The sequence below is a fragment of the Canis aureus genome, chromosome 19 (assembly GCF_053574225.1).
Source record: "Canis aureus isolate CA01 chromosome 19, VMU_Caureus_v.1.0, whole genome shotgun sequence".
NCBI classification, from domain to species: Eukaryota; Metazoa; Chordata; class Mammalia; order Carnivora; family Canidae; genus Canis; species Canis aureus.
Window position 1 is genome coordinate 1,421,306 of NC_135629.1, and position 72,089 is coordinate 1,493,394.

General features: G+C 43.6%; 1 protein-coding gene across 4 annotated transcripts in view; it reads right to left on the minus strand.

The window, feature by feature from the left end:
- Positions 1-1,511, minus strand: part of ALDH1L1 (aldehyde dehydrogenase 1 family member L1) — a 111,167-nt gene extending 109,656 nt beyond the window's left edge. The window contains exon 1 of one of the 4 annotated variants that reach the window (XM_077857557.1): positions 1,389-1,511. The gene's annotated coding sequence lies outside the window, so the exon portion shown is untranslated. Of the gene's footprint in view, positions 1-315; positions 482-656; positions 773-1,336 lie in introns of those variants that run through there. The other 3 variants (XM_077857556.1, XM_077857553.1, XM_077857555.1) reach the window with 3 other exon arrangements.
- Positions 1,512-72,089: the final 70,578 nt, after the last annotated feature.

Here is a 72,089-nt window from a genome sequence, read left to right on the forward strand (position 1 = left end):
CTGTCTCCATCTGCACCTAGGGGAGGTGCCTCCCTGCCTCTGTTAGGGAGGCGACAAATGAGGGGCCTGCACAGGTGCAGGGAGGGGAGGGGACACTGGGTTCTAGGTAGCGCGACCCCAAGAACCACGCGTCGGGTCCGCGGGGGCCCCGGGGTGCGCGCGCCCGTGCACAGCCGTCCAACCACAAGAGGCGCCCGCGCCTGCCCCCAGAGGTGGCCAATCCCGGGGAACCTCGTCCACTCCCTGAAATGGGGTGAGGGGCTTAGTGCGGGGGCGCGGGGGGCGCGGGGGCGCCGCGGAGGACCGCGGTGTCACCTTCGCTTTGTCCCAGTCTCTCCGCGCCTGGCTTTTCTCTTCTGCAAGCGGGGCTGATAACGCCCGGCTGCCGGGCTGCGAAGGCTCCGCAAGGCGCCCTGCCGGTCCGGCTGGATCCCCGGGGAGCCTGAGGACCCCCCGCTAGGCTGGAGGGCCGGCCGCCCACGGAGGACCCCGCCCCGGAGGGTCCCCGCCCCGGACCCGAGGCCCCGCGTCCCCGCGGGGAGACTCGCGCGTCCACCAGGAGCCCCGTCGGGGGGCCCGAGCCCAGAACCCGGGACCCTGGAGGCGAGAGCTGGGACAGCCTCCCTGCGTCGAGGGTCGGGGCCCGGGGCACTCACCACGCGCGGGAGGAGGCGAGGAGTCGCGGGCCAGGCGAGGCCGCCGGAGCCTGGGGCGGGGCAGCCTGTTTGCGGCCGGAGCCGCGGAGGGGAGGGGCGCCAGCCGAGGGGGGGCGGGGGGCGGGGAGTGCCGGGGGGGGAGGGGGCGGGGAGTGCCGGGGGGGGGAGGGGGCGGGGAGTGCCGGGGGCGGGGGGGCGGGGAGTGCCGGGGGGGAGGGGGCGGGGAGTGCCGGGGGGGAGGGGGCGGGGAGTGCCGGGGGGGAGGGGGCGGGGAGTGCCGGGGGCGGGGGGGCGGGGAGTGCCGGGGGGGAGGGGGCGGGGAATGCCGGGGGGGGGAGGGGGCGGGGAGTGCCGGGGGCGGGGCGCCCTGCGGCTGTGCGGGCGGGCCCCGCGCGCCACTCCCCCTCTCCGGCTGGCCTGCAGCTGACGGCGGGAAGACGTGCTACGGACCCTTCGGAATTCACAGGGCTTTGCAAAGGCGCGAGTGTTGGGTGATTGGGGTGCCTTGGGGTGCAAGGCTGCGGGTGGGAGGAGACTCATCCCTGGTAACTTCACCCATTCCCTCCCTCCCTCCCTCATTCAAGAAAAATGTGCCAAGTTCCTACCCTATGCCATGGACCGGGCACAGCCAAACAAGACCTGCCCCCTGTAAACTTGCAGTCACCTGGCAGAGACAGTACCTGGGTGTACGCGTGAATATCGGGGTTTCCGCCTGCCCAGTGCCCTTCCCACCTTGCACAGCCGCAGGCTTCCCTCCAGACAGGTCCTCTTCTCCCTGCTTCTTTCCGCTCAGTCCGGGTGCCACGGATGCCTCCTCTGTCTCAGGCCGGGGTATCTGTCCCACTCTGGGACAACGTCCAGAAAAGAGAATACAGAGGAAAACAAATCTGCACATTGTGTCCCGACTGTGAGCCTGTGTCCGGCGGCTTCTGGACAAGCCACCCCAAATGCCCGCCTGCCACTCCTGCTGCTGGACTCCCTTCCTCTGAGGTTCTCTCTCCCTGCGCGCCAGCCACCGGACCTCTACCCAGTGCCTGAACACCCCAAGTGTGCCGGGCCTCGGGAACTCTACACTGGCCTCTGCCAGAACATTCCTCTCTCAAATACTAGCAGGCATGCCCCTCTCTTGCCTTCACATGGTACTTGATATACCCATTATTATTAGAGAAGCTCTTCCCAGTCGCGTAATCTAAAGAAGCCTCTCAGCGAGTCCCATCACTTCACTGTTTTATTTCCTTCACAGCTCTTACTGCATATCTGATATTTTTTAGTTCATTATTTGGTTATTAATCTGTTATTAATCCTGCTACTCCAACTCTCTGAGGGCAGGAAACTTCTATGATGTATTCACTGTTGTCAGAGGCCTGGGATGGGAAACTAGCACGAGTGGAACTTTGAGGCTAGAATAGAGAATGCAGAAGGATAGGTGACAGGAACTCCTGGAAAAAAAAAAATGGCTTGGAGATGGGACACCCCCAAGAGTGTGAGTAAGTCAGAGAAGAACCCATAGCATTAGCAGTGTATGGAGCTGGAGAGGAGGGAAGTTTACACACAAATTTTACAGAGTCACATGGAAAATAGAAAATGTACCAGATGAACTGGATGGTCTGGCTAGGATTTCCAGGCAGAATGTTGAAGGTGCTTCCTGGCTTTTTATCGCTGCTCATATTAAAATGTGAGAGAAGAGAAATAAGCCAAAAGATAGAATATTAAATAAAAAGGAACCAGGGGTACCCAGACGGCTCAGGGGTGGAGCATCTCCCTTTGGCTCAGGGCGTGACCCCAGGGTCCCTGGATCCAGGGTCCTGGGATCGAGTCCTTCCCCTCATGGAACCTGCTTCTCCCTCTGCCTGTGTCTCTGCCTCTCTGTGTGTCTCTCATGAATAAATAAATAAGATGTTTTTTTAAAAAAGGAACCAGAACTTGCTGATTTTGAAAATTCTCTATCTCTTCAGGTGTCAAATGATGTTAAAATTAACAAATAGTTTCCAGGCAAAGATGTGATGCAGGGCCATGCCAGAAAAAGATAAGGCAAGGCAGGGGCTATAAAATCCTTTGCTAAGTCCTTAAAAAGATCAAAAGTGGTACTTCAGAGTATTTGGTGAAGCAGTAGGACTTCCAAGAAATCTGAAGTTGCCATTCAGCAGAAGCCCAAGGTAGAGCAGGGTTTATCTCAAAGACATGTGTGGGTCTGCCAGTCGACGAAAGTAATAAACCTCGACAAGATTCACAGAGGACACAAAGTTTTCAAAAGAATCACATTGATAAAACAGTGCCAGCTCGGACTAAAAGGATCAGAGATAGTACTACATGAAAAGAAACTTCTAGATCCCCCTCCTCTCAAATTCTACTGGCAAGAAGAAAGCACTCAGATGCAAACACAGGATATATTTCATGGAAACAAAAGGAAACTCGGAGAGAAGAATGAAGAGTCCACAGGGTAGAAGCAAGAGCACAGAGAATCACATCCAGGACAAATCAGCTTGAGTGCTAATCAAGGAGCTTCCAGCATCTGCCCAGCAGGGGTTCAGAACTGTGTGCCTCCTGTCCCCATCCCCTTTGAACAAGGATGTCCATGATGGTCACGCTGTGTCTGTCCCACCATCATATGTTGGGTGTGGGCAGGGGGGAAAGGGTGCAGACAGCTTGTGCTTTGATTGTACTGTACTCAAGGAGCTCCTTGGAAGGAAATACACCCAAGGAGCCTCTTCCACATCAGGATCTGATTTAGATCAGAGTCTGGGCTCTGAGCTGATTCTGTAGTAGGATGGGACTTTTGGTGGGGGATGTTTCGAAGGGCGCATATGTTTTGCATGTGGGAGGTCTGTAAATAATCTGTGGCCACTGATAGTTTAAAAGCTCTTTGACACTCCCTGCATTCAACAGGACTGCAATTCCTTGAACCCTGGAATGTGGGCTGGACTCAATGACTTGCTTCTAACAAGCAAAATGCACAGTGGAAGTGATAGCATGTGACTTGTAAATCTATCCTTTCCCAGAGAGTGAAGTGAGGCCTGAGTTCAGAGTGGCAGAGCCAGATCTTCTATGTCCTAGAATGATGGTATTCTCTGAAGGAGTCATACTGAACCCACCACTGCCAGTTCTGTTTACTGTGCCAGGAATGCCCCTTCACTTCATCTCTCTTAGCCGGTGGGGATTGGTCTGTGCATTATCTCTTTTGGGAAGGCTTCACCAGCCCTCTTCCCTTTGGGAATTCCCACATTCGTAGCCCAGGTCACACTCTAATATAATTTTCCTTATGTTTGTCTGTCTGTTTCTGTCTCTGTCTCTCAACCGTAAGACCTCTGAGAGCAGGGGCAGGGTCTACTTCATCTGTGTGCCCCAGAGCCTTGCACAGGACCTCACTCAGAAAAGGCACCAGTGTGTGAGTGTGGATGGAGGGTGTCCCAACAGAGACACCCTCTCCCTGAGTTTTCTGTTGTTCCCTCAGGGACAGGGAACACAGAAGATGTTTGCACGCCTTACACTGAGGGTAAAGGGATGGGAGCTACTGCTCTAATCCAGGGGCAATTTAGAGGATAAGTCTGGGCCACATGGACAGGTGACCAGATGGATAATGAGATGGATTCTCTTTCTGTTGTGTAAGGATGATTCAGCTTATCCTCTGGGAACTCAGTAACTCAGTGCTGTGTGTACACTGCAAAGGAAACATTAACTTGCCAAGGTCTGCAGCCTTTTGGAAATTGAAGCTGACAGGGTTCATGGCCTGAACTGTCTTTTCAAATCTGGGGCTAGTGCTCCCCTTTGCTGAACTCCTGAGGTATACTGTTCAGATGCAAACTGAGACCATCCCACACTTCTACTCCATCTTATGAATAGCTCATGGTGTCACGTGGTATCCTGTCTCTTAGAATCTCTCCCCAGTGGGAACTGAGAATTTAAGAGGATTTTCCTCGATATTCCCCCTTAAAATGGCCAACCTGTGATTTTACAGATTGTCTTAGTCTGTTTCAGCTGCTATAACACAATGCCAAACCAGATGGCTTATAAACAACAAAAAATATATTTCTCACAGTTCTGGAGGCTGGAAGTCCGAGATCATGACAGCATGATCAGGTGAGGGCCTTCCTCTGAGGGACTTCTCACTGTGTCCTCACATAGTGGAAGGGGCCAGAGAGTTCTGTGGAATCTCTTTCATTAAGGCACTAATCCCCTTGGTGAGCTCTCCACCTTCATTACCTAATGGCCCCCAAAGCCCTACCTTCTAATCCTATCATCTTTGGGTGTTTAATTTCAACATATGAATCTGCAGGAGGGACACAAACCATAGACTATATAGAGGCAAAAATATGAGTTAGCTTTACTACATTTCTAAGCCTTTAATAAAGACCAAACTAAGAACCCGGAATTACAAACAAAAATGTTTCTGAAGAGCTAAGCTGATGGTCAGGAGGTCCATAGCTATCTCCTATGAGGACCTTGCCAGCCTCCAGCAAAGCCTATGGGTCCCTGTGTTAAATCAAACCTTGGGGTTGGTTTGTGGTTGTGTCCCAGTGCCCAGGACAGTCCCTACCCTGAAGATAGCCCCAGGAGCTCATGGCACAATGAGAATGGAGGACAGGCATGTAGCCTAGTGAGAGACATGAATGTGCAGACACAGCAGAAATCAAAGGTGAGGAAATGATGTGATGATATGGACTGGCAGACTAGGATGAATTTAATTAGGAAAAAATGAGAAAGATTCCAGCTAGAGAGAAGAGTAAGAGTGAATGCAGGGATCGTGGAAGTGGAAGTTTGAGTGTAAGTAGTTTCTAAGAAACAATGAGAAAGCATTACTCACCATGCAGCTGGTTAAGCCAGACCCAAAAGGACAAATACTGTGTGATTCCACTTATCTGAAGTCCCTAGAGTCAACAGATTCCTAGATAAAGAAAATAGGGTAGTGATTGCAGGGGCTGGGGGAGGGGAGCAGGGAATTAGTGTTTAACGGGGATAGTATTTCAGTTTGGGAAAATGAAGAGTTCCGGAGATGGATGGTGGGGATGGTTGCACAACAACATTAATGTACTTAATGCCAGAGCCTTTAAGTGTACAATATGACACTTAAAAATGCTTGAAATGGTAAACTTTTAATTTTTTAAAAGTCAATTTCCATGGGCCTTCATCTTAATTTCATTAAAAAGCCCACTCAGGATCAAAAAGCTTAAAGGAATAATGCGCCTTGTTGGAAACTGCCCAGCTCATGCTGGTCCTGGGCCTGGCATTTGGGAAGCAGCCTCTGACTATAGGAACAGCAGTGTCCATGTTCAAGAAACATGAGAAAGAGAGACTAGAAGGTAGGATATCAATGAGAATAACATGACTCTGGTCCCAGGGAACATGGGTGGTGCCCAGGGCCAGTGATAGCAGAGGTGTTACTATCTCTAGGCCCTAAAGTGTTAAGAGAGAGGGCCAGGGAGCATTTGCTGTATCCAGAGGAGGGTGCTGTGGAGAGAGGACTGTTTGAGAGCAGTGACCTTGGGCAAGGACACAGCCAACCACCAACAGAGCCCAGGGAATAAGCACCTGTTTCAATCTCTTCCCTCTCTTCTCCATCTCTTTCCAGGACCCTCTAATGGTTAAATCCAATTTTAGTCAAAGACAAAGAACCCAGTGGATGCATTCCACTGGGCAGCAAACAGTCAGGAAGGGCAGAGAGTAGACCTAGAAAGAGCTGGTACCATCCAGCTAGGAGACAGCCTACTCAAGTTCAATGGCAGGAACTTAATATATGGTTACCAAAAGCATTGGAAGAGCTGAGAGTGCCAACAAGAAATAGTGAGGCAATCCAGAGACTAGCAGCAGATAAGAAGCTGACACCACCCCAAAGCCAGATGGACCCACAGAGGGCAGATGTGGCCACCAATGCCTTTTATGTTGACAAACCTAATGCACACACTTTGTCCCCATCTTGACCTCTTCACTATAGTCAACAGTGCTGGCCCATGTCAGTCCTGGCCTCGGTCACTCAAATCCTTGTCCTGTTCTGCTCTGTATGGTAGACTTCTGAGGTTGGAGTCACTCAGCAGAAGAAAAAAACATAAAAGAGGACCACTCAGAAACTGGTACTGGTAGGGTTGCCCTAGGGGAGTGGGATCGAGGAGGAGACACAACTACTCCTGGAGATGCTGCCTGAAGCAGAGAGAAGGGGGGAAATACCTTGGCTTCAGCTCATTCTCTTCCTATCTCACACTAGAGCTTCTCAGTGTCTGAATGACCTGGAAGCCTCTCACTTGGTAAGGGCCTGAGAAATGTGTTTTTGTGGGGGCTGGGTACTTGCACTGTGGAGCAGGGAGGAAGAGAAAAGCAGCAGACCTGAGAGCAACCAGGCACATGCTGACACATGGGGGGCAAGGATATTGACTGCTATGGAGAGGTCAGAGTGGGGAAGAAAGCATGTGCATAAAGTTTGACAGCATAAAAGTCATTGGTGACCTTAGTGAGCATTGCGTAGAGTGCAGGACAGAGCCAGCATGGAGGGAACAAGAAGTTAGAGTGCAGTGAAGACATAGACACACGCACTTTTTAAGTGTTTGACTATAAAGGGAAAGATAATGAGAGAGCGCATGATTGACAAAGACCTGAAGTCAAGGGAAAGGTATTTAATGAGAGGGACTTAAGATTGGAAAAGGCCAGGGAAGGATTCAGATAAGAAGGAAAAATTGAGTAAAAAGAAAGAGAGAGGCACCTGGGTGGCTCAGTAGGTTAAGCATCTGTCTTCAGCTCAGGTAATGCCCTGGGTCCTGGGATAGAGCCCCATGTGGGGCTCCTTGCTCAGTGGGGAGCCTGCTTCTACCTCTCTCTCTGCCACCTGGGAGAGGAGACATGTATCTCTCACTCTTTCTCTCTATCTCTCTCTCTCTCAAATAAATAAAAAGAAAGAAAGAAAGAAAGAAAGAAAGAAAGAAAGAAAGAAAGAAAAGAATTATTATTGTCTGAATTTCCTGAAAAGGTGGGAAGGAAAGGCATCCAAAAACAGATTTGGAGGTGGCCTTCAATGATGCTGTAACCAGAGGGAAACAAGGCGGGTAGACAGGATGGATTGGATGGATGGATGGTAGACAAATGGATGGAGTGAGAGGGGAAGGACAGATATGTAGCTGGATAGATGATGGATGGGTGGGTAAGTAGATGGATGGTGGATTTGACTGTTTCATGTTGGTATAAGATGGTAGATCTCACCTCATGGCTTTCTTTCTTTCTCTAAAGAACAAGATGAAACTATCTGTTGAGGTGGGTTAGAGGAAAGGGGGTGGGTCTGGGCAAATGTAAGTAGCCCAGGCAGTACCGAAGGCTCATTTGATATTAGTGGTCATGAGTAGGAACCAATCAGTACTATTTGAGACACTCTGCCAGCAGCACCAGGCTACTTAAAGAGCAAGCACTAAAGAAAAGAAAACAGGTCCTTAGGGCCATCTGTCTGGGCTGGAAATTTGCCCAGATGGTTTCAGTGAAAAGCAAAGGGCAGTAGTGAACTTCAGAGTCTACGCTGAACAAAGAAAATGCTGGTGGGTGCAGGAAATTAAAGAGGTCAGAGAACAGGAGGTCCCATTAAAGTCAATGGATGGTTGTCCTGGAGCAGGTAAACAAGAAACTGAGTGAGAGAACATGTGGACAGAGAATGGGAAGAGAGGGAGGCCTGAAGTGGAGAGGTCCCAGGGCACCATAGTTCTACGAAGTGTCATGAACAGGTTATGGCAGTGAAGGCCCATTTGAAGCTGGCAATTGAAAGAGCACCATTTTTGTATTCCCTGTAATTGATGTTTGCCTATTCCTGGGTCAACAGCCAAGCTTTCTAAATGCCTTCATTTTCTAGCTTTATTATTCAAATTATTTTATTAAAAATTAATCACAAACCAACCCTGTGGCCCAGCCATTTCACCCCTAGGTATTTTGCCCAAGAGAAGGAACACATACATCCACACAGACTCAAAGGTTCACAGCTACCTGATTCCTGATAGCTAAGAACAGGACACAACTCAAATGCCCACCTACAGGAGGAAGAGTAAGTGATATATTGGTGCAGTAGTACATGGCTGATCAATGAAAGGGAAGAAATATGTGAAGCAATTTTATATTAAGTGGAAAAAGTCAGAGTCACAGAAGTACATGCTGGATGTCTGAGATGTACACAGCCACTGTCTGGTGGTACATGTTCAACAGAGGATGACTGGGTTGGGGGAGGGGAGTTGACTAGAAAGGGGCACCAGGAAACTCTCTGGGATATAGTAAATGGCAGCTGCACAAGTCATGCAGTTACCAAAACTTATTAAACTGACCACATGAGATCTGTGCATAGGAAATTCTTAAAAGGCTAAAAACACAAAATTAATGTGGGCTCAGTTTCAAATGCAAAACGACTCAAAGATGGTTAAATGATAATACACACACACACACATATGCACACATCTATCCTCTTTGGAGTTTTCTGGTGTAGCCAATATTACTATCATTGATTTTACAAAATCACAGTCCCATAACTATATGTGTTACTCTGCAATGCCTTGTCTCATTTAAAAATGTTTTACAGATGCCCCTAGAAGGCAGATAGGGAATCTAACTGATTTTTATCCCATAGAACAATTTTATAAAAACTATGTGAGTGTCTTTATTATCATTACAACACCATTCTCAAATCCTTAACACATTTTTTCCAGAGCTCATTATCTTTAAATCAAAGGGAAATACCGCAGGCTTAAAATCTGTGATGTCACTAGAAAATTTATCCTAAGCCACAAGAATCCATTGCATCACGTTGATGGTTTTTTTTTTTTTTTTCACGTTGATGGGTTTTTAAAAAATCCTTCTGCAAGTGTATTTTCATAAGTTGTAGGAAAATATTGTAGAATGCTACTGCTTATTGTATTGCTTTTTCAAGTGCCCTTTAATAGTCTTACTTTTGAGGGGATTCAATAGTTAAAAAAATATTGGTCTCAGCAATATTTACTAAATGTGTATTACATGTATTTGCCTCCTTTTGGTTAAATTTTTTAATGGATATTTTAAATATATACAAAATTAGAGAAAATAGTATAATAAAATATCATGTTCCTATTGTCCCACTTCAAAATAATCAGTTCATGGCCAGTCTTGTGTATTTGTACCCATTTTATCTTCCCCAACATTAGCTTATTTCAAAGCAAAACCCAAATATTATGTCGTCCCATTTGTCATATTCAACATGCATCTCTGAAATATAAAATTATTTTGAAGAAACAGCCACATCATATTATATCTAAAATTTAATAATTTTTTTCAATATCATCAAACATTTAATATGTGAAAAAAATCCCCCCACTTATCAAATACAGTACATTTAGTAGGTCTGGGTCAGGTCCACACACACTGTCATTTGTATGTTTCTTAAGTCCCTTTCAACTCTCCCTTCCTGTTCCCCTTCCCCTCCTCCTTCTTCTTTTTTTTTTTAATAATAAATTTTTTACTGGTGTTCAATTTGCCAACACACAGAACAACACCTGGTGCTCATCCCGTCAAGTGCCCCCTCCTTCCTCTTTTCCTTTCCTCTTCCCCTCTCTTCCCTTCCCCTCTCCCTCTTTCTCCCTCTTATCTCTGTTTCTCCCCCAACCCCATCCTGTCAATTCTTTGCAATTTAGTTGTTGAAAAAACAGAGTGGATTGTCCTGTAGGGTTTTTTACTGGATCTTGAAGTTGCATCCTTTTGCTGTATATCTGCAGCTGGAGGTAAAGGCATTGTCAAACTCAGGTTTGATTTGTTTCTGTGTTTGTTGGTGAGAACACTTCTTAAGTAGTATTGTTACTTTCATCAAGAGGCATGTGATAGCTAATTGTGTCTCTTTTTTTATGTTAGTTGTCATCAGTGTTGATAGCCAGGATCCACTATTTCATTTTATGAGGTTCAGTAGTATCTCTAATGATGACTAACAATTTTTCTTAGGCACTATTACAGCTTCATGGAATTTGGTATATTTCCTGTACTCCTATTCTTGCAATTACTTTTCATTATTTCCTATTGTTCAAATGTCCTATCTTCAGCCAGTGGAACCAATTCAGAGAGGCTCCTGAGTACTGTTGCCATACCTCCTGTGGTGTTTGAAAGTTCCTTGCTTTCTGATCTGAGAGGATGTGGCAGGTTCATTTTGTGCATTTCCTACCGCAGGCCAAGAATTAGTTATTTCTCAAAGACTTGCACCCTGAAATTACAAAATTAGTATGTACTCTGTGCAGTCATAGGAAATACTTTCAATAAGATAAAATTTATCAAAAGTTCATACTGAAACTTTCCATTCAAATTTAGGCTTGCAGCATTTTATTTAGCCCTTTTGATCTCATATCTGTATCACTTTCCTCCTGTGCTGAAAATCCCTGATCCCGAGGATACCAATCATCATAACCACTTTCTTTATCCCACAACACCATAAAACACTGTACAAATAACTGCACTGACTCTACATCTGATGATCTGATGACTGAAAATCTTTAAAATGCTTTCTTTTACTATTCTGTGTATCTGCATAGACTCCACTGAGCATGTGCACCATCACTTACATACAAGTTCACAGCTGAGAGACCTGAGCTCATTTGGCAAGGAATGCATATGGGCATGCAATGATGTAGTCAGCCAATGTAATGCACATCACCCTGGTGCAGTATTCCACCCTCCTAACAACCAATAACATTGCAGTAAATATCCTGATATGCTAAAAATGTTTCTGCAGGATAGTTTTCCAAAAGTTGAATTACTGAGTTAAAAGATATGGATAGTTTTGATCTTCATAGATATTAACAAATTAGCTTTTTAAAAAGATAACATTTGGGCACCTGGGTGGTTCAGTCAGTTAAGCATCTGCCTTCTGCTCAGGTCATGATCTCAGGGTCCTGGGATAGAACCCTGCGTTGGGGAGTCTGCTTGAAATTCTGTCTCAAAAAAAAAAAAAAAAAAAAAAGAAATTCTGTCTCTCCTTTTCCTTCTGCCTCTCCTCACACTCTCTTTCTCTCTCTCTCAAATAAATAAATAAATACTTTTTTAAAAAGTTGAACCTTATGCTTGCTTTGTGTCTTTTACTTTTTTAAGATTTTATTTATTTATTCATGAGAGACACAGAGAGAGGCAGAGAGAGAAGCAAACCCCATGCAGGGAGCCTGATGTGGGACTTGATCCCAGGGCCTCCAGGATCATGCCCTGGGCCAAAAGCAGGCTCTTAACCGCTGAGCCACCCAGGCATCCCTGCTTTGTGTCTTTTACTTGGAGACAGGTGAATGCACGCACACACACCTCAAGGAAGTTAGAGACATTGTAGAGGACAAAAAAGTTCCAATTCATAAGTTAATACCAGCCAAGAAATAAGAAAGGCTTTTATGTTCTGAAACAAGATTCCTATGAAAAATAACTTGAAACCATCTCAGATAACTGTGTGCCTTCTTAACCATGACCCCTCCTCTTGCCCTCAGAAGTTAAGTTCAGCCTGCTTTCATGTAGGAATGGAAAGACGATGACATCCAGATGGAAAGCACATGTCCATGCAGCCTCGGAGCACAGGAAAAAGAGGAGATACTAAAAACCAAGTCCAAACAGGTCAGATACAAAGAAATGGGGGTGCAAATAGAGTAATCTTCCCCCAAACAAGAATAACGTGCTCAAAATTAGGAGGCGAAATTTATTTCAATCACATATTTTATTCCTAAATCAAGTGAAGTACACAGAGAGTGAAAGGAGCACTTTGAACACAAACAAGCAGTAAATTTACACACAAACATACCACATTCTTTCCTAGAAGTCATTGATGTACATAAGCCAGGAAAACAAACAAAATAAAGCAAGAAACAGTAAGATTTGGATCACAGAAACAGAGGCCCGGTACACCCTTAACCTTAAGGGTGGTCTCAGAAGGCAGACCAACCTGGACAACATGGAGTCCACCTGGAGTGGGAGCTAGGGACGCCAGGATAGGAACTGACTGGCTCTCCAAGGGGATGACGCACCTTAGAAAGAACGTCTGTATGCACATGACAGGTCCAATGAGGCATTTTTTAAAAGCCAAAAAATAAGGTATAGAATACTCCCCTCTAGGGCGAGATATGTTCCAAGTATCCCAGTGGATGCCTGAAACCGCGACACTACCGGACCCTATAGGACCCTATATATACTTTGTTTTTCCGATACATGCATACCTCTGATAAACCTTAACAGACTGACAACAGTAACTAATAATAAAATAGAACAAATATAACAATGTACCATCATAAAAGTTAAGTGAGTATGTTTTCTCTCTCAAAATATACTATACTCGGGCAGCCCCAGTGGGGCAGCGGTTTAGCGCCGTCTGCAGCCCGGGGTGTGATCCTGGAGACCCGGGATCGAGTCCCACATCGGGCTCCCGGTGCATGGAGCCTGCTTCTCCCTCTGCCTGTGTCTCTGCCTCTCTCTCGCTCTCTCTGAATGAATAAATAAATAAATCTTTAAAAACAATATATATATATATATATATATATATATATATATATATATATATATATATATGTGATGATGTGAGATGATAAAATATCCATGTGATAAGATGAGGTGAAGGGAATGCATTGTGATGGAACACTAGGTTACTGGGACTTCCTGGACCACCATTGACCATGGGTGACTGAAATCCTGGTAAGCAACATCGAAGATAGGCGGGGACTACCATACACGGAAAATTAGGGAAATTTTTAAACCAACTCTAAGATGAACAAAAGTTGGACCAGGAAAACATCATAGTATACTGCCATTGCCTCTGCAGTGCACCGCATTACATAACCGTAGTGGGTTATGAATTTTATAACACACTATTTGCTTTACTCACATTTTTCTATACCCATAAGGGGAGATAGGGGAGGTTGTTGAGGGAGAGGAAACATTACAGAGAAAGGGGGTCACTGATGAGGATTAAATCCTTATCTGTCATAACAGACTCTTGATAGCTCATGTCAAAAATGGCTCCTTGAACAATAACAGTATAAGCATATTATTTAGAAATATTGATCAACTTGGTATTCAGCTCATAGTTGTGAAATGCCTACCATGTGGCAGGCACTGTTCTAGGCAATGGGGACATGCAGATGAGCAAAGCTGGCACCTGAAGAAGTAGATGTGATTGCCTATGGACCACAGTGTCAGCAAGTGGACAGGTGCGGTGTGAGGAGCTGGTCTTTTTTGTCTTATGCTTTTAGTGCTATTTGAATGTTTAATTCTGTGCATGTACTGTTTTTGTAAAAGCAAACATTAATAATTGTGGCAGAAACTCTAAGCGGCTCACCTAACATTCAATCTTACTTCTTTCTTCCTTTTCTCTTCTACAGGGACCAAAGTAAAATACAGGATTTCCCATCTATCTTGCCATGCAGGTGGCCCATTCAGGTGGGGTGTGACAGATGTCCTTGGAGAGGGCTGTTCCTCTACATTCTGCCCCAGACCCTGGCTTACACCTGCAGATACCATTGCTGTCTGTCCACCAGGAAGGACAGAGCACCTGCTTGGGGTGCCAGAGCAGGATTCCTGACCATGATGGTGAGCTCTGGGCTGTCTGGCCGGCCTTGTCCTGACTGGGGTAGAGAAATCCCTTAGTTTAGCAGCAGTTGCAATGTTTTCAAGTTATCTGCAGCCTCATGCAGGTGAAGATGCAAGGAAGGCTAGGACAGGGTCCAGGCAGGAGCTGAAATGAGGCCACCAGCTAGATGTGACCTGGTGTACAGCAGAAGCGGGGTGTTCGGTCACCTGTTTTGGGCAGCAAAGCAAACCCATGCTGACTCTTGAAGATTCTGTTTCTGGCCAATCTCTGTTGCTACAGCAACCAAGGGCATTATTCATAGCCTTGCCAGTTGCCAGTTCCTCAGCAGGAATGCTGAGAGAGGCAGGCGGGACAGTTCTGAATCTGCTCTTTACTGAGGACCTGGAAAATCTCCAAAAGCAGATTTGAGCTATTTTTGGTGTTTCCTTACCCCCCACACAGGGGTGGAAGCTCTTGTAGAAGTAGCCCTTTGAGCAGAAGGTATCCCCAAGACACTCTCCTTCCCTACCCTAAGGTCTCCAGTTTTGCCCCAAACACTATATATGACGTGCATCATTCCCTACACTAAATTTCCTTTGTAGTAAAACACACTCGTGAAGAGGAGTTTTTGTATTTGCAGAACAGAGTGGACACATGTTGGGAAAAGATGGTGTTTTCTGGTCACAGGAGACCCTACCTGGGCTAGTGGGAGCAAGCTTCCGTCAGACCCTGTGAACCCCACATCACCCACTGGAGCACTGCAGGTGCCATGAGGGTGGGCTGGGATCCTGGCAGATTTATTCAATCCCATGCAGAGCAATGGGGGAGACCGGGGTGGCAAGAACATTCCAATTCAATGTGTAATCAAGGAGGATTCTGAAACTATTGGAGAATTAAGGTATTGTTCTGTAATTAAAGTTGGATAAAGAGAAAGAGATTAAAAATAATTAATGCGTCAGAATAAATTTACATAACTGACAAATGTAAACAGCCAAATTATGTCCAAATAGTAACAGTAACAGAGAATGCTTTAACCAGATGGGTGCCTGGCACAGAACACTGTGTCCAGAACAGTGAAAGAGGGTCTCAAGTAAGGATGGAGGATTGGAAGGATGTCTTTCAACCAAAGTATTCTGCAACTTCTTTTGAAAGTTAAAATAAAGGAAAACAAAAATAAAGGTCCACACAGAAATGCCCCAGCTCCACGCAGATCACCTCCACACTTCTCCCAGGAGCTCCCTGTCCCTGTGGAAGCCAAAGCTAGCCCAGCAAGTGCCTCAGATCTTGCACTCAAACCTGGCCCTCCAGGTTATTCTGGAAATATATTTGTCAGGGTAGGAAATAGAAAATGCTTTGTTTAGCTAGTGTTGAAATATTTGCCTGTGTGAACTTGGCCTCCACTTGTCTCTGTGGGTGCTGGCAGGGTTACAGCCAGGGAAGGCTGTCAACACCTCCTGCCTCCTTCTTGGGGGCTCCCAGACACCTGGCTTAGGGTTGGTGGGCAGTCCAAAAGTGAAAGATCTCCATGCCCCATGAGACAACTCTTGACTTCCCCTCCTCTGAAAGACAGATCTGAGATGCATTGTCAAACGTTCCCTGGGATCAAGCAGCCAGTTCTGCGGGGCAGGCTCTGATGCTTTCTCTCCTTCCTGTTACCTCCTTGTTTTTCAGTCCCACTCCAAGGGGCACATTCCTAAGTCAAGGACTCATGCATGAGTCTGTGTCCAGGGTGTGGCAACAATGCACTTGCTCTGGTTGAATGGTCAACCTCAATTTATATTCCTCTTGGTCCCTTGAATGTCACTCACAAACTTTGAGTGTACTCTCCCACCACCTCGCCCACTTTTTCTGTTAAACTCCTACTCATCCTTCAGGTTACAGCGGCCCTCTTTGAACTCTCCCTCTCACAGCACCATGTCCCCTACCTTTGCAGAGCTGGGCTCAATGCACCCAATTCCCACTCAGCAACTGTTTGCCACCACTGTCTGCTCCAGGCAGAGTAACTCACCTCAGGTTGGTTCAGCACAGACTCACCTTACTCAGGTGCTGAGCGCTCCCTACCACCCGCCAACACTTCCATCCATGGAGTCTTGGGAGGCTGAAAGGAACTGGCCAGTTGTATGGGGTCAGGTGGGGGGCCTGATCCCACACAAAGAAGTTACTTGGCTAGGAGATCTATGGACAGCATGCTGGCCATGCCAGGGGATGGCTCCTGGACAGCGCAGAAGCTAACAACAGTCTCTCTGCTTGGGCTCTTCCTCAGAGGCACCCTGGGGCTGATGATTCAGGTGCTGTTTGGGGGCAGCTTATTGTCACCTTTGAGAACTTCTCTAGTCGGTGTAATTCTACCCATCTTCCTCACCCACCCTCATGCTATGGAATATTTATTTTGTAGGAGGAAGTGGCTGCTGAGACATGCGCTACTCTCCAAATATCCATGTGTGCCCCCCCACCCCATTTGCAATTCCCACCTCCCATATATGCCCCACTCTTCTGGCCAATGACTGTGAACAGAAACATCACTTGGAGACTGAAGAATTTATTCTTAAATACACAACTCTGTAGCTCCTTGTCCCCCAGGAGAGCAATGATGGAGTCACAGGTCATAGCAATAGGGTCCCTGAGCTATTGCTTGCAAGAGGGCTGTCCTGAGAGCCATAGGCTATTGGCATGTTTAGAATAAGAGGAAATAAACCTTTGCTGCACTAAGTCACTGAAATTTGAGGGTTAATATGTCAGTGTTGCATAATCTAGCCCTTCCCAACTGACAAAATCTGAAATAAGGGTTTTGAATTAAAAAACCAAGAAACCAACAGCTTTGCTGAGTTCTACTCTTCTTGAGGGCATCGGAGGACCATGGAAGATCAGAAGGAACTAGAAGGGAGATGCAGGCAGTAGCAGGAACCCACTTGCACAATAGCATGCACTTGCAGGCATATTGGTTAACAAGTCTCCCTCCCCAATGTGAGGTCTAGAAATGGATGTCGGCTGGCTCACTGTTGTATCTCTAGCACCTAACACATGCCTGCAGTAGGAAGTACTCAAATAAGTTCTAGAGTAAACTAATTAATAGACCCTGAGTTATCCCTCTGGGACCCTAGGTGCACAGGAATCTGTACACTCAGATCCTACCCCCCGGTGGTTTGGCTGCAGTCTTCATCTGCACCCAGGCTGGACCACCCTGCCAGGCCCTGAAGACAGCCATGCACACCAGAAGGTGAATGGGGCATTCAGACCACAGAAAGGCCAGGTCAGGCAGGGCCAAGCCAGCCACTCTTAGAAGGCGTTACTAGCTCAGGTATCAGGGACATGGGCTCAGGAAGGGAAGGAAGGAGACCCAGGGAATGCAGGCTCTGGTTTCAATCCCAGGTGGGGGCCCCAGTGACCTTTGGGAAGCAACTACTATTGCACATACAAAGTCCCACTGCAAATAAGCACTTGGGTACTGTTTCCCTGGTCTCCCAAGTCCTCTGGGAAGCTGCCTTGTCAGGCCAGATCCAGTTAAGCTCACAGACAGCCATCACTACTTTTCTAGGGTTACTGGTGAGTTAGATTAAAGCAGTTAGTTCCTTGCTGCTGGAGTTTGGACAAGGAAGGGCTGATCCTGATTTTCTGTATTCTTAGGTTCCCCATGGTAGTGACATTGTGTGCTTACGAAATTTCTTTGGTGATTAGACTGAGTAAGCCCCAGTGAGGTCACCTTCTAATGAAATGCTTACTCGTGGGCCATAAGGCTTCACAATCAGCACAAGAAGCTTTCCTATAAGAGTTTTTCTGAAGTTTCATGAAATTATTGGTGTCTCCACACTGTGGCAGATAAGTAAGTGAGTAAAATTATGTTAATAGGGATCCCTGGGTGGTGCAGCGGTTTGGCGCCTGCCTTCGGCCTAGGGCGCGATCCTGGAGACCCGGGATCGAGTCCCACGTCGGGCTCCCGGTGCATGGAGCCTGCTTCTCCCTCTGCCTGTGTCTCTGCCTCTCTCTCTCTCTCTCTCTGTGACTATCATAAATAAATAAAAAAAAAAAATTAAAAAAAAAATTATGTTAATAAACAGTACAATTTCAGGCACTGCTCAGGGCTGGAAGGAACTGTTTCAGGAATGGGAAAGAAGATGACCGGAAAGCATTTCCAATCAGTACTTGGATGAAGGAGTTGCTGAGGATAAGGCCACTGACTTCAACCAATATTTAAACAAGTGTTCACTGCGTGTTGGCCCTGATTTATTTTTTATTATTTTAAAAATATTTTATTTATTTATTCATGAGAGATATAGAGAGAGGCAGAGGCACAGGCAGAGGGAGGAGAAGCAGGCTCAAGGCAGGGAGCCTGATGCGGGAATCTATCCCGGGACTCCAGGATCACGCCCTGGGCCAAGGGCAGGCGCTAAAAGGCTGAGCCATCCAGGGATCCCTGTTGGCCCGGATTTAAAAGAAAGGAAAAAAAAAAAAAAGGTAAGTTCCCTTCACTACTGGAATTCAAAATCAGGGAAGGGAGATGGATATGTTAAAATCCATTCTTTTTCTTGATAAGTATACTCTGAACACCATTTATGCATCAGACAGTCAGACTGGGGATACAGCAAAGAACGGTTCTTAAAAATACACCAGACATCATGGTGCTTAGATCTGGTGATTGGGAATGGACAACAAACAAAATAAACATGGGAATTGTAGGGTATGTGAGTTGGAGAAAAATTAAGTAAAGGAAGAAGAGAGTTGGAGAGGTTGCCTTTTAAGCAGGGTCAGGGTTGAGGGGAGCTTCATGATAGAGTGATGACTGAGCAGAGGCCCAAAGTCCATGAGGGAGCCATGGGCAGTTCTGCGCACACCCTTCGCACCCCCCCTCCCTACCACCCCAGGGGAAAGACACACCTCGTGGAAGAGTATACCAATGGGAAGGGCACAACTGAACATAGGCTCTGGGGAGGATTTGCATCTGTCTAGCTTCTGAGTGAGCAAGGGGGCACATGGGGTAAATGAGAATCATGGTGCCCCCAGGGCCCAGATCATGGAGGGCCACGGAGCGAACACTATCCTTTTTCATTCATTTATTCACTAATGTCCAGCCATAGGCAGGCACAGAACTCCTGTCTCTGGATACCTGAAGCACAACCCCTTGCAGGGCCTTTGTACTCACTGCCCCCTCCCCCATGTGGTGCTCTTATCCTCAGCAACTCCTTCATCCAAGTACTGATTGGAAATGCTTTCCGGTCATCTTCTTTCCCATTCCTGAAACAGTTCCTTCCAGCCCTGAGCAGTGCCTGAAATTGTACTGTTTATTAACATAATTTTACTCACTTATTTGTCCCATTCAAGCTCTATGAGATCAAGGACTATATCCTGGAATAGTACTTGGCTCACAGTAAATGTTCAGTAAATACATGTGGAAGGAATGATGTCTTATACTCTGACACTCCTTCCTAAGAACCTATGTGTGTAAGGGTTAGTGTAGACAAAAGATTGACTGTGGTTAGACCAAGGAAGCCCTGATTCTCTCCCTCCTTCTCTCCTTTTGTTCTGGAGGAGAGGTGTCCTTCACCTCTCAGGGGCTCCCCAGTTCCCAGGGCTCTGGATCCCATTCTCTTGGAAGCCTCAGGGGCCTCCTTCCTTCATTATTTACCCTTTTTCCACTTCACCGTCCTCCAGTGATTATTGTCCAACACCATGTAGGTGTTTAGATTTCCTCTATGCCAAAAATTCCTCTTTTACCTTTGTCTTACTACCTATTACTTTCTTCCCTTTATCACACAAACTACTAGAGTACAAGCTCTTCTCATCTTGAGGCTGTGGGGTAAGATTCATATAGGCAGCAACCATTAGAGTACTATGCAGGATTTTATGTGTACTGTGCACAGTGGGATTTTCTTCTAGAGAGAGCATCTGAAGTTTTAGTTACAGTCTCACCCTGAAAGGTTAAGAATCTTGGGGTGTTTACTCCATGTTACTTATGTATGCAATGGTCTATCAAAGAATATCTAAGAATATCTAAGTTTGTTAAACAATATCCCTTTCTAGAGGAAGGGGTGGTCAGAAGCACTTGCCAAACCTTATGTCAGGAATTCTGCCCTGAGGGCTGCCTGCAACTTCCTGGAGGGTTATCTACCCAGATCTCAACTGGGCACCCAGAGAGGGAGAGGGCTCATTCAGCCAGGTCAACTGTGCTCATGGGAGCTGATATGCAGGCCTAATGAGTCCCACACTTGCAGCTGACATCATACTTTTCTATGTTGGCTCATACTTGAAAGAATTTCTCAATTATAGTCCAATCAGACCAGCTCTCCTACTTTATCATTTTATCCCAACCTCAGCACATACACAGTAAAGTTTTAACAGTTCAGAAGAACATTTTTAGTCATTTGGCAGAGGCATTATGCCTATTTGCACATTCTCTGGAAATTTTCCAATATGCAATCTCTGCTAATGAGCTCATTACAAAACCTCTCACAGTGTTCCTGGGGATTTATACCAGAAACCAGATGTATCCAAGGCATTATTGTTGTTTCTATATATTTTGTTTTTGTTACTGTGGCTATGAATGGGGCCCTTGCTTACACTGTAAAGGGTTATTTGCTAGTATATACAAATGCAACCTATAATTGTGTTTATCTTATATCCAGCCACTTTCCTTTGTTTTTTTACTATTGCTCCTGAATACTTGCTACCCTTTGTGAGGAAGGACTATACTTCTATACCCTGTGAACATCAGTTCTTGGTCAATGAATTGGTTCATTGCTGGATACTGAGAGGGAAGCAGTGTGTGCTCTATTTCATCAGGGTGTGCCCTGTTCATTGCCTGGGTTCAGCAGTTCTTTCTTGGTGTTTCTTATGTGGCCAAGGTCAGCTGTTGTCTGGGATCATGTGGGCAGGACACCTGAGATGGCAGTTAATGCTGTCACCTGGAACCCCAGCTAGGGCTCTTGACTGGACATTCGCATATGGCATCTCCATGAGGCCCGGGCTTCTCACAGAATGACAGTGCAGGGCACTGTCACTAGATCACCAGGTCTCCAGGCCACCCAGAGAAGTTCAATTCCACAAAGGACCATTCCAAGGATGCATATTCCAAGAGTGAGTGCATTAAGAGATCCAGGTGGAAGCTGCTAAACCAATGATAGGCCTAGCCTCAGAAGTCCTCTGAAGGTTACTTCTACCACAATCTATTGGTCAAGCCATTCACTAAGGCTAGTCCAGATTCCAGGAATAAGGTAATAATCCACTCATGGTGTAAGAAGCATTGGATGCATGCAGGGGGGAAGGATTTGATGGTGACCATTTGTACTTCAAACTTTAAGGATCATCATGTGGTTCCACTATGCTCTCTCCCTTCTCTCATGAGGCCAGCATGTCCCAGATAAAAGTTACTAGAACTCCTTCAACTGATTCACTAGATATGCATTTTAAGCCAATAAATATTCATGGAATCCACACTATGTATGTGAGCATGGCCTCACAACCCAAGGCACTCTTCAGCTACACCCAAATCTAAGCATGATGTGGAAAGGGAGATATTGCCTATGCATGTGAGGCAGATGGAGACAGAATTTGTAGTGATCTTATTAAAGAGTAATGATAGTTACTTTATAATACTTATGTAGCACTTACTACATGCCAAACACTATTTTAAGCACTTTACATGTCAACCAACATCATGCTTAATGGAGATAAACAGCATGTTCATTAAGTTTAGGAAAAAAATAGGAGTATCAGTTGTTATTTTTATTGTAAAATTTGGCATAGTGTAAAGAAATAACAAAATAGAGTATGTATGTATTAGAAGAGAGAAATTATTACTATTTTCAGATATAGTGATTTTGATCCACAGAACAACCAAGAGAATAAACAGAAAAACTATTATTAAGTGACATAAGCTTTATGACCTAGGAAGAGCCACTCTCACTTCTCCCTTCTGAATCTCTGCAGAGCCTTCTGAAAATGGGGGATCCCCTGCTTTGTCAAAAATGTGCTGTGAACATCCAGGGAGAGAGAGGATATGGGGAATGTCAAGGTGGGGAGTTAATGTGCCTTTGACACTGTGAACACTATCAAGTAGGTGCCTTATCATTAACAGACCTTAAAGAATGCCTGGGATGGAAAGACACAGGATGGAGAGAGGGATTCAGTCAGAAGAGAAGATGGGGCTGAGAGGTATGACACTCAGTGGAAGGAACTTATGGTTGTGTCCCTTCCCCATTCCACACCTTTTCTCCTGCATTCTTGATACCCTGTCTCACTTCCATAGCATTTATTGATTTTGCTTTGGGTAAACACAAGTCCATATTGCATGCCATATGGTGAGAAATCAACCAAGACATTTCCTGGCCAAAGATCCATAGCACAAGTGAACAAGACTCTGAGTCACCTGGGAATCTGAATCTTGAGCGGAGTAATGCAAAGATGGAAAACTACTGACCCACAGTGTCACTGTTGCTGCTCCCTGAGATAAGTATTCTTAAGTTCTTCTGTGGGAACAACCCTCACTCTGGTCCTGAATAATTGATTTTTCACTTTTTCTTTGATTTTGTGAGTTACCCAAATCCCTATTTAACTCTTATTCTGGTCAACCAAACACTGTTTTGGTTGCTTGCAAAAAACTGTCAATGTTAGCAGAGAGGTAAGGGTCCTGGAAAGATGGGGAACAACATATGCCAGGCCTGTGGCCCATAGACTAGATATATCCCACTGTCTTTACACAACAACTCTATGAAGCAGGGATTGTTGCCTGTATTTTGCAGATGAGAAAACTGAGTCTCAGAGAAGAAACTGCTTAATTGATGTCACAGCAAGTGACAGAAAGTTGTAATCTAGGTCTGAGTCAAGGTTCTCTAGATCCTGCCGCATGTGCTCATGAACCACCAAATCACCAGGTCTCCAGGCCACCAGAAGAAGGCAGATGCTTGTTCACCAACTGGACTTTCTCTGCTGGTTCAGGCTTTCTCCATCCTCTGCCAAGCCCCACCCTGCCCCCACACTGGTGCAAGGTCTGTGTTGTAGAGAGCTTGGAAGGCCTTTGGGCATCTGGTTTTCATAAAATCTTGGCCAGGTCTTATTCTTGAAATAATTTTATCATTCAGCATTTTGACAAAAAACAATTTGGCCATGGTTTCATTTTCATACATCTCTCCTTTCTGATTGTTATCTTTCCTAAGCAGATTCCCGTGGCATGGTTTCCTACTTGGAAGTCTGACTTTTAAGCCACTACTCCCACCCCCGCCCTCCCAACTAGAGGACTCAAACACAGCTCTTTGCTGATAATTAAAGTCAGGTAGGCAAGAGACATTTCCAAGGGAGGCCAAAGAGCTTGTTGGCTGTGTTGGAAAATGAGCTGCTAGAGGACTCTAAGGGCTATCCTGCCCAGGAGGAGGGCACAGGCCTAGAGGATGTCCCCCTCAGCAGATGTGGGGCTGACAGAGACATGAGGGTTGAGCAGTACCAGCCACTGGGGGGAGCCCTGGGATCTGGGCCCTCTGTCCCTCCCTTCCTGGCCTCCTCAGAGGGGCGGCCCATCATGCCAGAGTTTGCGTGAGACCCAGCTGCACCACTACCTAGCTGGGAGATCCGCTGAGTTACTTCACTTTGCTGACCTCCCTCTCTCATCTGTCATGTGTTCCTCTAACCCAGACTTACTCGGTGTTTGTGGCATATTTGTATACTATATGTGTACAATGATTAAAAGTTTTCTTTGAATGAAATTATATCTTTGTTTAAATCTGTTTTCAAAAAATATATGTATGCCGTCACTGAAAATGGAAAACCAGCATTAGATGCTATAAATAGAACATACCTGAAAAAAAAAAAAACCGTACCTATAAAATAACAAATATAATACAATATATAATGTAATCTTCTCGAACACCAGCTTGTGTAGCACCAGTGATATGCAGGCCTGCGTTTGGAAACACTGCTCTAAGGTATGTGAGATATGGCCTTAAATGTCTCCAGTGTGGTTGTGCCCAAGTCTTCTAATTGTTTTTTATTTATTTATTTTTTATTGGTGTTCAATTTACCAACATACAGAATAACACCCAGTGCTCATCCCGTCAAGTGCCCCCCTCAGTGCCTGTCACCCATTCACCCCCACCGCCCCCTCCTCCCCTTCCACTACCCCTAGTTCGTTTCCCAGAGTTAGGAGTCTTTATGTTCTGTCTCCCTGTCTGATATTTCCCACACATTTCTTCTCCCTTCCCTTATATTCCCTTTCACTATTATCTATATTCCCCAAATGAATGAGAACATACAATGTTTGTCCTTCTCCGATTGAAGTCTTCTAATTATTAAGGGTCTCTCTTTTGTTAATTGAAAGAGAGAGAGAGAGAAAATCCAGCCTGAATCCCCATTCCATGCATTAAGGCAAGACTCCTCCTGTGCTCTCACCATTACCCTACCAATACTTTAATTGCTCTCCAAAATGCTTCAATTTCCCAAGCCTGTGTGACTACCTGCTTTCTTGACAGCGCTTGGCTCCTAACTGGCAATCTAGGTTCAAATGAGGCCCAAATCTACATCCCAAACTTTTTTTCTGAGGTGCAGATTCCTACATCCAGCTACATGCTTGGTAATTACACTTGGATATCTTATAGATATTCAGTTTATACTGAAAACAGAACTTTTTTTTTTTGAAAACAGAACTCTTGATCTCTGCCATAAACCTGCTTTTCCCCAACCTTGGCTGTCAGGGCAGAGTTATCCTCAGACTCTCATGTTTCCAAGGTCCTGTTCATAGCTGTACCCCCCAAAACACACAATGCATGGCCTGGCACAAGTAGACACTTGTATTGGTCAGCTGAAGCTGTCGTGTTATATACAGTAACAAATGACTCCAAATCCTAGTGACTTGGGACAACAAAGGTTTATTTCTCATGCATATTTATGTCTTTCTCAGCCTAGCTGTGACTCTATGTAACCTTCATTCCAACATCAAGTTTGCAGCAGCAGCCCCTACCAGGCCGTATCAATCTGATAGCAGAGGAGAAAGCAATAATGAAACTACATGATGGCATTAAAGCTTCTGCTAGGGATCCCTGGGTGGTGCAGCAGTTTAGCGCCTGCCTTTGGCCCAGGGCGCGATCCTGGAGATCCAGGATCGAATCCCACGTCGGGCTCCCAGTGCATGGAGCCTGCTTCTCCCTCTGCCGTGTCTCTGCCTCTCTCTCTCTCTCACTGTGTGACTATCATAAATAAATAAATAAATAAAAAATAAAGCTTCTGCTATTGCTCACAACACATTGGTTAAGACTAGTCAACAGAGCTGGGAAGCATAATCCTTAAGAATAATAGCCCAGTCTACCACAGGACTTGATAAATATTTATTGAATGTGGGCATAATGAATCTAGGACCTGGATTTCACATGCAACTAAGAAAACGGACTTCACACGGGTTGCAGGTACATATTTGAGGCATAGAGCTTACCTACCGGCTTAGGATATTAACTTCTCACATAGGCCTGGGGTCCTGGCCTCGACATGAGCCTGAGACAAAATTCTCAGTCTCAGCTTTAAGGCAAAGCACAGTGTAGGAAGTGGTCATCCTCTCTTCCATGGTCATCATTAACTTAAAATCATGAGTCCTCCTGGCACCTGTTACAGCCTTCTTGTTGGCTCAGTCCCCCTAGCCTCATCACTTGTCCCATGACAAAGACCCCTGAGTAAGCTCTTGGCTTCTCTGCTGTTCTTCCTTGAGCCATAGACCTTCCAGAAGCCAGTGGGAAAGGCCAAGCACCCATCCTGACTGCCCCTGGGAGTCCGCTCTGGGGTCTACCCAGAAAGCCCACCTCCTTTCTCAGATCTGGCCTGGCAGCCAGAAGTCACTTTGTTTCCCCTCCATGTCCTTGCCCAAGCTCACTGGTACCCTGCCTCACTCCTCCTCTGTGTCCAAAAAGTCTGAAGGCCTGTGGTGCTGTGGGCAGGTCCACCTTCTGAGCCCCTTTTGCCCCCCTCTCTCCATTCTGGCCTGGGCCTCTAGATCATAGCTAAGCTCCCACATCAGAGCCCAGGCTGTGGGGCCTCAGGGGCAATGCACCAGGCCAAGGGGCTTATCACATCATTGTGCTCACTGCCAAGGCTTTCAGAAAGCTCTCACAGTGCCTGGGCATCAATAAGACTGGAGCAGTTGCTCTAAGCCTCCTCTGGCTTGGTCCTTGGGAACCAGGGGTTCACGTTGGGTCCCAAGCAAGGGAATGTCCATAGAGGTGGATCAGGCCATGTCAAATCTTCCCTCAACTGGAGTCTTATAAAGGTAGAGGCAAAGACAATAGAGGAGCTTAGGAATCAAGATCAGATGACTCACAGTCTTGGGTACCTGGGACTGGTACACAACCACATGAGCCTCAGGGGTCAGTAGGGTCTTAGGTCTGGACGGCAGAAACCAGAAAGATTCCTATAGACATGCCTGCATGGATGGAAAATGGCACACATGCACACCAATTTCCTATCAACTGAGTTCTAGTTAAAAAGACAATAGAGCACAGCACAGTTCTCAAAAAGAAAAAAGAAGCTCTCTATGCATGCATAGAGAGAGAGCTCTAGTACATGCGTTATTATTATTATTATTTTTAAATATTTTATTTATTCATGAGAGAGAGGCAGAGACACAGGCTGAGGGAGAAGCAGGCTCCCTGCCAGAAGCCTGATGTGGGACTTGAATCTGGATCCTGGGATCATGCCTGGGGCTAAAGGCAGATGCTCAACCGCTGAGCCACCCAGGTGTCCTATTATTATTACTTTTAAGAACAATGGGAAAGGTGTGGAATAGACTATATGTTCTATTTTCTTGCATTTCACATACCCATGAACTGTACTAGATACACAGAGACTCATCAAATGCCTGCAGGGGGCACAGAAAAGCAGGGTAGACCGGGATGGAAGAGCAAGCTTTTAGAAGCAAGCTTTTTCTCATTTTGATTTTTGAACCATATAAACGTATTACCTGATTTTAAAAAATGAATTAACTAGAAAAAATGAGAGTGTACAGAGCCATGCGCCAGCACAGACCAGGAATCTTTGAGACCACGGACACCTGCCATCACCCGACCCCAGCTTTCCTCCCACACCTCTGGCACTTCACAGAGCACTCTGCTTTTCCTGGCTGGAATCACACTTGGGGTGGAGGTCGTGAAGACTTAGAGCAGCACTTGGCCATGCTGCCTCATCTAATTTGTATGGTAAGAGCATCCTGCTTTCCTGGCAGAAGGCCTAGCCATGGCCACCCTCCCAGAAAAGGAGAGGACAACAAGCTTTGTCCTGCTGCAAATGGGGACACAGAAGCCCGGAAACCTGGAGTTGGCTCCAGGGAGGGGCTCGGCCAGTGCCCCCAGCTGCCACCCTGGCCTGCCTGCCAGAGCCCAGATTGTTATGGAGGGCCAAAGTAGGCCCCCACTCTCCTGTCCGTCGAGGGTGGCCTGAGGGACCAGAGTGCTGCTCCCTGCTTCTGACCACAGCTCTGTCCCCCACACAGCCCTGTCTTGTTTGCCCACATCATCCTCACCATGAGTTTTGCTCTCTCCTCTCTCTCCTGTCTGCCTGTGGACAATGCAGCCCATGATTCCAGAGAGGCCTCTAGAAGTGCAGCCAAAAGCATTTTGTCCAGAACTCAAAAGAGCTGTCTCTCAGGATGTGGTCCTTCCTGCCCGGGAGCCCCAGAGTCTAAAGACAACAGTGGGGGAAAAATGCCTTTGTGGTTCTTGGGAAGATTCCATCCACTCTGCCCACCCCCCCCACCAGTGCTTGCATAATTAGAGGGCATGAAGGAAGCCAGGAGGCTTATCTTTGGAAGGTACCATCTCCCACCCTGATGGCCTTCCCCAGGCCCAGATCTTTTTTCTTTTTTTCACTTTTTGGTATGCAATATGCATACAGAAAACAAGCATCCCTTAAGTGTATGGCTGGATGGTTCTTACATGAATGTTCCCATGTAACCATCACCCAGGTCAACAAATCAAACTTTACAAGCCCCCAGAGCCCTCCTAGTCCTCGTCCTACCACCACCAAGGGAAAACTCTTTCCTGATTTCTCACATCATAGGTTCATTTTGCCTGCTTTGGGGCCTTATGTCCATGGAATCACCTGGTAGATATTCCTGGTGTCTGACTTCCATCCATGCACCTCACCACGGTACAGTATTCCACTGCATAAATAAACCACAGTTTATTTACCCATTAAACCACCGAGGAGCATCTGTCTGCGGCTATCAAGGATAACCCTGCTATGAGCATTCCGGTACCTGCATTTTTGGTGAACAGTCCCTCTGTAGGACCCCCCACAGCAGCAATCCCAATGAAATCCCATGATCAAGGTGGTCAAGACAGCTGATCCTTGTGTGGAGAGTTACCTGCACCTGCAGTGGACTCTGGATGGGGAAGAACACCGCCTTATTGTGTTAAACCAATGTTGCTTCGAAGTTGTTTGTTACCACAGCCTAACCTAGCCTATCCTAACTAATATAAGGATGTTAAGGGGCTTGATGGAAGAACAATAGTCTTTCAGGTCTGCTGAGTTTGTTCTTCATCTTGGTCAGGTAACACATCCAGCATTAGATCACTGAAAGCCCCATGTCTAGATTTGACAGGACACGTTGTGGTGGTCCCTGGAGTGGTGTTACAGCAGAGGTGAAGCATGGTCTCCAACACACTTGGAGCAAGGCTTTTTGGCATGCTGTTCCCTCTCAAGCCTCCCTGAGATACCAACATTTGTACAGATGTTTGTCCACTGCCCAAGTCTGACAACCTCCATTGGTCATGGTCAGGACTACTAAGCTCTTTTTCTGGGCTGCTTGCTTTACTACATTGAACTCTTGTTTCTCAGGAGCAGAATCTAGCCAGCATTTTAAAAAATATTTTATTTAAATTCAATTTGCCAACATATAGTATATATACTACCTAGTGCTCATCCCATCAGGTGCCATCTTTAGTGCCTGTCACTCAGTTACCCCATCCACCCACCCTCCTCCCCTCTGCAACCCTTGGTTTGTTTCCCAGAGTTAAGAGTCTCTCATGATTTCTCTCCCTCTCTAATTTTTCCCACTCAGGTCCCCTCCTTTCACTATTGCTTATATTCCATGTATGAGTGAAAGCATAGGATGATTGTCCTCCGACTGACTTATTTCACTCGGCATAATTCACTCCAGTTCCATCTACGTCAAAATACATGGTATGTATTCATCCTTTCTGATGGCTGAGTTATATTCCACTGTATACATAGACCACATCTTCTCTATCCACTCATGTGTTGAAGGACATCATGGCTCCTTTCAGTTTGGCCATTGTGGACACTGCTGCTATGAACATTGGGGTGCAGGTGTCCTGTCATTTCACTGCATTTGTATCTTTGGGGTAAATACTCAGTCTTCCCAGCATTTTAGGTTTACCAGAACACAGGAAGTAGAAAAATGGTCCAAAAGTTTTGATTGAGTCCTATGTTGAAGTGTACAACCAGACACAGTGTGGTGGAGAGGTGAAGAGGTTAAGAGTAGACTGCCTGAGCTCAAAGCCCAGTGCCTTTGTTGGCTAATGATAAAACATTGCCAAGTTATTCAGCCTCTCAGGACTTCTGCTTCCTCATTCGTAGGGTTTGGCATGGCAAGCGTACTAAATCATATATATGAAGTGCAGTACATTTTTTAAAAATAAGCTATAGATAGACCTGAAAATCTGTTCCCAGTTCTGAAAAATGGTCTTTAAGTTTCAAAATGGGATAGATTATTTCTTCTTATTTTCCAGAAAAGTAAACATGGCGGCAGATCCCCAGGACCTACATCCCTGTAAAACAGATCCACCTCCGGGCACCTGGGTGGCTCAGTGGTTGAGCATATGTCTGCCTTGCCTCAAGTTGTGATCCCAGGGTCCTGGGATCAAATCCTGCATTGACCTCCCCACAGGGAGTCTGCTTCTCCCTCTGCCTCTGTCTCGCTCTATGCCTCTCTATGTCTCTCATGAATAAATAAATAAAATCTTAAAGAAAAAAAAAGACATCCATCTCACCAACCACATTCCATTCCAAATGTTAGACATGGTAGGTCGAAGTGATCAAGAGGTAGTTGGGGATGAGCAAAGCCTTGAATTCAGTAAGCTGAGAAAAGCCCTACATTTTAGGTGATTGATCACAGAAGAACCTGAAACAGAGACTTGTAGTGTGAGTCAGTGATGTAGGCATGCTTCTATAACAAGAAATTAAAGGCAAAATGGTAAGGTAACTATGAATGTAATACAGAAATAGCTCCAAAGCAAGATGAAAGCTCTGGGGATTGGGATTATCTGGAGGACTGAAGGTCAGTTAACAGAATCAGAACCTGGTAACAAGGTAACTTTAGTATAAAACCCACATCAATTTTTACCACTTATCCATCAGATCTCTTCTTTTTTTTTTTTTTTTTAAGATTTATTTATTTATTTATTTGAGAGAGAGAGAGAGCACAAGTGGAGGGGAGGGGCAGAAGGAGAAGCTTACTTTCCACTGAGCAGGGAGCCTGACATGGGGCTTGATCCCAGGACCCTGGGATCATGACCTAGCCGAAGGCAGACGCCCAACAAGCTGAGCTACCCAGGCACCCCAATCTCTTCTTGGCTCCTATTTTTGAGCATCTATTCTCTTAAATATTTTGTTAAACTGCTTTTGCCAGTCCTTCATTCCAGCTGCCTCCCTGGCTTGTTGGACATCAAAAACTTCCTGGAGGTGCTGGTATATAAAGGTGAGCTTCCTTTTATAGGATCTTTGTGGCTTCATCCTTGTCAAGGGAGACATGCATTATGTCATTATTCCAACCCAAAAGCTAGATAGATACAGACCTTGTTCAACAGACTCCTCATCTCGCATTTAACAAGATAGTGAAAAAAACTGATGCAATCACGAAGTGTTAATTTTCCTTTCCTGGTTCCATAGATTTTTTAAATGGCTTATTTGAGAACATAATTTTATATCGACCAACATAAATCACAAGTAAAGAGACTGAATCAGTAGTCAAAAACCTCCCAACACACTTGATGGGATGAGCACTGGGTGTTATTCTATATGTTGGCAAATTAAACAGCAATAAAAAATAAATTTATATATAAAAAAAAAAAAAAAACAACCTCCCAACAAAGAAAAATCCAGGACCAAATGCTTTCACTGGTGAATTCTATCAATATTTAAATCCTTTTCAAGCTCTTCCAAAAAACTGAAGACGGAGGGGCACCTCTAAGCTCATTCTGTTGCCAATGTTTCTCTGACAACAAAGGTGCAGAAAGACATCACAGGAAAGGAAAATTATAGAGCAAGATCTTTTATGAATATAAATGCAAAATATATTTGCAAAATACTAGCAAACCAAATCCAACAACATAATAAAAGGATTACACATCATAACCAATTGGGATTTATGTTGAACTGTGGTTCAGTATAACAAAATCAGTCAACGTAATTCACCACATAAAAGAATAAAGGGAAAAAAACTCACATGAACATCTCAATTGGTGCAGAAAATGCATTTGACAAAATCCAATACCCTTTCACGATAAAAATAGTAAGAGAATTAGAAACATAAGGGAACTTCCACCGCATAATAAAGGAAATTTAGGAAAAAACAAAGCTAACATCATACTCAAGAGACCATTAGACTCCTCCTTAAAATCAGGAACAAGATAAAGATGCCTGCTGTGATAGTTAATTTTATGTGTCAACTTAACTAGGCCACAGGGTGCCCAGATTAAACATTACTTCTCATCTGTGCTTTTAGACAGAATTAGCATTTGAATCAGTGAGCTTGATAAAGTAGATTGCCCTACCCGATGTTGGTGGGCATCATCCAATCCATTCAGGGTCTAAATAGAACCTGTGGAGTACAGAGGGATTCATTTCCTCCCATCTGCCTAGTGAGTCAGCATATTGGTTTCCTCCTGCCCTTGGAATGGAATTTGCACCATTGGGTTCTCAGGCCTTTGGACTCAAACTGGAATTACACACTAGCTTTTTTAGATCTCCAACTTACAGACAGCAAATTGCCAATTCCATATATATATGGATGGGGTTATTTCTCCAGATAAACCTGACTTACACACTCACTTGAAAGCAATACTGCTATTCAACACTGTACTGGAAGTTCTAGGCAGAGCAATACGCAAGAAAAAGGAAAAGAAGAAAAAGAAAGGTTATCCATACTGAAAAGGAAGATGTTTCTATTTACAGATGCCATGATCTTACATATAGAAAATTACATATAGAAAATTCCAAAGAATCCACAAAAAAACCCTGCAAGAACTAATAAACAAATTCAACAAAGTTGTAGTGTATATAAGAGCATCATCCAAACGTATACAGTTGTGTTTCAATAAACTAACAATGAATAATCTAAAAAGGAAATTAATAGAATAATTTACTGAGTATTTAAAAGAATAAAATACCTAGTAATAAATTAGCAAAGGAGATGTAAGACTTGCACAATAAAACTACAAGACATTGCTGAAAGAAATTAAATGAGACCTAAATAAGTGGGAAAATATCTAGTGTTCATGGGATAAAAGACTTGATATTGACACAATGTTGATACTACCCAAAACTGTCTGCAGATTCAATGTACTCCCTATCAAAATTTCCATGGTATTTCTTGAAAAAAGAGAGATGGTGGTTGCACAGCATTGTGAATGTACTAAACTGAAATGATCACTTTAAAACGACTAATTTTTTAAATAAAAATAAATAAAATAAACATTTGTTTATAATTTAATAGTTTGTGAATTTCATCTTACTTAAAAATATTTTATAAAAAATAATAAAAGTGACTTTAGGGCTCTAGTTTAAGATGACGACTTAAGAAGATCCTGAGCTCATCTTCCACTAACACATCAAATCATCAGCGATATGTGGAGCAATTTCCTCAGAAGAAAACCTGCAAGCAAGCAACTTCTTTACATCAGGCAAGAAGAGGAAAACCACATCAAGATGAATAGGAAAAGCTGAGATACAATCTTGCCAGAAGTCCCACCCTCAGCATGGTGACCCACAATCAGGAAAGAATTTCCCTGAAGCTTCTCCCTGAGGAGTAAAAGGTTTGTACCCACATTGGGAACACAACTTTTAAGACCAGCAACTGATAAGAAAGCCCCCAAAACATCTGGCTTTGAAAACTAACGTGGCTCAAGCTTAGGAATGGCTTTTAAAGTGCTCACATGCAGACTCACCTACTCCATGGCATAATGCAGAAGTAGCCCTCTGAAAAGCACACAGATATTATGTGAGAAGACTTATTTTCTAATTTTAGAGCACTACTTTGAGGGGAAGGGGCTTCTGGGGTAATCTCCAGGGATGGAGGCTGATGGGAACCATTTTTCTGCTCTCCTTCTGGCTTGCTAAAGCCAGTGGGCCCATCCTCCCCTGCTTTTTTTCTCTGTTTAATTCCATTTTTTAAATTCTTTTTTTCTTTTTTTCTCTGTTTTCAGTGAATGCCATTTTTGCACTCCCCATTTGTCTTGTTCCAATCAATGGGTACCATCTTCGCCACGCTCCCATCCCTCTGCCATGCTCCAGAGCGCCAGTAACTCCGAGGGAATCTTCTATGCATGTCTGGTGCACCAGTGTTTACAGCTGCCACCAGGGATCACCTGCCACCCCTTGATCACTTGGCTCTAGAGGCCAGAGGAGTTTGCATTCTTGGGTCCCATGGGCCTGTAACAATTAGAAATTCAGTTTTTGACAGACTACCACTCCCAGGGCACTGCACAGATAGCAACGGAAACACATCCTCAGCCTCTCTATGAAAGAGGCCTGACTTGCTGGTCCTGGAGCATTGGCCTCAGGAGCAATCTGGTTTGTCACACATCTAGAAGCTATGGAAGTACTCTCAGGGAACATAAGCCATGGGATGCCATCTTTACACTCTTCTTCTACATTGCCTCGGCTCACTGGTATCTCCCAGAAAGGAACTTAAACACTGATTTTTTTTTTTTTATTTTATTTATGATAGTCACAGTGAGAGAGAGAGAGATAGATACAGGCAGAGACACAGGCAGAGGGAGAAGCAGGCTCCATGCACCGGGAGCCCGACGTGGGATTCAATCCCAGGTCTCCAGGATTGCGCCCTGGGCCAAAGGCAGGCGCTAAACCGCTGCGCCACCCAGGGATCCCTAAACACTGATTTTTATGACTGCTGCCCAAGGGACACCTTCAAATGACCTGGTTGGAGGGGCCAGTGGGGCTTGTGCTTATATAAGCATAAGATTGTGTATATTTGCATTTCTTAAAAACTCCTGCCTGAGGGTCTAGCTTCCTATCAACATGAATCTAGGTGCTGACTGAGATCCTCTTCTTTTGGACACTAACTGGTCTTCGCACACCCTCAAATAAAGGGATCTATTAAAAAGAACATATGTTCCTTAGAGGAAGGAGTTAAGATGGTGGAATAGTAGGGGGCCCTAAATTCCTCTCGTCCCTAGACTTCAGCTGGATAGTTCTCAAATCATTCTGAACACCTGCAAAATCAATGGAAGATCTCGGGAAAAAATTGCTGCAATTCTACAAATGGAAAAGTGACCACTTTTTGTAAGGTGGGAGGTGAGGAGATTTGAATCCAGGGCAAAATGTGGGAAGATAAGCCACAGAGGGAACTCTCAAGCAGGCCATCAGAAAGGAGGGCAAAAGTGAAACATTTAGAAGTTTGCTACAGTTTGGAACATGGACAGTGTGGTCTCAGGATCCCCAGGATTACAAAAAGAAGAGGGATGCCTGAGTGTGGCAGAGATCCCAAGCGTCTGAACAGGGACGCCAGTTTAAAGCAGTGAGTCTAGGCACCGGCTTTCTGATTGGCATTGCCATAAACTGCAAACTGCTCCAGGATCATGCCTAAACCCTTTGGGGGCAGGAATCCAGCAAAAGGCAGAAGCATGTGGAGATCCCCCTCTTTCTCCTTGAGGGGAAAAGCACAGGTTTGTGCTGCAAGAGTCCATCAAGTTTGGAGACTGGAAAATGGGTTGCGTGCCTGAGATAAAAATGTGTAGTCACAGGCTGGGGGAACATAGAGTTCAAACGGAAACCAGGGAGACAAGAGTCATTGACTGCATTTCTGTAGGACTCACTGATGAGTGGGAGGCTGGAACTTTCAGCTCTGGGGCTAAAGATTGGGTGCCACCATTTTCATCCCCCCTCCCCCTCCATTGGTGCTGGAATCCTTCAGCAAGCAAAACAGTGCCTCAGAGTGCAATCCAGAGTCACCTACGCTGGGCCCAGCCCCTGGAAAGGGTGTGATTCCACCAGGGCAAAGATACCTGAGAATCAGTGCAAGAGGCCCCTTCCCCAGAAGGCCAGCAGGAACACTGGCTAACACCAAGGTTACCCATTATAGAGAACTGCAACATTTCAGCTCTTGGGGAAAACAGTATAGAGCATTAATTTTTTTACTTATTATTCTTTAGTCTTTCAGTTTTATTTTCTTCAGCTATTTTCTTATCAATTCTCTTTATTTTTATTTTTATGTATACATTATTATAAAAATATTTTTATTTTTGGTTTCTTTTCATTGTTTATTTTATTGTTGTATACATATAATACACCAAGACTCTGGTTTATTGTTTTGTTCTGCTTTACTCTTAATTGATTTTTCTTTTTTTATTTTTTTTATTTTTCTTATTTTGTTTTGTTTCTGTTTTCTTCTGGTTTGTTTTGTTTGTATTTTTCAGCAGTTGATGTTGCTATTTTTGATTTTTCTTTCTCTTTCATCCATTCTTTTCTGGACATGATGATGAGACAGACAAACTCACTCCATAAGAAAGCACAAGAGGTAGTACTGACTGCCACAGACTTCATCAAGATGGATATAAGTAAGATGCCAGAACTAGAATTCAAAACAACTATACAGATACTAGCTGGGCTTGAAAAAAGCAAAGAAGATATTAGAGAACACCTTACTGGAGAAATAAAAGAACTAAAATCTAATCAGGTCAAAATCCAAAAGGCTATCACTGACAAGCAGTAAAAAAATGGAGCTCTAACTGCCAGGATAAATGAGGCAGAAGAGAGTCAGTGACTGGAACACAAAATGATGAAGATAAGGAAGCTAAGAAAAGGAGAAAAAAACATCTACTGGATCATGAATTTTCACATGAAAATTTGTGAAATTACCAATTTCATAAAGTGAAATAATATTTGAATAATACGTGTCCCAGAAGAGGAAGGTTGGGAGAAAGGGGCAGAAGGTTATTTGAACACAGTATAGCTGAGAACTTCCCTAACTGGGGAGGAAACAGGCATTCAAGTCCAGGAAGCACAGAGAATATCCCTCAAAATCAATAAAAATAGGTCAATGCCTGGACATGTAATAGGGAAGCTTGCAAATTTCAGAGACAAAAATAAAATCTTGAAAGCTGAATGGTGCAAGAGGTTCTTAATCTATAAGGGTAGACACATAGGGCTGGAAGCAGACCTGTCCACAGAGACCTAGTAGGCCAGAAAAGATGCCATGATATATTCAGGGTGCAAAATGGGAAGAATATGCAGCCAAGAATACTTTATCCAGCAAGACTGTTGTTCAGAATAGGAGAGTTAAAGAGTTTCCAGGACAAGCAAAATTTAAAGGAACTTGTGAACACTAAACCAGCCCTGCAAGAAATATTAAAGGGGATCCTTTAAATGAAGAGACCAGCCTGTGGGATGGAGCAAAAGCAGTCTTAAGCAATACTACCCTTTCTTAAGAAGCAAGAAAAGTCTCAAATACACAACCTAACCTTACACCTAAAGGAGTTGGAAAAAGAATAGCAAATGAAGCCTAAATCCAGCAGGCGAAAAGAAATAATAAAGATTAGAGCAAAAATCAATGAAATAGAAATTAAAAGAGTAGGAGAGCAGATCAAGGAAACTAGGGGGTGGTTCTTTGAAAGAATTAATAACATCGATAAACCCAACCCCATAACCAGACTTATCAAAAAGAAAGAGGAAGGACCCAAATAAATAAAATCATGAATGAAAGAGGAGAGATCACAACCAATACCAAAGAAATACAAACAATCATAGAAGAATATTATGAGCAATTTATGCCAACAAATTAGGCAATCTGGAAGAAATGGATGCATTCTTAGAGATGTAGAAAAGTACCAAAACTGAAATAGGAATAAATAGAAAACCTGAAGAGATGCGTAGCCAGTAAAGATATTGAATCAGTAATCAAATTCTATAAATAAATAAATAGATAAATAAATTCAATGAGGTATTGAAAAAAAAAATCTCCTAACAAACAAGAGTCTGGGGCCAGATGACTTCCCAGGGAAATTTTACTGAACATTTAAAGAATAGGTTTTAAAGAGGTTTTAATTCTTCTTTAAATGTTCAGTAAAATTTCCCTGGGAAATTGTTTCAAAAAATAGAAATGGAAAGAAAACTTCCAAACTCTTTCTCTGAGGCCAGCATTGTCTTTGATCCCAAAACCAGACAAAGACTCCACCAAAAAGAATTACAGACCAATATCCCTGATGAAAATGGATGCAAAAATTCTCAACAAGATAATAGCTGATAGAATCCAACAATACATTCAAAGGATTATTCCAGGACCAAGTAGGACTTATTCTTAGGATGCAAGGATGGTTCAACCTCCAAAATCAATCAATGTGATAAACCACATTAATAAAAGAAGGATAAGAACCATATGATGCTCTCAATAGATGCAGAAAAAGCATTTGACATGCAATACAGCATCCTTTTTTTTTTTTTTTTTTTTATTCATGATAGTCACACACACAGAGAGAGAGAGAGGAAGAGACATAGGCAGAGGGAGAAGCAGGCTCCATGCATCGGGAGCCCGACGTGGGACTCGATCCCCGGTCTCCAGGATCGTGCCCTGGGCCAAAGGCAGGCGCCAAACCGCTGCATCACCCAGGGATCCCTACAGCATCCTTTCTTGATAAACACTCTCCATCATGTAGAAATAGGGGGAACATAACTCAATATCATAAAAGCCAATACATAGATCAATGGAACATAATAGAGGACCCAGAAATGGACCCTCAACTCTACAGTCAACTAATCTTCCACAAAGCAGGAAAGAATATCCGGTGGAAAAAAGACAGTCTCTTCAACAAATGGCGTTGGGAAAGCTGGACAATCTCACACAATAGAATGAAACAGGACCATTTTCCCACACCATACACAAACTCAAAATGAAAGAATGACCTAAGTGTGAGAAAGGAATCCATCAATATACTAGAGGAGAACACAGGCAGCAACTTTTTGACCTTGGCCACATCAACTTCTTGCAAGACACATCTATGAAGGCAAGGGAAACAAAAGCAAAATAAAATATTGGGACTTCATCAAGATAAAGAGCTTCGGCACAGCAAAGGAAACAGTCAACAAAACTAAAAGGCAACCTACAGAATGGGAGAAGATATTTGCAAATGACACATCAGATAGGGCAGCCCCGGTGGTGCAGCGGTTTAGCGCCGCCTGCCGCCCAGGGTGTGATCCTGGAGACCCTGGGTCGAGTCCCATGTCAGGCTCTCTGCATGGAGCCTGCTTCTCCCTCTGCCTGTGTCTCTGCCTCTCTCTCTCTCTGCATCTCTATGAATAAATAAATAAAACCTTTTGAAAAAAATGAAACATCAGATAAAGGGCTAGTATCCAAGATCTATAAAGAACTTCTCAAACCCAACATCCAAAAAAGAAAAAAATCCACTCAAGAAATGGCAGAAGACATGGAGAGACATTTCTCCAAAGAAGACATACAAATGGCCAACAGACGCATGAAAAAGTGTTCCACACCACTCAGCATCAGGGAAACACAAATCAAAACTACAATGAGATACCACCTCACACCAGTCAGAATGGCTAAAACAAACAAGTCAGGAAACAATAAATGTTGAAGAGGATATGGAGAAAGGGGAACCTTCTTATACTGTTGAAGGAATGCAAACTGGTGCAGCCACTCTGGAAAACAGTATGGAGATTCCTCGAGAACTTAAAAATAGAGCTATCTATGACCCAGCAATTGCACTGCTGGGTATTTATCCAAGAGATACAAATATAGTGATTTGAAGGAGAACTTGCACCCCAATGTTTATAGCAGCAATGTCCACAATAGCCAAAGTAGGAAAGAGCCCAGATGTCCATCAACAGATGAATGGATAAAAAAGATGTCGTCTGTATACCCAATGGGATACTACTTAGCCATCAAAAAGAATTAAATCTTGCTATTTGTAATGATGTTGATGAAACTAGAAGGTATTATGCTAAGTGATATGTCAGTCAGAAAAAGGCAAATACCATATGATTTCACTCATGTGGAACTTAAGAATCAAATGAAATAGAGGAAGGGAAGGAAAAATAAAATAAGATGATTCACAGGGCAAGATAAAACATAAAAGACTCTTAAATATGGGAAACAAATTAATGGTTACTGGAGGGGAGGTGGGGGGAATGGGGTAACTGGGTGATGAGCATTAAGGAGGGCACGTGATGGAATGAGCACTGGGTGTTGTGAGCAACTGATAAATCACTAAACTCTGCCTCTGAAACTAATAATATGCTATATCTTAATTAATTGATTTTAAATTTTAAAAGAGATAAAATGGTTAAGAAATACTGGTAGAGGGGGATCCCTGGGTGGCGCAGCGGTTTGGCGCCTGCCTTTGGCTCAGGGCGCGATCCTGGAGACCCAGGATCGATTCCCACGTCGGGCTCCCGGTGCATGGAGCCTGCTTCTCCCTCTGCCTATGTCTCTGCCTCTTTCTCTCTATGAGTGACTATCATAAATAAATAAATAAATAAAAATTAAAAAAAAAAGAAATACTGGTAGGAAAACAAAAATAATCTTGTGATATAATTTATCACTTAAACAGACCATGAATTTTTAAAATTCCAGTACTCAACGGTCATTCAGGAGGTAGCGAGCATTCAACACTAATGAACATAATACGTAATTTTTGGCTGATTGAATATCATAAAGCTGTGGAAATGTGCACATCTGTTGATCCAACAGTCTAATGTAGGAATGTATCCTAAAGGTATAATAATGGATGCTGCCAGGATTTATCTGTTGCATTGTTCTCATCAGTAAAATACTGATGAAAGAGAATATGTCTGTTTTGTTCATCATTGTAGCCCCTGCCCCTCACACAAGGTGCCCAAAGTTATTTAATAAATTTACCTATGAATGAACCTAAATGTCCAATATCTAGGGATTGTGTACACACATTGTAGTACATCTCTATGATGAAATATTTCCATACATTATAATAGATGTGGCAAAGCAATATCCAGAGCCAGGAAAACAGAAGTTTTGGCTTACATATCTTGTTTTTGTATTCCTTTCTTGTACCTCAGCATTGAGAATTCTTGCCAGCCCCAACCTCTACAACAGCAGCACCACCTCAACACTGTGGCTGTCACACAGGGCTCGAGATCTTAATGCTGTATTAGTCAGCAAGAAATAATGAAAATAGATAAATGCAAACTACATCTGTGGAATTGAAAAAAGCCATAAAATAAACTCTCACAATCCGAGTTTGTCATACTTTTCAAGGTAATATTGACTATAAACTATACATTGCATACAAGCCCAGTAGGGGTTGGGGCAGTGCTCCATAATCAAGCACATTAGGATCTCAGCAGCCCACATTGTGCACAAGAGTAGTCCACATTAAGAGTATAAGTAGCTTACCTTAGTTCGGGTCAGGTTTTGTTTCCAATGAGTTTGCCACAAACTTGTAGATTTTAGAACTTTTCACACTTAGAAAAGGCAGATATGGTATTGAAGACCTATGCTGTCAATCAACATTGTCCAAATTCTAGATGATAAAATAAGACAAAGAAACAAGGCAAAAATGTTGGAAAGACAAGAGACAAAGTTGTCATTGTATTAATTGCCCATTTCAAAACAAGAGAGTGCAGTTAAGACAGCTGAATTTTTGAGTTGTAGTTTTTGAGTTGAGCATTTGCCATATATATATAACATATGTGTGTGGACATGGGTGTATGGCAGTGTATGTGTGTAAAGAATGTGTAACAACCTTTCTTTTCTCCCAGATGGAAACCAACGATAGTAACAGTCCTTGACTAATAATTTAATCCAGTCTTTCCTGGACTGTTCATTTCTAAGGCTCTCATCATGTTGCTAGGGGAACAGGCTTTTAAGGAAGGGGGTCTGTGGCTGCTTTCTTATCCTGCTAAGTCTGAAAGAGGAAAAGAGCAAAAGACTAAATACCCCTTTGGATAATAGTGTGATTTACTGATTCCATGGAAGGGAGGGTGTTCTTTGGTAACTAAGAGACAGGAGACATTTTCTTTCTCACTGTGGCAAGAACTAATAAATGTTTGTACTTAAGGAGTACATATTTGTGCTTAATTCAAGAGACACTGTATCATGCACAAATTAATTTCTAGATGGATTAAATTTTACGTAGGAAACATTAATAAAATCATTTCAATAAAATAGAGAATAGTAATTCTAAAAACTTGGGAGTAGAAAGTCTTTTATTTCTCAGAAGTCAGAAAGACAAAACATGACTGATTTAAACGTGTGAAAATAAGAAATCTTTTATGCTAAAAAGCATACAAATATTAAAAGAGGAGGGAGTCACTGGTAAATGGCCATCAGAGAGTGTTATGGGTGGGATAATGTGCCTCTCCCAAAAAATAGTTGTATTTTGAAGTCTTAACCCCCAACACCTCAGAATATGACCTTATTTTGAAATAAGGTCTTTACAGAGGTGGTCAATTTCAAATGAAGTCTTCAGGGTGGGCCCCAAAGCAATATAGCTGGTGTCCTTATAAAGAGGAAATTTGGACTCAGAAATGGACACACATACAGAGAGGAAAGAAGGCCATGTGAAGATGCAGTATCAGAAGGATGCCTCTTCAAGCCAAGGAATGCCAAAGATTGCTGGCAAACTACCAGAAGCTAAGAGGCAAGGAAGGATTTCCCTACAGGTTTCAAAGGGAGTACAGCCCTGCTGGCACCTTGATCTTGGACTTCCAGCCTCCAGAACTTTGAGACAATAAACTTCTGTTGTGGAACTGTGTTACCAAAGAAATAATACAAAGAAGTAATAGCTTTTAGATGTAAAAAAGTTCTTACACACTTGTAATAAAAAAGATTAAAAAATAGAGAAATGATCACAAGATATAAGCAAAGAAGACAGAAAAACACTGCATAAGGCAGAAATCAATATAAACAAATAGAAAAGGTCTGGGACAGTGTGTACCCAAGAGTGGGGCAGTCCGAGGTGCCCACCCTCAGCACAGATAATAGCAGTTGCCTTGTCTGGAAAGAATTTAGAAAACCAATTAAAATAAAGGTGGTAGCTACACTTATGGAGTATAACATAGTCTATAAACCTGTCCAATCACTCTGTTGCACACCTGAAACTAATGTAATGTTGTGTGTCAACTATACTCAAATCTAAAAAAAAGAGAGAGTCAACTTTTTATTAACATGATGCACTGGCAATTCCCAACATTAGGGATATAATAGTGCTCAAAAAATCATCTGTCCAACCAAGATGTACTTGCCACATTTTAAATATAAAGTTTCTTTTTCAAAAATAACAAAATAAAGTTTATTTCTTAGAACAGTTTAGATTTACAGAAAGATTGAGAGGATTTTACACAGTGTCCACATATACTTCCTCGTACAATTCCCCCTAAACGAAACGAACTAGGGGTGGTGGAAGGGGAGGAGGGCGGGGGGTGGGGGTGAATGGGTGACGGGCACTGAGGGGGGCACTTGATGGGATGAGCACTGGGTGTTATTCTGTATGTTGGCAAATTGAACACCAATAAAAAATAAATTTATTATTATTAAAAAAAAGAAAAGAAGCAGAAATTTTAAAAAATCCCCCTAAACTTAACAACTTACATTAATATAGTAGCTTTGAACCATTATTGAGACACGATTATTAACTAAAGACCATAATTTATTCTGGTTTCCTTAGTATTTACCTAACATCTTTTTCTGTCCCAAAAGACCACATTATATTTACTTGTCATGTTTCCTTAGGCTTGGTTGTGATAGTTTCTCATATTTTCCTTATTTTTAATGATCTTAATAATTTTGAAGATTAAGAATTTTTTAATTGGAACTCATATTTACCTGATGTTTTCCTCATGATTAAATGGGGGTTATGTGAAAACCACAGAGGTAGAGTATCACTTTAGTCACATCACATCAAGATTACATGCTATCAACACAGAGTCTCACTATTGATATTGACCATTCTGTCAAAGATCAGTTGACCCTGTTTATGTGGATCTATTTCTGAATTGTTTATTCTATTCCATTGATCTCTTTTTCTATGCTTTGTCTATGCTGCTTTGTCTATGCTTAGAGTCTACTTATTGATATCCACAAAATAAGTTACTGGGATTTTGATTGGGATAGAATTGAATCTATAAGATCCAATTGGGAAAGACTGACTTTTTAAAAAAGATTTTATTTATTTATTCACCAGAGACACAGAGAGGCAGAGACACAGGCAGAGGGAGAAGCAGCCTCCATGCAGGGAGCCCGATGTGGAACTCGATTCCGGGTTTCCAGGATCACACCCTGGGCTGAAGGCAGCGCTACACCGCTGAACCACCCGGGCGGCCCAAAGACTGACATTTTTAACAACATTGAATGTTCCTATTGATAGATATGGAATATCTTTCTACCTATTTAGATCTTAGATTTTTTTCATCAGAGTTTCATAGTTATCCCTTACAAGACTCTAAAGTCTTATTCTAGATCCTAGATCCCTGTTCTGAGTTTTTAAAATTTATATCTAAACGTTTCATTGCTTTTGGTGCTGATATAAATGGTGTGTTTCTAGTTTCAAACTCCAATGCTCATTGCCAGTATATTGGAAAGCAATTGACTTTTTACATGAACCTTGTATCCTGAATCTTTGCTATAATCACTTATTAATTCCAGGAGTTTCATTTGATTCATTGGAACTTTCTACATCAGCTATGATTGTGAATGTGAGGGGTGTGAGGGGACATGTTTGCCTTGCTCTTGATGTTACAGGGAGATTATTTAGTTAATCATCATTAAGTGGTAGATGTTTTATAGACACTATCAAGTTGAGAAAGTCCCTGTATTCCTAGTTTGTTGAGAGGTTTTGTGTTTTTTTTTAAATCATGAACAAGTATTTAATTTTGTCAAGTGTTTTTCTGCATCTATTGGTAAAATGTTATGATTTTTCTTCTTTAGCCTATTGACGTGATTGATTACCTCAACTGATGTTCTAATGTTGGATGAATCTTACATAGGTGGAAGAAATTCCACTTGCTCATGGTGTACAACTCTTTTTATACTTTGTTGGATTTGTTTTGCTAATATTTTATTGAGGATTTATGCATGTACATTCATGATAGATATTGGTGTATAGTTTTCTGTTCTTGTAATGTCTTTGTCTGGTTTTGGTATTAGGATGATGCTGACTTTAAAGAATTTGTGGAAAATTGGTAGCTCTAGAAGTCAGATCCTCCCGTTTCCAGTGTTGCTGCTTCTTATAGTTGTTGTTTGTATGCTTACTGACTTTTCTGAACTAATTTTGTGAAGTCTGTATTCTATGTCTAGTGTGGGCATGGAGGTCATGCTCAGTGGTCAGCTACTGATTCAATAAAGATTTCCTTAAATGCTGGGACAAAGTCTCTCTGCAGATGGGCTTTATGTGTGGGCTGGGCCATGCCTTCAATATTCAGGATGCAGTTTACAACTCTGCCTTAGCCTTTCCTTCCAGCTTACACAGTCTGAAGGTCACCCAGAGGGCAGAGCTTGGGGTCTTCTCAGGTCTCATTTAAGCCTGCACCTAGCCCTGGGCCTGCACATGGCCTTCTGGGCTCCCAGGAATATGTGCAGCTTTTCTTTTTTTGTTTAAAGATTTTATTTATTTATTCATGAGAGACAGAGAGAGAGAAAGAGGGAGAGAAAGAAAGAGAGAGAGAGAGAGAGAGACACAGGCAGAGGGCGAAGCAGGCTTCACGCAGGGAGCCCAACATGGGACTCGACCTGGGACCCCAGGATCAAGCCCTGGGCCGAAGGCAGGCACTAAACTGCTGAGCCACCCAGGGATCCCCTGTGGCAGCTTTTCAAAGCCTTCGTTCCCCACAGTGTCTCATTCCCCAGGCTTTCCTCACTAGCTTATTGGTTAGCTACTGTTTGTCCTAATTGTTGTTCTTTCCCAGACAGAAGTGAATTTGACATTTGCCTTTAAAGTCTTTTGACAGAATAGTGAAAGCTATAGTAGGGTTCTGAGTTAGGAAAATAAAGGTGAACTCTTTGATCTACCCTTCAGGAAGTCATCAGGGCAAAACTAATGATGATTCTTTCAGAATAAGGTCTATTCCCCATCCAATACTAGGTACCTGTAGTATGAGTGCAGTTTGCTGTCTCAGAGCCACTATCCACTGCAGAATGGGACCAACACAAGACAAAATGCCACAAGGGTCTTTTATAGAGATTCATCTGGTTTTTCTCAATTAAGCAGTCCCCTGGCTGCTGTAAATATTAGTGATTGCTCTAAAATGTGCAATATACAGTAAGAACTAATTTAAGTCTATTTTTAAGTTTAATTAAGTCTATTATTTTTCAAATAACACCATATTGCTTCATGGATAGTACAGATACCTTAGAACATTCCCAGTGCCTTCTTATTTTTTTTTATTTTTTTTTATTTATTTATGATAGTCACAGAGAGAGAGAGAGAGAGAGAGGCAGAGACACAGGCAGAGGGAGAAGCAGGCTCCATGCACTGGGAGCCCGATGTGGGATTCGATCCCGGGTCTCCAGGATCGCGCCCTGGGCCAAAGGCAGGCGCCAAACCGCTGCGCCACCCAGGGATCCCCCCAGTGCCTTCTTATAACATGACTGCCATTTCTTTCCTTACCCATACGCTTTCATCATCCAAGAGATGATTACTAGTATTACTCTGAACAAAGATTTACTTTTTAGATCAATGAAGAATATGAAAAATGACAAGCTGTAATTTACCTTCCTTCATTCAATGCTTTCTAATGCTTTTGCTCTTTTATGCAGATCAGAGTTTCTGACCTATATAATTTTCCCTCTCCCTAAGTAACTTTTAACATTTCTTGTAGGTCAGGTCTGCTAGAAACAAATTTCCTCCATTTTTATTTTTCTGAGAAAGTCTGCATTTCTCTCTATGTTTGAAAAATAATTTCACTTGGGGCACCTGGGTGGCTCGGTCGGTGAAGTTTCCAGCTTTTAATTTCGGCTCAGGTCAAGATCTCAGGGTCATGAGATCGAGCCCCGCTTCAGGCTCCATGCCAGGTGTAGAAACTGCTTAAGACTCTCTTTCTCCCTCCCCCTCTGCTCCCTTTCCGTCCAGCCCACTCATGCCTTCTCTCTCTCTTTCACTCAAAAAAAGAAGGGAAGGAAGGAAGGAAGGAAGGAAGGAAGGAAGGAAGGAAGGAAGGAAGGAAAGAAGAAGAAGAAGAAGAAGAAGAAGAAGAAGAAGAAGAAGAAGAAGAAAAAGAGAAAATAAAAAGAAAGGAGAAAGAAAGAAAGAAAAAGAAAGAAATAAGAAAAAGAAAGAAAGAAAGAAAGAAAGAAAGAAAGAAAGAGAAAGAAAGAAAGAAAGAAAGAAAAAAGGAAGATTTTGCTTGAGACAAAATTTTAGGTTGGTAAGTTTTTTATTTCAAATCTTTAAATATTTCATTCCTTTCTCTTGCTCATATGGTTTCTTATAAGAAGTCTCCTTTAATTCTGCTTGTACACAGATGTTCATGGGAGCACCATTCACAATAGTCAAAGGTAGCAACAACTCAAATGCCCATCAGTGGATGAATGGATAAACAAATTGTGTTATATCTATACAGTGGAGTATTATTCAGCCATGAAAAGGAATGAAGTGCTGACACATGCTGCATGGATGAATCTTGAACACATTATGCTGAATGTAAGAAGCCAGACAGAAAAGGTCATATATTATGATTCCATTTACATGAAATATCCATAATAGGCCAATCCATAGAGATAGATAATAAATGGATGGGACTGGGGGCTGGGAGGAAGGAGAAGGAGTAAGACTGGCTGCTTAGTGGGAATAGGGTTTTATTTTGAGGTGATGAAAATATTTTGGAGCTTGTACTAAACATAATAAATGCCACTGAATTATAGACTTAAAATGGTGAATTTTATGTTGTATCAATTGCTCCTCAATAAAAAAAAAAGGAAATAGAGAAATCAAACTTGATTTTATGTGTGTGATTACACAGATAATTTTACATGTCTAGACAGGATAACATTTTTTATATATCCATGAAACATTTAAAAGGATTTATTATGGAATCTGTTGTGTACAAAAAAGAGATCCAATGAAATTTAAAACTACTAATAAGAAGAAGAACATGAATAATACATATTTAGAAATTAAAAGCATGCTTCTAGATGACCATGGATCCCAGGGTGGTCCAGATGAAGAGTGCAGACTAAGTAAAAGCCATCAGAAAAGGAGTACTTTACAACAGAACTCTGGGACGTAGGAAACACAGCACAAAAATAATGTTAAAATAATGTTAGCACATACTCTTTTCTAACTTTGGACCACAAAAGAAATCAGGAAGAGTAAATACATAAAAGCAAAAGATCAAATCTATTAAAATATAGAATAAAACTAAAACAGAAATGAGAAGAAAAGACAAGAGAGATTAAAATAATTCTAGCAGAACACTACATATATATCTGTGGCACAAATTTCAAAATCAAGATGAAATTAGTGATTTACTAGAGAAATATAAATGATAAACAAAACCTAAAGGATGTGGGGGTCTTGAACAGAAAATCACCATAGAAGAAAGAGATTGGGAATTTAATAGGAAATTTCCTCTTGAATAAGACACCAGAACCCGATGGGATGACAGCTGAATGAACTAATAATTGTAATGTTATTTAAACTCAGCCTATACAAAAAGGCAGAAAATTCCCTTATAAACAATCAGCAGAATAGAACACTCAAGTTGGATAAAATAATATAAGTAATCTATACATTGATTTCACTTCTGAATATAATGTAAGAATTCTAAATAATATATTAACCAAACCAGTTAGTAATGTTCCAAAAGAATGATATACAATCAAGCAGGGTTTATTCCAAGAATAGAAAAGTATCTTAATATCAGGAAACCAAAAGAACAAAACCCATCTGGTTTTATTAATACTCACTGGAAAAACACTTAACCAAGTTTAACAGTTGTTCTTAGTAAAAATTCCAGGAACCACGGGAAATTACTTAATAAGGACTATCCACCACAAGTAATGGAAAATATTATCCTACACTACAAAACACTAACATCATTTTAATTAAAATCATTAACTAGAGAGGAACACTCAGTCTCATGTTATTTGATGTCTTGGAGGTTGTAGTAAATGCAATAATAAGAACATGGGATAATTTAGTTAAATTTTTGGGAAAAGTGATAAAATGATCTCTGTTTAGTATGTTATAATTATACATAGAAAATTCAAGATTATTAAGAAAGCAGAAGTATAGATACAAAAAGCAGATTAGGGATCCCTGGGTGGCGCAGGGGCTTGGCGTCTTCCTTTGGCCCAGGGCGTGATCCTGGAGACCCGGGATCGAATCCCACGTCGGGCTCCCGGTGCATGGAGCCTGCTTCTCCCTCTGCCTGTGTCTCTGCCTCTCTCTCTCTCTCTCCTCTCTCTCTGTGACTATCATAAATAAATAAAAATTTAAAAAAAAAAGCAGATTAGTGGTTGCCTCAGGCAGATTAGTGGTTGCTTCAGGTGGAAATGGAAGTAAACACAAATTGGATTGAGATGATATTGGCACAGTTCTGTAGGTTTACTTAAAATTACTGTACTATACACTTAAAATGAGTGAATTTTTGGTTTGTAAATTATGCCTCAATAAAGCTGTTTTTAAAAAAGGTCTAAAGTGAATGTGAAAATTTAAGATACTTGAAAATAAGAATATTAAAGTATTTTTCTTAGATGATGTGGTGTACACACACACATGCACACACACACAATTGAATATTACTCAGTCATCAAAAGCTGAAATCTTATCATTTGCAACAACGTGGATGAAACTAGAGGGTATTATACTAAGTGAAATAAGTCAATCAGAGAAAGAAATTATATGATTTCACTCATATGTGGAATTTAAGAAACAAAACAGAGGAGCATAGGGAAAGGGAGAGAAAAATAAATCAAGATTAAATCATAGAGGGAGACAAAGCATAAGAGACTCTTCACTACAGGAAAGAAGCCAGAAGGAAAGTAGGTGGGGGATGGGGTAACTGAATGATGGGTATTAAGGAGGGCATGTGATGTTATGTGATGAGCACTTCGTGTTCTATGCAATTATGAATCACTAAATTCTACCTCTGAAACTAATAATACACTATTTGTTAATTACTTGATTTAAAAATTTTTAAAGTCCTTAAAAGTGAAAAAAATATTTTTCTTGGGAAAATATTTTTAAATTTAGGAATGTATTGAATAAAAGAAGCACAGGAACTGAAAAAGAACTGATTAAAAAAGAAAAGAACTGATGAATCATATTGAAGGAGATAAAGCCAGAAATTCTTGACTAGGTAAACTTGACAGCATTAAAATGTCAATTATTCTAAAATTAATATGGAAAATTCAAACACGACAGATTATTTTTCAATTTGGTGGGAAATATGAAATTATTTAATACTGCTGGCACAACTGTAAAACAATACTTTTGGACTCTCATATCATATACAAAAGTAAATTCCAAATATGCTAATGACTTAAGTATAAAAAGCAAAACAATGAAAATCCTGCAAGAAAATTGATAAGATTGTATGAACAATCTAGATGACAGGAGAAGCCTTTTAACCAATGTTGGAAATCAAGAGTAGTTTTTGTTTTTTTTTTAAGAAGAAAGATAATGAGAAATGTAAAAAAAAAAAAATCAGTTAGTGGAATATCATTTTCTATTGGGTGAAAGATGTGTAATCAAGGTCAGGAGACAGATGTCAGATTTATATATTTATATTTATGTTACAGGGGATGAGGCTGTATCTGCAAGTTACTACACATTTTTACAAAGTTAAAAAAACCTTTGCTGACATTTATACCTTGGAATAAAGAAAATGAGGAAAGAGCTACCTGACATGATGAAAAGGATGAACAATCTAATAGAAAATGTGTAGAGGACAGAGGAGATGATTTGTAGATACACAAATTCAAGTGATCACCAAACATATAAAAAGATGGCTAAGTGCATTAGTGGACAGGAAATGCAAAGGAAAATGATCATGAGATTTCATTTTACATCCATAAAACAGGCCAAATTTTAAAGATCCAGAGTACCTGTTGCTGATGGGAATGCAGGGAAAAGAACACTCTTGGACATTGCGGAGGACACACGCCATGTCAGAATCTTTAGAACAGAGCTACGCACCCACAACTATTACAACTAGAGATTGTGTAGATGTGAATATAGTGAATATAGATACAGACAACCTTTATTGCAACACTATTCATAGTGGCAAAAACCAAACCTGGAAAAAACCTGAATGGTTATGAATGGAAGAGTAGTTGAAAATATATGGTATTGCCACACTAGGACCTATTATGAGGTTCGTTAAAAGAGACTGAATTAGAGGTAGACCAGTTGCCTTAGAAGGGTTTCCCCAAGTTAAGAAGAAAGATGCCAAGAAATATATAAATATGATTCCATTTTTGAAAAATGGGTCCCATATGGATATTGAATATATGCATATTATGTGAGCACACAAGGACATATACAAATATGACTATATCTAAGTAAGTTGATTCTTATTTGAGCATAGCCCAAAAAATGAAAGTGCACCTGGAAATTTGCTATCATGGTTTCTTGGAGGATTGCTATATGGGTGAAGTGGGGATGGGAGAGGGAGGCGCAGAGGAAATCCAGCAAAAATATTTTTTAAAAATAAAGGTGAATATATTATGTATAATATGCTTGCCATCACACATGTATGGAAAATTATAAATGTAAGTATATATACTTCTTCAAATGGAAATGAAACCAATTTTTGCTATAGGAGACTAGACTACAGAGGGATGCAGGAGAAAAGATGTCACCATACATTGTCTGATCATAGTCACAGCCTCACACAAACCCTCCCAAGGTAGGCAAACCTTTAAAAGACCATTTCAACTAGGAATTTATCCCTTATTCATTAGTCCAAGAAGGACTTCAGACTTGTTATATTATTGAGGTCTTTTCTCATCCTTTCCTTCTTTCCTTCCTTTTGTTCTTCGAAATGTGAAAGAGCAGTCAGTCTTTGAAACAACCTGAGGAATTCCCCTTTTCTCTTACCTTGGGGCAAGATATTTGTTGCCCAGAAACAATTATAAACCTCCATTACATTGAAGCAAATGGTGTTATACTATATGTCGGCAAATCGAACTCCAATAAAAAATTATAAATATATATAATTATATATATAATGAGAGAATATATATATGAGAGAATAAAAAATTATATATAAATATGAGAGAAACCTCCATTATGAATGTTTCTATGTATAATTATAATATACTAAACAGAGAAATATATATTTATATATAATTTTATATATAATTTATATAATATATATAAATAAATATAATTTATTATATTTATATGTTATATATAAATTATTCATCTATATTATTATATAATATAAATAATATATAATTTATATATAATTATATAAAATTATAAATTATTATATAATATATATTATATATATAAAAGAGAGAAACCTCCGTTACAAATTTTGAAATTCAAACCCTCTGTTGACATTTATACAATGGAATAAAGAGGATGAGGAAAGATCTACATGATATATTGATAAATTTTTTCTAATCAAATTGCATAACAGTATGAATAGAATATTTCCAGGGCACCTGCATGGCTCAGTTGGGTGGGTGTCTGCCTTCTGCTCAGGTCATGGTCCCGGGGTCCTGGGATCCAGTCCTGCATCGGGATCCCTGTTTAGCGGGGAGCCTGCTTCTCCCTCTCTCCCTTGTTCATGCTCTCTCTTGCTACCTCTCTCTCTTTCTCAAATCAATAAATAAAATCCTAAAAAAATAGAGTATTTTCAGGGCAGCCCCGGTGGCCCAGTGGTTTAGCGCCGCCTTCAGCCCGGGGTTTGATCCTGGAGACTTGGGGTCGGTCCTCAAGCGTTGGGCTCCCTGCATGGAGCCTGCTTCTCCCTCTGCTTGTGTCTCTGCCCCGCCCCCCCGTGTCTCTCATGAATAAATAAAATCTTTTTTAAAAAATAAATTTAAAAAGATTAATTAAAAAATAGAATATTTCCATTTAAAATTTATTTTTCCAACTCTTTATAATGAAAAGTCTCAAACATACAGAAAAGTTGAAAGAATTCTACATTAAACATTTCTTTGCCTAGACCCCACCTAGATAACAACTATTAAAAGATTGCTATATTTGTTCTCTATCGGCCTATCTATGCTCTGAAATAACAGGGCACATTCACTCCTAAATACTTCAGTCTGCATTTCCTGAGAGTAGAGATAATCTCCTACAAACCATAATGCCACTATGATGTTTAATAAAAATTAACAATAATTCCGTGTCATTTAATACTCCCATTTTAAAACTTTTCTCTGTTATCCTAGGAATATATTTTATAGCTTTTTTTCAAAGTAGAATCCAATCTACATTCATGCAGGAGAACAGCCCTCCTGCCCGTTTATTTATTTATTTATTTATTTTAATGGCATTGACTTCTTGAAGATCCCAGGTCAATTTATTTTAAGATCTTTGGTGAGATCATTTAACTTAATCTGCTGAATCTCTTATAAAGTAGAAATTAAATCTCAAGGCTTATCGAGTTCAGGTTAAAGATTTTGAGCAAAAACACTTCATAGTCATGTGTTCTTATATTGCATCCTAGTGGAGGCACCCAGTATAAATTTGCCCCACTATGAATGATGCTAAGTGTGGCCACTTAATTAAAATGATGACGGACAGCTCTTACTGGAAAGCACAATGTTCTCTTTGAATATCTTGGCAAAGGAGACCTTTGCAAGGCACCAACATTGCCCACTACCAACACCCAACAAATGGATATTAGATCACAAAAGTGCAGGCCTCTGCAGTTATTTAGAAGGAGGTATCAGTAAGGTCAAGGCATATTTTAAGCCACATAGGGTAGGGGAAGATTTTTCTAAGCGTGATATCAAACTTAGAATTCAGAAATTAAAAAATTGACAGATTTCACTTATATTTAAGAGTTATAATAACTTAGGAACAAAAGGGTAAACCAAAATTTAATCAAGATTTAAAAATCAATGACCATCTCAATGGATGCATGAAAAACATTTAACAAAATCAAACACTTTAATGATAAAACCCACTGACAAAACTAGAAATATAAGGGAGCTTCTTCAACATTTATGAAAAACCACAGCCAATATTACACTCAATGGTGAAAGGTTAACATTCCCTCTGACAACGCAAAGATGCCTGATTTCACCACTGCTATTCAACATTGTACTGAATTTCTAGCTAGAGCAATGAAAAGAAAGAAAGAAAGAAAGAAAGAAAGAAAGAAAGAAAGAAAGAAAGAAAAGAATTCACATTGGAAAGGAAGAAGTAAAAGTATATTTATTCCTCTATTCACATACGACAAGATCCTATGTACTTATGAACAATCCCAAAGAATTCACAAAAAAAAAGGCTAGTAGAGCTAATAAGCAAGTTTACCAGAATTGGAAGACATACAAGATCAAAATAAGAATTGAACACAATTAAGAACACAAGCATAAAAAAAAAAAAAAGAACACAAGCATAAGCAATGAACATGAGCAATGACCACAAGCAATGAACACAACCTGAAAAAGAAATTAAGAAAATAAATCCTTTTAAAATAACATATATAGGAATAAAATACCTAGGAATCGATTTAGTCAAGGACATGAAATACTTGTATACTGAAAACAAAAAGGCATTGCTGAAAGAAATTGAAGAGGACCTAAACAAACAAAATGACATCCCATGTTCAAAGATCAGAAGACCTGACATTGTTAAGATGTCAATACTGCCCACAGTCATCTACAGATTCAATGCAATCTATCAAAATCCCATCTTTTTTGCATAAATGGAAACACCAACTCTCAAATTCATATGGAAGTGCAAGGGTCCCCAAATAATCAAAAACAATCTTGTCAACAGCCTAAATATAAAGCTAAACCCACAAAACTCCTAGAAGAAAACACAGGGGCAATGGAGTCTTAGATATGACACCAAAAATGCAAGCAATGAAAGAAAAATATAGACAAATTATATTTCATCAAAGATAAAAACTTTGCAGCATCAAAGGACATTCTCAAGAAAGTGAAAAGACAGCCTACAGAGCAGAAGAAAGTATTTGCAAATCACATATCTGTTAAGAGCCTACTACCCAGAATATATAAAGAACTTTTGTAACTCAACAATAAAAGCACAAACCAATTAAAAATGGGCAAAGAGCTTGAATAGACATTTTTTCCAAGGAAGATGCACAAATAGACAAATAGCCAATAAGCACATGAGAAGATGGTCCATGTCATTAGTCATTAGGGAAATATAAATCAAAACCACAATGAGATAGCACTTCACACCCAATAGAATAGCTATAATTTAATAACAAAACAAAACAAAACCAGAAAATGGCAAGTATTGTTGAGTGCTATGGTCTGAATGCTTATGTCCCCTGAGAATTCACATGTTTGCAAATCTAACTGCTAACATGATGGTAATAGGAAGTGTGGCCTTTGAGAGGTTCTTGGTCAGGAGGGTGGAACCTTCATTAGTGTCCTTATAAAAGAGACGCCACAGAGATCCCTCGCTCTACCAGTGTGGGAGGACACAGAGAGAAGACACCAGCTGCGAACCAGGAAGAGGACCCTCATCCAATGATGCTGGCACCATGAACTTTGACTTCCACCCTCCAGAACAGTGAGGATTAAATTTCTGTTGTTAATAAGCCACCCACTTTGTGGTATTTTGTTGTGTCAGCCCCAACAGATTAAGGTAAGGGTATGGAGAAATTGGAACTCTCAGATATCATTGGTGGGAATGTAAAATAAAAACAAACATATATTATGTATAATATGCTTGCTATCACACATGTATGGAAAATTATAAATGCATGTATATATACTAAAATAATAAAATAATAATAATCAGCCTCTGTGCATAAATATGTTTAGTGGCTCCCCAGAAAGTTAAACCACAGCAATTCCACTTCTGGTTATAACCCAAAAGAATCTTCCATTCAAACATATACTTGTTAATAGCAGCACTATATACAATAGCCAAAACATGCAAATAGTGCAAATATCCATCAATGGACAGGTAGATAAATCATATGTGGTATACATACAACGGGCCGCCCCACAATTTTAGTTCTACCACTACCCACCTGGAGGTAGCATCAGACTCTGCAGGTTAGGAACATGACCGCAAGACCACTCCTATTTCAGATGCCAGCAGCTAGTCTCTGGGTTTCAGTCCCCAGACCCCTCACATTTCTTATTGACTGGCTATGGATTCAGGGGTTCCCTCTGACCCCTTCATTTCCACAATTCACTAGAATGACTCATGTAGGAAATCCCTATGATTACTTATTATTATCTGTATTTGTGATTATTTAATATGTTTTATTATAAAGGATGCAAGTCAGGAGCACCAGCCCCATGAAGAGGTATAGGCAACTGTGAGAGATAGCACAGAGCTTCCATGCCCTCTTCTCATAGAATAAGGGTGTGTCACCATCCTGGCACATCCATGTGCTCACCAACCAGAAGCTCCACTGAGTTTTTATTGGAGTTTCAAAACGCAGGTGTAGTTAAGTAGATCATTGTCCATGTGACCCAACTCGGATCCAGCCCCTCACTGTCCCTGGGCTGAAAGTCCTAACCCTTTAATCACATATGTGACCTTTCTGGTGACCAGCCCCTGTCCCAAGTTAGGTAGGAGCATAAGTCACCTCATTAGAATAACAAAGACACTCGTATCACTCAGGAAATTCCAAGTTGCTTTAGAAGCTCATCCCCTGGAACCAAGGCCAGACAAATTGTTTATTATACCACAGCTGGAACAAAGGAATAAAACACTGATACATGCTTGGAGCATGGGTGAGCCTCAAATGCATCATGCTAAGTGAAGGAAGCCAGACACACAGGTCACATATTGTAGGATCCTTTTCTATGATATACCTACATGACGCAAAACCCGCAGGGACAGAACACAAGTGGTAGCCACCAGGGGCGGTGGATGGGAAACGCGGGAAAATGACCCAGAGTACAAGGTTGAGCTGTTGAGCCAGGCTTGAAGCCCTTGCTCTCAGCTTCTTTATCAAGCAAGATCATAAACGTCATTTTAGTTCACAGGTCTCTCTGTTGACTGTTCCCTTACTTGCCTACTTACTGCTGAAGGCATTCAAGAGAGAGAAGACAAGGTGGCCAAGGCCAGGCCAAGGTTGTAGTTGTCCTTTTGGGGCTCTTAGCTCACAGGAAGAGGGGAGGAGCTCATGGAACAGTGGGGTGGGGGGCTAGTGCTGCTCTACCCCAACCCCAGGCCCCTCATGTGAGGGCTACAGGACACATCCTGGAAAGGGGTTCTTAGTCCTCTCTAAGTCATAGTGGAAAAATGAGCACTTTGGAAAGAGATTTCAATGATTTGTGTTCTGGTTATTCACTTTATTCTCTGTGACCTCCATCCCTCTGTGCCCTGTTTTTTTTTTTTTTTTTTTTGTCCCAGATGGCTTAACATAGATTCCATCATCCAGGCCTCTCACCCCTTAGTTTCTAGGGCCAGGTGGTTGGAGAAGATGGTTAGCCCCTCGCTGACCCCCACTTCCGCTGTCATTCTGACAGTGGCCACTTCCTCTACAGACACTGTTCCTGCTGAGAAATCCCCTATGCATGGCTCCAGCCCTCATGAGTCCAGGAACCCCATGCCCACCCTGCTCCAGCAGAACAAGGACTAACTGTTGTCAGCCACACCACCCCAGACCGGTCCCCTGACTCTGCCCTTAACTCAGCAAATCTTCCCTCCACTTAACCCTCTTCATTTAGACTCTGTAAGCGTGCCATCTGTCTCCTACTCCGGCTTGGACTGATACATCATCTGTGCAACCCTTCACATGCAAGGAGGCAGGATGAAAGTGGCCAGCCAGATCACCTTGGTTCTCTCTAAAGCTGTCACCGGGCCCATAGAGTCACTGCATTAGTAATAAGGTCAGGGAGCAGGGGACACTCAATGGTGTACAATAGAATCCCATTCTATTTAAATATTAAGAGGGGTGATGATGATGGTGATGACGATGATAAAGACAAACAGGTGATAGTAGATGAGAATATGTTTTACACAAAGAGAATTTTGAAGGATTTGTGTGAAAATCGATAACGACTATCTTTGTTGATTAAATTACCTTGAGGAGAGGCCTTCCCTTTCTTCATTTCAGCATTGTTTATGTGTGCCTATTCTTTCTTTCTCTTTAGAGGGAGAGATTGCATGGAAGGGTTTGTATCAGTTATCTACTGCCGGATAACAAACCGCCCCACGCTTAGTGGTTTTATTTTGCTGATAGGCAATCTGACCTGGCTCAGCAGGGCCCATTCTCCCAGCCTCCCCTGGGTCCATTGTGCATCTGTGCTTAGCTGTAGGTCAGCAGGGGCTCTGCTTCCTGACTTTGGCTGGTGGTCAGCTAGGGACAGAGGGTTTCTCTCTCATCCTCCCGAAGGCCAGCCAAGTGTGTCTCTGATTTCCACAAGGAACAGCCACACACGGCACTTTCCCAGGCTCTGCTGGCCTTGCAGGTGCGGTCAGCAGGGAAAGGACTGAGCAGTGCCCGGGACACTGCAAGCAGTGAACAAACTGAGGCTAGTACAGCAGATGCCAAGAGCGCCAGGCTGGGAGGTTAGCACCTCAGCCCTATGCTGGCTCCAGGCCTTAGCAGACTTCAACTGTAAGTCAGCAGAATGACACCATATAAAAGAGCAGCAACAGCAGCACTTTACACCTCTTGAGGGAACAGACAGGGTAGGCAGCAGAGACAGTGATAGCTAAAGACAGCAACACCTCTGTAGGCAGGGGCCCAGGGGGTATTGCAGATGAACAGAGAGGCCAGGACCAGAGGAGAAGAAGGAGGGAGTGAATCCAGAGCACAGCTGGCTCCAGATGCCTTCAAGGCCCAGGCTGACGAATTCAAGTCCAGTCTCCCTCCTAGCAGGGAACTTGTGGATGGGAGGGACAGGCTTCATGAGGCATTGGGTAGGTCTCCGTGGAGCTGCCTTCCCTGGCACCTGTCACCTTCCCAGCCTCCTCACTCAGCCTCGCCACCTGTCTAGACATGTGGGGAGGGGACAGAGGAGGAATTGCTGGCCTGAGCTACCACGTGGTCAGGGGTCAAGCCACACTTAAAGTCACTAACTATGGACCCATTATTCAGTGGCTCTCACCCCATGACACTGGGGTTGGCAGACAAAATCCGTGGCAGTCATGGCATGGGTGTATGCTAGGTGCTGGCACAACCCCAGCCCTGCGATGACAGAGCTTCACAACAGCCCCATGGGGATGGCATCTTTTGCTCCATTGCAGGTGAAGGGACTGAAGCTGCACACCCCCTTGTCCCACAGCAGTTGGTGGCAGGTAGTATTTGAACCCAGGCCTGATATAAACCTGCTCTCTGTACCTACACTGAGTGGATGTCCCCCTGGCCTCTCCCAATGGGGATCTTATCACAAAAGCATGTATGAGTCCACAGAGTCTCAGAGATCCAAACAATGCAGCTGTTTACAGCATGACCACTGACAGTTTCCTTTCACTACTGCCTCCTCCCCAGAAGACACAGCTCTAAACACTGTGACATGTGAGAAATTCCCAGCTCAGGAGCTGCAGAGCAGTGGCCATGTCGCAGGGGACTGCACATCCAGCTGGTGTGGTTCATTGGTCCACATCTGCCACCTAAGCCAGCCCCCCCCCTTTCTCTGCCCAGGACCAGCTCACCTTGCAATTCTGCTCTTACAAAGAATGCCAGCTAATTGCTTTGGATCATCGGCCACCCTTCCACGGGCAAGCCCCTCCTAGGACAGATTCACAGAAGTACAGTTGCTCCAGACCAGGGCCTGTCTGCAGTGTCTAATTGCCTCTTTCCCTGCATCCTCAGCCACTCTGATCATGTTCAGACTTCTGCATTTTTGCCAATAAGTGACATGATAATTTAAAGTTGCATTTCCCTGATTACTGGGGAAATTGGGGATAGTTTCATGTGTTCGCTTTCAGAAACGGAAAAATCTACAAAAATATCTACATTTTGAAATCTTGCAGCATCAACAAGAAACAGAGGCCGAGAGCACTGCTGACTCCCCCGTATCCTGCTCCAGCCTGCACACGGGGGGGGGGGGGGGGGGGGGGCGGGGGGGAAGGCCCTCTGTTCTCCGGAGCCGGGAAAGATTTTTATCTGCCCTGAACCTCAGCATCAGAACGATGTCAGATCTGCAAGAGCATAGAGACCTCCCAGGCCAAGAGCTCCATTTCGTGGCTGGAGAAACTGAAGCCCTGGGGCACATGCACATCTGGCTGAGGTCTCACAGGCTGTGACAGAGCAGGGAGCAGGACCCAGATCTTTCAACTTTCATGAAGGCAAAGGACAGAACAGGAACAAAGGAAAGGAGGCAAGGGCAAGAGCCACGCTTGTGCTCCACAGGTGCAAGGCTTGCCTGGGGGTTGGCCCATCCCTGCCCACTTCACTCAGGCCTGGGAAGGATGCTTCCCCTTCTGACCTGATGTAGGGAAGCCTTTGTGAGGCCCCTGAAGGATCTCATAGAAATTACAGCAGACGGTTCCATAAGCAGCATATCCCAGCATCAGCCCCTGAGAGGCGAAGAGCTTTTTTTCAAGATAGATCAAAGGCCCATTCCCAGGGCACTCCGGGGACAGGGGTGTTGGACATGTCCTTCCCCTGGACCTGGCCCGGAAGACCCAGGCTCAGGACCTGCAGATGGCCTCACAGCCTGACCAGAGGGGGGCAGCCGAGTGCAACAGATGAATGCGGAATCCCTGGCACGCTGGAAACCTCTCTGGGGGAGGGCGGTGGGTGTCCCCAACGGGTCACTTCTAAGATCAAGCAGAGTTGAACTCAAGACTGGTCTAAACTCCCATGGAAAATACCTTAGTAAGTCGCCGCACTTGAGAGCAACTGCCCTGGCCAAGTCAACACAGTTGGGTGTCCCTCTGCCATGGATTAGATCACTGTTTATCCAGCTCAGCCAGGGATTTCAGGACCTTGTATGAGCCATACCTATTTTTACCCACTAGAGTCAGCATCCAGGACGGACAGAGGTCCTAGGACTGGACACCTACTATGGGAGCAGAAGGTGCCAGGTTTCTAGGCTGGTCCTGCCACAGAGCTGCTGACAAGTGTAGGGCACTTAGTAGGTGCTTCAGCACTTAGTAGGGGCCTCACAGTGAGGACTCCTGGCCTCTCCTGCGTTATCAGATGTGCATCACTTACACTGAAAAGCAGCCTTTTTGTTTCCTTCGCTCTCCATCCCAGACTGTCTTTTCAAGTGTGTATAATTGATTTTGACTCAGTTCCACATGTCATGATGCAAAGCCCCTGTGTGCCTTCCCTTCCCTGATGGCCCTTTCAACCTGTTTCACAACAGAGAGTGCGGTTACATCAGCTCAGAGGCCCAGCCAGCACACAATTCAGCATATCCAGGGCTTTCCGCTGCCTCTTGAGTAACCAACCTTTGATGGGAAGGGAGAGGAGATCTGTGCAGACACTCCTGCCAAGAGCAAGGCCCCAAGATGCCTGAGCGCTCCCTTCAGGCTCCATCAATCATGAGGCTGCCTCTTTGAGGAACCTCCACACAGTTTTCCAGAGTGGCTGCACCAGTTCACATTCCCACCAACAGTGTAAGAGGGTTCCCTTTTCTCCACATCCTCTCCAACACTTGTGGTTTCCTGCCTTGTTAATTTGCCCCATTCTCACTGGTGTGAGGTGGGATCTCATTGTGGTTTTGATTTGTATTTCCCTGATGGCAAGTGATGCAGAGCATTTTCTCATGTGCATGTTGGCCATGTCAGTGTCTCCCTCTGTGAGATTTCTGTTCATGTCTTTTGCCCATTTCATGATTGGATTGTTTGTTTCTTTGCTGTTGAGTTTAACAAGTTCTTTATAGATCTTGGAAACTAGCCCTTTATCTGATACGTCATTTGCAAATCTCTTCTCCCATTCTGTAGGTTGTCTTTGAGTTTTGTTGACTGTATCCTTTGCTGTGCAAAAGCTTCTTATCTTGATGAAGTCCCAATAGTTCATTTTTGCTTTGGTTTCTTTTGCCTTCGTGGATGAATCTTGCAAGAAGTTACTGTGGCCGAGTTAAAAAAGGGTGTTGCCTGTGTTCTCCTCTAGGATTTTGATGGACTCTTGTCTCACATTTAGATCTTTCATCCATTTTGAGTTTATCTTTGTGTCTGGTGCAAGAGAGTGGTCTAGTTTCCTTCTTCTGCATATAGACCTGCCCTACGACCCAGCAATTCCACTGTTGGGATTTACCCCAAAAATACAGATGCAATGAAATGCCAGGACACCTGCATCCCAATGTTTCTAGCAGCAATGTCCACAATAGCCAAACTGTGGAAGGAGCCTCAGTGTCCATCGAAAGACGAATGGATAAAGAAGATGTGGTTTATGTATACAACGGAATATTACTCAGCCATTAGAAACGACAAATACCCGCCATTTGCTTCGACAGGTATTATGCTGAGTGAAATAAGTCAATCGGAGAAGGACAAACATTATAAGGTCTCATTCATTTGGGGAATATCAATAATAGTGAAAGGGAATAGAGGGGAAGGGAGAAGAAATGTGTGGGAAATATCAGAAAGGGAGACAGAACATGAAGACTCCTAACTCTGGGAAACGAACTAGGGGTGGTGGAAGGGGAGGAGGGTGGGGGATGGGGGTGACTGGGTGGTGGGCACTAAGGGGGCACTTGACTGGATGAGCACTGGGTGTTATTCTGTATGTTGGCAAATTGAACACCAATAAAAATAAATTTATTATTTAAAAAAAATAAAATAAAATAATAGAAATGAAAAAAAAATCATGTGGCTGCCTCCTCTGGCCACCTCCCCAGCCCCTAGTCTCACAAAAGGCCAGCAAGACCAGCATCTGTGCTGTCCCTCCAGGGCAGGGCAGGCTCTGTGCCCCCTGAGCTGAACTCCCCCCAAATCCAGGACCCGTCGCTTCAGCCTCAGAGCCACAGGAGTTCCTGGAGGGTTTGGTCGCTGAGGTCTACCCAGGCCTAAATGAGAAGTGAAATTGTAGTTTAGAGCAAAATCAGCAAGATAAAGTAAGCCAGAAGATGATCCTTTAATACAGTTTCGATGTCCTTTAAAAACTAAACCCTTAAACTCCATGCAGTCAGGATGAGTTTCAAGCTGTAAAGTTGCACAGGTTGTTTTAAACGGAATTCCCAGCACCAATTGGTCTTTCTCGTTTCCCGTTGGAAGGTAACCCCAATCTCAGTTCAGGGACCCCTGTCTCTCTCCAGGGGGTGAGTCCATTTCTGTGTGTCTAGGAGTTGGCAGCAGCCGGTTGCACCCATGTTCATCCTGACCCCCACTCTGCTCTAGGGTCAAGGACGCAAGGAGCCTGGGACATGTATGGGGGTGGCTTGGGACTCCTACCATCTACCCAGTGCCAGCACCTTTAGGAGTGGGGGGAGGGAGTTGGGCCACTTCGTGGGATGAGGAGAGAAAAACAAACCCATAGAGAGTTGGGGATTCAGGACATGCCATACTTCACAGGTGGGTCTTCCTTCCATTGAGGGCCCTGTCACCTCAGGGTGTGAGGATCCAGATCCTGAGTGTTGAGAGAAAATGTCAGCCCTCCCTCGAAAGCAGGATCCCAGGATGGGACATATGATGACACAGCAGCCCAGCCAGCAGCATCCCCTCTCTGTCGGCACCAAAGCTGTGCAACTATTCAAAGGTTTTGTTGTACTTTGTTCTTGTTATTAAAAGAAATAAAGAGGGGCACAAAGGGATGGGAGTGCAGATACTGGTGGTGAGAAGTCTAGCTCTTTTGTGGCTGGAAATGGCTGGAGGGCTGGGGGAAGTGTCTGCAATCACTCCCTTGGGCTCAGAGCTTGGCCCACAACTACCTGTCCACATATGAAAGCAAAAGATGCCGTGAAAATGCAAGTCAGAACTGCTGGATGAAATGGGTGACGGGCACTGGGTGTTATTCTGTATGTTAGTAAATTGAACACCAATAAAAAATAAATTAAAAAAAAAAAAAAAAAGAACTGCTGGATGTGCCATCAAAGACTGTATCCCAAAGCAGGGAAGTAGCTTCGGGCTTCTGTCCTATGAGCTCTGGGAATGGAACTGCCCCCCTACCAAAAAAAAAAACGCACACAGAAACATAATATTGGAGCCCATCAGCAGTTTGCAATGTCTTCTTCAGGGAGTGCCATTATGAATAGAAGTGGGCACTCTCTTCCCTTGGCTTCACTTGAGGTCAACATCTGAGATATTTCAAGCTAAGTTCATTTATGAAGAATCCACAGTTTATGCACTCTTGATTCCAATTGGTCTTTCTCCAAACATTTGCATCCCCTGCCTCCTTCACACTTAAAACACATGCCAAGTTCTGAATCAGGGGAGTTAATCTGTTCCCTCCAGTCACACTTTCCAGGCTGTCCCTGCCTGGACTGAACCCCTGCCACAAACACTCTGTGCGCCCATCACTAATGCCTGCTGGGGCTGGTCAAGCAGCGCCCCCAGATGAATCACAGTCTAGCAGAAGGCAGAGGTGGGCAAGCAGAAGCAGCAGCAGCCTGTGACACCCAGGGCCTCAGAAGGAGGTGGCTGGGCAGGCCTAACTTCACAGATTCCCATTGTCCCAAAAAAGACAGAAATCTGGATTTAAATAAGAAATTCAAAAATTTTTAAATCATAGCAAGGCCCAACCAAGAGTATCAATGAGCTGGAAGTCTGCAAAGGACTGGGGACAGGGACTAGCTTGGCCTCATTGACTGGTGTCCCTATGGGGCCTGACATGTTCTAGGCACTTGGGCAAATCATTCCTGAATGGATCAATGAATGAATGAATGAATGAATGAATGAGTGAATGAATGAATAAGTGTGGCAGGATGCTCAGTTCCCAGGGGCCGGGAGGCTTGTTTACCCCATATCCTGTGGGAGAACGCAATGTCCTGTGAGAACATGCCTGCTGAGGTACTGGAGCTGGCTCTGACACAGGGGTTGACTGGCAGCTATGGCAGCAAGGAGCAGGGGTGGGAAGGACTGGCCCCGCCGGTCAGACTTAGGACCCCCCACTGGCTATCCAGTTTTCCAGGCAACAGCTTCCACTCCTTAAGCCCACAGGTCATGGCTTAACATAAACACAAAGGCACAAACGCAAGGGCCTGAGTTAGTGCAATGCCCTGAACAAGGAGTGCCTGTCCTTGCCCTCAATTCCCACCTGGTGCACCCACCTCCTCCCAGGAAGCCTCAGTCCCAAAAGGCCCAGCCAAATAGAGGGGCTACTGAGCCAGAGATAGGAATCAGGGTCCTCCACTCTGGGGGCTGCCCTCTGCCATCCACGAAGGACACTGAGACTATTCATCCAGGGTCATTCCTCCAAGTGGGTTTGGGGGTCTCTGGGTGTGCAAGCTCTGCTGTGTGTGCACAGCATGCTACGGATAGATGTGCCCCTTTGATGTATGCATGCCACCTGCTATGCCTGGTGTGTGCACCACTTCAATGTGTATGTTCAGGGGGTGTGCACATGTATGTCAGTACATGGCACGTGAGTGCATGTCTCTGAATGTGCTAACACCTCCTATTGTGTGTGTCTATGAAGAGCATGGTGCAGATGTGTGTGTATGCCCACTGCAGTGTTTCTGAGCATGTGCCCGAAGGCCGGGTGTACACCTCACTGTGCTGTACAGTCTGGTGTGTGTGTGTACACTCTGCTCTGTGTGTGCACGCATGTGTACGTGTGCTCGGACCCACACTCTGCTGAGTGCCAGCGCACACATTCTCCAGGCTGAAGTGAGTGTGCCTGGGGGCTGGCTGCACAGCGGCCCGGTGGGGTGAGCATGCTCCAGGCCCTCTCCCCGCCCCTCCCCAGGCCACCTTCCAATCTCCAAGTACAGACGGCCAGGCCAGCAGGTTGTGGGGCCGAGGGTGGGTCACAATGGCTGGGCCGCCAAGGACGGCTGGGGCACCAGAGGCTGGGCCAAGCGCCGCCCCGGTGGGGGCTGGGGAGGTCGCGGTGACCGCATTCCTGGGCTCCAGCGCAAGCTCCAATTCGTACATTCCATTCATAACATTCCCGCAAGCGAGTGGGAGGGAGGCCGAAGGCAGAGGGTTGGTGATTAAAGGGAAGGAGGAAGGGCGCTCCTTGCTGCCGGGCTGAGAGGGCCACCGGGCCGCCGCCGCCGGCTGAGCACCGGCACACGTGAGCTGCGAACCAAGCAGCTGGGCTCCTCCCTGCGCAGGAGCCTTGGGTTGGAGAGGGGCCTCTGCAACCAGACCTGGGGGGCCAGCGAGGGTCAGCGACAGCCCGGCTGCCCGTGTGCAGCAGAAGTACCAGAACCACTCCCCACCTACCCTCCTCAGGTCCCCCAAAAGGTAGGACCTTATCACTCAAAAGGTAGGACTTTATCATCACTTATTTTACAGATGGGGAAACTGAGGCGCAGAGAGATCTAGTAGATTGTGCCATTCATATTCCCTATCTGGGTGCTCTCCTTCCCTCTTATGACCTTAGCAATTGCCTTTGCAAAAGGCCCTGCCCATTTGCAATGTGCTCTTGCTCACTGGACACAGACATCTCCCTTAGCTGAGTCCTGCCCTCCCCCCAAGCCCCCTGTGTCCCTGCCCCCTCTCTGAGCCCTGCCCTGCTGGCCTGATTGCTGCTCTTGAGACGATGTCATGTCTTGCATTGAGCTGTGCCTTCTCTAAGGACCGGGCCCAAGTGGCACCTGTACCAGGCCAGTGGGCACTGGGAGTTGGGGGCATTCTGACCCAGCCGTGCCCCCCCTTGAGGCAGTAGCAATGGGGACAGAACAGAAAGAGCAGAATCTGTGTGGCTTCCGGTCAGCAGGGAGGCAGGGAGGCTGGAGAAAGGGTCAACCAACATGGCTTGGATCAGCAGTACCAAGATGCTGCCAAGAGAGCTACAACCATGTCCCAGAGCTGAGTAGGGGAGGCAAAGAGGAAAGACAACTTAGTTTGAAATCCTGCTGGCCCTGGTGCAGGCTTTGCCAAGGACACTTCGAGGAGTCGGGGGTGCCCAGGTTAGTGGAGGGAGGAACTGGCAAGTCTCTGGCAGAAGGAATGGCATCTGTATGAGAGGCGGCCACTCAGTGGGCCATAGTTACCTGGCCCGCAGATGCATGGTGGATTGTGGAGACACGCCTTCAAAAGCCAGAGAAAAGAGTGACCTTTCCATTTGTCTACTACAGTCTTTCGTCCAGTCCAGAGGTCTGTATTTGTTCAGTCATCAGTTCTTATGGCCCAGGGCACTGGCCTCCATAAGCACAGTTTGATGATTGGTGGAGGAAGATGCTAAAACCAGCTGAGCCCTCCGCTGGTGTTCAATCAACCAAGGATCAGGCCAAAGTGCCCGGGAGGGCCTCTCCAGGGCTGCGAGGCCGGGGCACATCACCCAAAGTCATTCTAGCAGCCCCCTCCATCTGGTTGGCCTTACTGCTCCCACACCCATCCATCAGTTGGCTGTGTGACCGTGGCCAAGCCCTTTCATTGGCTCAGCCTCAGTGAGCCACGGTGGTCCACGTGTCTCTGTCATGGGGTTGCTGGACCCAGGGACAGGAATCACTCCACAAAACTGTGTTAGCTCCTCTGCACCCCACCACCGTTTTCATCCTCCTCCCCATTCCTCCTCTAAAGAGTTCCTTGAGACCCATCCTTCCAGTGCAAAAATTCCAGTCACCCTGATGTGAGTGCACAAAGGCCGCCTTCTCAGCAAGTTCAGAACAGCACTCCTCAGCACTCCTCAGAGTATGGCACAGAGAGCCCTAGGGTTCCGGACCTCTTCTAGGGGGTCTTCCACATGACAGGCATGTTCATGACAACACTAAGGTCTGCCCCTCTCTTGCCCTTTCACAAAGGTGCAGCAGCATCTTCAGGTGCACGTGCTCTGCTGGGACCATGAGATGTGTGCTGTACATCCTTGTGCTTTCAAAGTCTTTTGGGTCATATTTCAGCTATATTAAATAATGACAGACCTAACTCACCTTTTTAAAAAAGCTCCTCGAGGTCCTCAGTAATTGTAATGAATTAATAAAGGGTGTTAAGGGGTCTTGAGACTAAAACATTTGAGAATGGCTGATTTAAACTGGGTTCGAATCCAGATTCTGCCCCTGAATGTTTGTGAGTCCTGGAGTGAATCAAACATGTGAAGCCACAGTTCCTCTTCCTGAAAAGGAGAGAGTGGCACTTTTCTCCTGTTGTCGAGGTGGATAGGAGATGCTGGAAGCCAAACACAGGAGTGCATTCAATCGGTGAACCCACGTAGCTCTGCACTGCGGAGGCCCACCCTCCAGGGACTGCTGCCAGCTTGCACACTGAGGAGGAGGGTGCCCCACAGGATTTGGAGGGACTCTTAGCCGCTATTCAGAGTCCAGCAAACAAGAAAAAGCCAAGCCCCTGCCACACAGCATTCATCTAGCCTGGCACTTTCCCCAGGCGGGCTCCCAGCCAGCTCCCTGAGCACACATTTTCCTACATGTCCAAGGTGTGAGAAAAGTAACACATTTATTGTTGATCTTGTTGGAAAAGGCCTGGTTTTAAAAAGCAGTGTGTTTTGAACTTGTTGAGAAGTACATTCTGTAATTCCTGACCAAAATACCAACTGACGTAAAAGAAGCTCCTTTACAGAAAAAAATATTTTGCTTGGAGATGGACCCCTGGATGCTCGTGGAGGGGAAAGTGCCTCTTCCCTGAGCTGGAGCTGAGGGCCAGGTGGGAGGGCCAACCGTCCCCCCAGAGTGGTGGGGGGTCACTTTATTGCCTGTGCTACCACCACCCGTGCAAGGAGATGGATGCAGAATGGCCAAAGAAGCCACAGGGGGACAAAAGCTACTCCAACTGAAAAGAGAATTCAGTTCAGTGGCCAGTTACAAAATAAATATACAAAGCCTTGTGGCTTGCCAAACTCCCCAAAATAACTATAACAAAACATACTGAAAAAAGATCCCATTCACAATTCAACAAGAAATTAGGATATTTCTTTATCCTAATCATATTTCAGGAACAAAATAAGCAAGGAGACAGACACAGGACAGGAGACTCCAACTCTTACCTGAGAAATACAGGTTATTTAGTCAATGGAGAGATGTGATGTGTCTCTGGATAGAAAGACATAATAGTTTTTTTTTTTTTAAAGTCCATCTCCTAGCAAGAAATATTTGAAAAGGAAAACAAATTGGTGGAGGAATGGGATTATCAGATATGAAAGATAAAATCTTTTAACATTGAATTCATGATGCAAAATGGAGTGGAAAAGAATAGAAAAATGTACACATCAGCCTGAAGTTATATAAACCTTTAATATGTGAAAAGACGACCTTTCAAATCAGTGGGGTAAGCTTGGATTTTTTTCAATAAACAGTTTGGGCGAGTGGCCAACCCCTTGAAATCAAATAAAGTTAGATTCCTGTTTCTTGTTCTAGATGGATCAAATGTAAAATGAAACCATAAAAAACACTAGAAGCATATTTCAGTGAATATTTATGTAATCTTGGGGGTGAGGGAGAACTTAATACACATGAAACCGAAGATTAAAACAATCAAGGGAAAGGTAAATGGATTTGACCAGAAAACAAATTTTAACTTCTCTCTGTCAACAAACACAAACAGATCTTCTCTTTAGAAATGGACTCTGTCTAGTAGCTTTGACTGAACCCCTCCACAGTCTCACTAACACAGGAAAAAATGAAGCCTGCTACATTCATCCAGACAGTGAATATTCATTTAGTAGCTGTGAACAATAAAAAAAAGAAAGAAAAGACCCCTGCCCTAATGGCCTTGGCATCTAGAGCGAGAAACAACTAAGAAGAAAACAAACAAAAGGACTGCCCGTTGAAAACTCGGATGAAAATACAAATTAACAAGCTTTTGGAGAAGCTGCTGGTAATTGGGTGAGTGGGTGGCCATGGACGTGAGGATGCCTATGGAAGCCGTAACTCGTGAGCTTCCTGCCCTCTTTGGTCCTGCAGCAGATCATTTTCAGAGGGATCTTCTTCCCTGCATGTTTCTTTTTCCCTCTTCAGTATTTTTTTCATCATTCCATCCTGTTTTTTTTAGTCTCTATGCAACCTTGAAAGTCTGAGTGTTCACAGTGGGTCACATAAACAATGACAAATAAATGTAGTATTACAAATGGTGCGAGGAAGAAAAGCCCCCGATTGTAGGTGGTCCTTAGATAAGTCTTTTAAATTTTAATAGTTTTCCATTTATTTTATTCTATTAGAAAAACATTAGTTTTCCATTTACAGGAGAACAACGACATTTCCTTTTACATAAAGATATTTAAGTAGAGAGTTGATTTGAACACAAGGTTAAGTACATAGGTAGTTCAATTCATGCCAAAAATCACGACCTTGACCAGGGAAATGACTGCAGGTTGGGAGATGCTGCTGTAGGCAAGGGAAAGCCACTGAGTGCTCTCCCCAGGCTGTGTTTGGCACCACCAAGGGGAAGCACTGACCGATTAGGGGACACACCTGTGAAGAGGTGAGCAAAATGGTGAGGCTGGCGCTGAGCAGGAGAGGAAGGGGTCATTCTGGAGGGACTGAGGGCAGTGAAGACAGTGGAAGCTGAGGATCTCAGCTAGTGCAAAACCTTTGGAGGGGATCCCCGGATAACACCGCTGGGGCCCTGGAGGGGTTATGGGGCAGGCGTTAGGAGCACAGCATGCCAGACTTGTGGACTCAAATCCAGCTCATCCTCCCAGGCAAGGCACTGAATACTGTGTGCCTTGGTTTGCACGGGCATGACAACAGTGAGGGTGACAGTGCCCACCTCGTGGGGCATTGCCCATGCCTCAACTTCCTCCCCTGTGAAACAGAACCATAAACAGCCCTCACTCAGGGGAGTGTGTGAGCCCAAAGGAATTCATCATGTGAAGCACACCCAGCACTTGACAGAGTCAGCTCTCCATAGACATCTCCTTGGGCTCCTGACCACCCCCCAATGTGAGCACAAACAGCTCGTGTTGATTATTAGCATTTGCCCATCTGTGCACCTGCTCTGACCTGCTCGGTGTCCCAGGAGGTCACCTCCAGGATTCCCATGGCCCCTTCACCAGGACTTGAGGCACCCTGCTTCCCTTCCCACCCTCCCCTGTGCAAGGGAGAGGAAGACAACCTTTAATCAGCCAACCTCCAGTGACCTATAAGTATCTTGTCCATGTTAAGCTGGAATCTGCCTCACTGCTGGGGGCAAATCAGACCAGGAAAATCCTTGAATGCCTTCTTAACCTGGTCACAATGAGAAATATGGGATGTGTTTGAGCAACACAGGGTCAGGACAACCCTAAAGATACAGTGTTTTAAAAAAGATCCATAACCCTCTCACCCAATGTTTCTGTTCCCAGCAGTCTCATCCTGTTCCTCCCAAGCATGCCTTCCTCCTTCCCTCCCCCCTTCTCTCCCTCCCTTCCTCTTCCTTCTTTCCTTCCTTCCTTCTCTCTCTCTCTCTCTCTCTCTCCATCCCTGTTTCTCTTCTTCCTTCCTTTTCTCTTTCTTTTCTGGGCATTAGGGGGCATTTTCTGTTCTTAAATAAATACAGTTCAGTACTAGTGTGGATAGCAACACTCTGCCCACTCATGACACAATCTCGCCTATCCAGACATTGCAGAGGCAGTGCTTGTGAAACACAGCAAAGTTTCAACAGTGTTGGAAATTAGAATTGTTGCCCAATGGCCCATCAGAAACCTTCCCTGCAATGCTGAAACTAAGCCACCGGGGAGAGAGCAAGGGTGCTGGCACTGGTTTGCACCACAGAACCAGGCAGCCCAGCAGTGAGAGAGACCAGAGCTTCTATGGGGGACACAAGTGGGGTTGGAAGCAAGAGGGCTGCTTGAAAGCTTTCAGGAGTGCCTCCTGGAGCCTCCTACCTCCCCAGTCCTCGCCATCATCCTTACTCCACCTAGAACATCTTGTGCTTATCCCTAGGAGAAACTGAAGGGCAAGCATCTCTGAAGAAGAGCCACTAACCTGTGATTTAAGGACCAGGTGACAAGAAGGAAGTGGAGTTCCAGGAGTAACCTGATCTGGTTTGCATTTTAGAACTCACCCTGGTGGCTGTGTGCTAAGTGCAGAAAACAGAATGTGGGGGCCAGCTGGAGAAACCTGCAGTCAGCCAGGAGAGCTGTGAGCACTGAGACCCCTGGATAGGCACACGGGCACCCCAGGTGTCTGCTGCACATGGACAGGCACATCTTCCACAGGCAGTTGAGCAGCGAGGCTCCAAGACAGCATCAGATTCTGGAATGAGAAATAGCCTGGAGGGAAGCAGTGTCTCCCCAAAGGCAGCTGTGATAGAAATGTTAGGAGCTGGTCCTTGGTGTAGGCTCCCTGGGTCTGAGTCCCAACTTGACCACCTGCTAGCTAGGTGGTGGTTGGTCCATTAATCAATCTCTTTGGGTCTCAGTGATAGCCAGATGAGTTGGTTTTTAAAAGTACCTGAAAATAGAGTCATATCAAAGAACCATCTTCTCCTTAGAGGACTATGAGATTCTCTTCTGCTCAAGATCCCTCCTCACAGACATTCACATGGGCCCCATAGCTTCACATTCTGTCTCAATGTAAAAGTACATGCCCTGCCAAAATCTTTCAAATTCATTTTTTTAAAAATCCTGATAAAAATAAAGGTTTTTAATATTTTATTTTAAATTAAAATAATTTTAAAATAAAATGTTTTAATTTTAGGCTGAATGATATTTGAAGGGTGTCTTTTTCTTGCTGA